The following is a 72,089-nucleotide window of genomic DNA, read 5'->3' on the forward strand; positions in this document are numbered from 1 at the left end:
TTTAACGACGCTATAAGTATCGATAGGATGACTGACGAAGTGTAAAGTAGGCCGCACACCGGCATGCGTCCAGACATGTAACAGTCACAACACGATGTCTGTGACATGACATCTCATTCGTTTCAACTGTGCTCCTTTCTTTGGGTCATGTCGCAGACATTGTGTCTTGACTGTTACATCTCTTGACGCATGCCGGTGTGCGGCCTACCTAAGAGATTTGGTAGGAAGCGATCATGGTATAATTGAGAACCTATCCAGGTATTTTCCTGAAGGGACTGAGGAAAATTATGAGAACCCTCAGTCTGGATAACCGATGTCCCAGTCGAAATTTAAAACTTGTAGAATGTTAGTCTACAGAGTTGCCGCTAGATAAGTCTGCAAATAAGCATGTGACTGACAGTTGTGGTTCGATTCCCGTCAGAAAAAAAACATATTTCTCTCTTCGTTGCCACGTCCAGATCGGGTCTGGGGCCCATCCAGTGGGTAGGTGTGGTTACTAGAGGCCAGGCTGATAAACAACCCCCTTACCTACACCTAGTGCCAAAGCTAAGAACATGCGAAGTTATGCCTCCATTCGCCCATACGTCTTCACATTATTGCGCTGAATTAAGCACAGGGACATCTTTACCCTACCTTACAAAAGTTTGGTCCAGAATAGTTAGCTCCCGGACTAATATCCGAACCTGAGACCCTCGACGAAGTGGGGTCCTACCCAATTCACAGCCAAGTTCAGGTAGAGGGACATGTTTTTGTGCCTGGACAGAGCGCAGGAAATTTCGGACAGAGCAAATGAAATACAGCTGTAATGGGATTATATTGGAAACCAATGGTGCTTGAATCCGCCAGCAGGGTTAATATGGCGCTGATGTTTAAGACTAGCACGTTCAACTTAAGGCATCTCGGCGGCAGACGCAAGAAAATGTTATTAGGGAGTCTGGATTGAGTTCGAAATAGCTGGAGGGCAAGAGTGACCTATGTGCAGTTCAAACGACTCACTGTTCTGAAGTGAGTTCCTCTATATGTTCATAAATTGATTCCTCTATAGTTCTTCCCACCTGTGACACATTCTAATTTAGCTGGTTCTAACAATCTGCACTGCTTTCTGTTCAGTATTTAATATTTTTATCAAGAAACGCAATTATTTTGGTTGATGAAGATAATACACGTTATGTTGTTAATATCCAGAAAGAAAGAGACCACTGGGAAGACCAAGGCGTAGGTGGATGGACAATATTAAAATGGATCTTAGAGAGATAGGGTGGGATTGTGTGGATTGGATTGATCTGGCTCAGGATAGAGACCAGTGGAAGGCTCTTGTGAACACGGTAATGAACCTTCGGGTTCCATAAAATGCTGGGATTTTCTTGAGTAGCTGCAGAATTGGCGGCTCCTCTAGAAGGGTTCAGCTCCATGAGTAAGTATGTGGTTAACATGACTTCAGACAGTCCTGTACAATTCATACAGTTCTAATACTCGTATATAAGCTTGTATACGTCAAGGTCTTAAATCTGACCTGTGGGTTGAGCGTGAGGGGAGTATGGAAAAAGTAGCGTTTCAGTGGCTGCAGCTGCAATGTGACGAGGATTAGGGGTCGAAACTTGTGCCGTAAACATATGACCTTCATGTAAATAGCTCATCTGTATACAAACAAAAAACAAACTCCGTGGCGAACTATACTGACCGAGCGACCGCCGCTTGTCGCCTGTGGTCTAGTGGTCAGAGTTCCTGGCTACAGATCCAGGGTCCCGGGTTCGATTCCCGGCGCTACCAGATTTTCTGAGAAGCAGTGGGCCTGGAAGAGGGTCCACTTAGCCTCGTGAGGATAACTGAGTACCTACTTGAATGGAGAAGTAGCTGCTCCGGTCTAGAAAACCGACATTAATTGCCGTGGGGATTCGTTGCGCTGACCAAGCGACACCCTCTATCCGATAAAGTTGGCAATAGTTAATCCGTATACTTTTTATAAATTGTTGTGTTGACTGAATGAAATAGACATTTTTGTTAGAAGCTCTCCTCAAATAAAGTTTAAATGAGAAGTTTTGCTAACAATAAGTTGAACATTGACTGAGGTGGCTTGCTGGCGGTGGTTACTGGAGGGGTGGGAGATACTTGGGAAGAGGGTTACCCGGGTCAGGTGATCCAATAGGCGATGATGGTTGGGAAGCAGTGGACAGAAACTTCAGTATGGTTTGATGACGTTGGCATATCAGCGTATCACAGCTGTGTTGTTGTTGATCTATGGCAGTCACTTTCTGAGTGGCTTCTATTATTGTCTGAGTGTGTTTTGGTGTCTTGCATCACGACAATGCGCCTGCTCACATTGCACTGTCTGTGAGGGAGTTTTAGCTAGTAAACAGATAACTGTGCTGGAATACCCCCCCCCATTCACCGGATCTAGCCCCAATGACTTTTTTCTGCCCCCAAAGATAAATGAAATATTGAAAGGAAGACATTTTGATGACATCAGGAGTAATACGACGGCAGCTCTGAAGACCATTCCACAAAACCAGTTCCAAAATTGTTTTGTGTAGATTAGACGCTGGCGTCGGGGCATAGCTTCCCAATAGGAGTACTTTGAAGGCGACCACAGTGATATTCAGCAATGAGATATGTAGCACGTTCATCGTGATAAGTTCGCGAACTTTATTGTCAGACCACGTATATTACGGTTCATTTAACAATCACGTCAGCAGCTCTGACTCCCCAGTGTCGGGTAACAGGAAGAGTGAATGATGAATTGGAAAGGATGAGAAAGGAAGTGGGCGTGGCCTAAAAATACTACTTGGTATTTGTTTCGAAGTACTGACGTAAACTACGAGGATCCTTTGCCAAGGCAACCTGCCTCTGCACCCAGACTTCAACACGGGACTTCCGAAATACTAATCATTCAACCACGAAGTAGCAGCTGAAGTCCGGGGGAAAAGGGCCCCATATGCATTAGACAGGAGGCTGCATGGGCCCCAGAGCCTTTCCGTACGAAGTGACGAAGAGAAATATTCCCTGACAAGAATCTTAGCCAGTCACTTGCTTTTTTTTTTTACCACCATTGTTATCTTCAGCTTCGAGTTATCACCGACATAGGCCGTTGTTGTTCTGTGTTGTGGGAAAGCCAACTGACAGCAGAGCTTGCTAATGAGAGGCACATTATGAGAGGGACTACACGAACAATAAGCCAAACGTCGAGAAGCCAGCACGTAATGACAGAAGGATAAAACAACCTTGCAGACTAAACGCAGGTGTTTCGACATTACTTGCCACGTGACAATACCGAACATCGAAACTGCGGTCCTGGGAAATTTTAACAGCTCGTTCTCCCTTCCTTCGCTCTTTTTCTTCTCCTTCTTCCGTAGTTCAACTCTTTTGAGCCTAAAATCCATAATAATAATAATAATAATAATAATAATAATAATAAATTTGCCCCTTGCCCATACAAAACACAGTGTGTTGCCTTTACACACACTGGTTAATGCTGTTTAGGGAGATAGTTGTTATGTAGGATTTAAAGTTCTCACACCGGTGGTTATGAAGAGTTATATCTTCTGGGATATAAGATAATGATAAGTTCCATAACTTGTATTGTTCGCCAAATATGATTAGGATGATCAGATCCGGGGAGATCAAATCAGCGGGGCACATAGCACGCACTGGAGAAATCAGAAATGCATATAAAGTTATGATCGGAAAACCCTGAAAGGTAAAGTTCAATTTAAAGGTCTAGGTAACAGACGAGAGAAAAATGCTAAAATGAATGTTACGAAAATTCGGTAAAAGGAATGGACGGACTGGATTCATACGACTTTAGATAAAGGCTGTAGCCTATACGGTCAGGCGCCACTACCTCTGTATCAACGTTCGGTTCTCAGCAGGGTGAGTAATGAGTTCGATAGTGCAAAGATCTATCTCAGGAAATACTGCGTGTGGAACTACATTGGACGGAGCGTAAATCAACGAACTGGCACAGATCGGGACAGCAGGGAATCGAAGTAGCCCCAGACAGTCGGATAAATTGAAGAAAGGAATCAATTTATTATGTTCACTAAGCACTCGATAAATAAAAATATAACACTTATGTATCTAGATAGACTTGAAAAGATTCTGACGATGGTGTATACTGTACTTCTTTTGGCTTATTTTGGACTTCACCCATCGTCTGGTATGTAAAAGACAAAAGACCACGACGTTTCAGAGACTGGATCTGTCTCCGTCTTCAGGTGGGTCCAGTGATTGAGGTTATCTCTTTCTAGCGGGCCCAACTGAGTAGGTTTATCCCTCCCTATCCACCTGAAGACGGAGACAGATCCAGTCTCTGAAACGTCGTGGTCTTTTGTCTTTTACATACCAGACGATGGGCGAAGTCCAAAATAAGCCAAAAGAAGTACTTATGTATCTAGCTTAATCCAACGTTCGCTTAATTATTACTGCGACAGCGTATCACACGTGGCTTAACTTCATCAAAAGTTAAGTGCCACTAGCGGTCGAACTAGTAACATTCCTAGAAGTACCAACGACCGAGGGGTCGGAGTTCGAATTCCGGTAGGGTCAAGAATTTTCACTTCTCCAACTCAAGACCGGCTCTGGGGCCCACCGAGCCTCCTGTCGAATAGGTACCGGGGGCTCTTTCCCGGGGATAAAGCGGTAGGGGCATGAAGCTGACCACTGACCTCCAAAGTAGTGCAGAGGTCAAGAAAATGTGGATGTACACATTCATTTCCCCATACGCCTTCATGGCGTAGTGCTTAATTAGTTACGCACGGGGACAACTTTACCTTTTTACGACTAACAGTAGTCGAAGTAGCAGAAGTCGTTGATTTAGTCGAACTACTAGTCCCATTGTCAAGAACATAAATTTAAACAGCCTTAGTAGACAGCATTTGCCAAAATCTCACTTTAAGTACGAATTTCTGATCGGGTCTGCGCGTGCCCCAAAATGCTTGTAACTGAAATGTCAATTTCGATAATTTCATGTAAGTTCTCATTTATCGAATGATTCGCGCTGGTGCATCCCCAAGACGTGTCATATTATTCACGTACGATATTATCGCGCTTAAACACCGTCCATCCGCGCTCGAAAACTCGAGAAGTTCGTGCCAACAAATTATCCGAAAGCTGTTCCCACCTGCACTTGTCTCGGCTACACCTGTCGAGAGAACATTATGCCAAAACACCTGCTTCAACTGCTACTTCAGGAACCGGATCATGACATATCCTGGTATCTTATAACCATGCAATGTATCACTGCGCATCCGGGGTTCGAACCCGGGCTACACTGCTGTAAGATCCATGAAAGGCTTTCGTGAATACGGAAATGAACGTTGGACTTCCATAAAGGGCGGGGAATTTCTCGACTGTGCGACTATTAATTTCTCAAGTCAGACTCAGCCTCACGGAATTACCTTATAGTCATGCGTAATTATGTAATATAATTGCAAGAGACGTAATTCCGCTAGTAATGAGGTTGGTCCAGAAGTAAACACAGAGACAACTAAGTATACGTTGCTCTCTAGCCACCAGAACGCAGGGCAAAATCATGACATAAAGATAGGTAACAGATGTTTTGAAAATGTGGCACAGTTCAGATATTTGGGGCGACTATAACACATCAAAACGTGATTCAGGAGGAAATTTATAGGAGATTGAACTCGGGTAATTGTTTGCTACCATTCAGTCCAGAACCTTTTGTCTTCTCGTCTGCTGTCTAAAAACATAAAAAATTAGAACATACAAAACTATTATTTTGCCTGTGGTTCTATATGGGTGTGAAACTTGGTCTCTGACATTAAAGGAGGAACATAGACTGGGGGTATTTGAGAACAGGCTGTTGAGGAGAATATTTGGACCGAAGAGAGATGAAGTGACAGGAGGTTGAAGAAAACTGCATAACGAGGAGCTTCATAATTTGTACTCTTCTCCAAGTATAATTAGAAAGATCAAACCAAGGACGATGAGATGTGCAGGGCATGTAACACGAACTGGGAAGAAGAGGAATACATATAGGACATTGGTGGGAAAGCCAGAAGGAAAGAGACCACCAGGAAAACCAAGACGTAGGTGGGTGAATATTAAAATACATCTTAGAGAGGATGAGATGGATTGGATTGATCTGGCTCAGGATAGGGACAAGTGGAGGGCTCTTGTGAACATGGTAATGAACCTTCAGGTTCCATAAAATGCTGGGACGTTCTTGAATGGCTGCACAATAGGCGGCTTCTCAAGAAGGGCTCAGCTCCACGAGTGAGTAAGTGATGTAATTGTGTTTTACGTCTCAAATTTCCAGCCTTTTTCCCCTGTTCCAAGCCATACAGAAAAAACATTTGGAGAGACGAGGTCTGGGAACATCAATACTGAAATATGTATTAGGACAATGTGATACATGGATAAAGAACAGTGGCAGAAAATATGTATAAATAAAATTAAACATAAAGAATAATTGGAAATGACAGTAAAAAGGAACGAGAGTGAAGTACATATAAATTTAGACGAGTAGTAATCAGCAGGGGTACCAACAGATTATGTATAATTAAAAACTGCTAATGTGCAATAACTATAGGAAGAGTCATTTAAGCGGGACGCTGTAACGTAGGTCTAGAGAGTCACATTCTTGCACCCAAAGTGTAAACTGTAACGTACCTAACGTAGCATTAAAGTACTGTATTCAAGTAACCATAGAGTAATTTCCAGAATTATCTCTCCTTCGAGTCTCTGTTGTCTTAAGGTTCTGACTGAGCACGTTCAGGCAGCGAGCTAGACTTTTAGTCGATTGTATCTTGTTCAGTTCTGGGATGCAATACTAACAATCCTGACCGAAACCTTCGTGGTCTTCTCTAAGCGAAAAGGGCAGTATATTAAAACAGGCCACGACCTCCACCAGTCCCAAATACTTATTATTCTACAATTCATTATGTTTCCCAAGACATTTAAAACTTAACATCAACATGTTTATGTAGAATATATTGCAGTCAGTAATAAGACACACCTCTTCATTGAATATTATCATATATAATCGAAATTTGTTCATTAAAAATTAAAAAGCCATATTCATTTTTTTCTTTGGCATTACAGCCCCAGTGGGCCTAGGCCTACCTCCAGGAATTTCTCCGTTCACTTCGGTTTTTCTAGATCTTAATCATTCGGTAGGACTCCTTGGGCGGCTGATCAGCTCGTCGCAAGGCCTCTACCTGTACACAAACACAAACTAAACATCCATGCCCTGGATGGGATTCGAACCCACGATCCCGGTTTCCAAGCGAGCGAAGACAGTACATGCCTTAGACCGCTCGGCTACCGTGACCGGCATATTCTTCATTTAGGACGCGAAATTTTAAAATGATTTCCAACATCCCGTGTGATTTGATGAGGCAGATGTTTCAAAATGAAAGCTGATGGAATGTTTCGACTTATAACTAGTTAAGTTCTCGCCACAACTGAATCGGGTAGGTGGGGGGGGGAGGAAAGCGGTGAGCCGAAAGGGAGAATGGGATAATTTTTAGGCTAATAAAGAACAATGAATGTTTTGTGATGGGAGAAACATGTAGATGATAGTACGCAGAGATGCAATTAAAGGCTGATAAAATCCTCAACTGAGAGGGGGAGAGCGGTACATAAAAGGAACCATAAAGCGACATGCCTAATTAAATCTGTGGTAGGTTTGAAGGGAGACGGCTCTCAACTTTACGCTCGATTAATTAGAAGTACAGGTTCAACAAAGAGTTTGACATCGTTTCGACTGAGGTCATAAAAGTAAAGCTCTCCTTGTAACAGGCCGTGAAGGTCCATAGGGTTGACAGTCGTCGAAGGTCCCACATTATCTAGACAATCGGCTTATAGATGGCGGTAAGGTTGTCAGCCTTACGCGCCGGCCGCCCTTTACCCTCAGGAATACTCCTGGTACTCACTTCTGTTAGCAGCTGAGTCGACCCCAGGGCCATAGTGCGGCTGGATTAGGTCAATTGAAAAAAATCCAATGACCTCATCGGGACTTGAAAGCGTGACCTTCCGGCTTCTAGCATAGCCTCTCAACCAACTACGCTACCACGACTGAGATCAAAGTCTTGTTAAGAATCCGAAAAAAAATGGCCAAGTTTGCGCACATACTGTTCTTTAAATAGACTGCGAATTGAACATCTTCAAAATGATCCACTTGTACGAGTATCATATTTATTGCTACACAAATTACTTGTTATTTTCAGAGTTTCTGGACCATCGAGAGCATACTAGCAACGTAAAAGTCTGTGTGCTTAATTAAGCATCATATCATGAAGACGCGTGGGGCAATGGAAATATAGATCCAAGCATTCTTAATGTCAATACTAGATGGAACTGAATGGTCAGCTTCACGGCTCCCCTTGCTTTACCCAGGGGAAGGAGCCCAAGTACCCACTGGATAGGCTAGGTGGTTGACAGAGCCCGTTTGGATGCAGTCAATAATCAAAGACACTCGTTTTGTAATTGGGGAGGTACTGGGTTCAGTTCCGGGCCAGGAAACCGGTTATCATAACAGTAGATTTCGTGATTTTCCTCATTACCTCCAAATGGAATACTGCGATAGTAACTTAAAACAGGCCACAAGCCTTTCTCTCTCAAACACATAATTTGCTGTCATACTGAGATTCAACACTATGTAACCTATGCAGCTTCAGTTAAATAACCCAAGAATCAATTATTATTTAAAACTCCCCAAGCTGAATCACCATCAATTTCATAAGTGAACACACATACATATATATAAAAGGTAAAGCTATCCCTGTAGCAGGCTGTGGAGGCCCATAGGGTTGTGATATGTCCAGGATCCCACCATATTTTTCTAGACAGTCGGCTCACAGATGGCAGTAAGGTTGTCAGCCTTATGAGCCAGCCGCCCTTTACCCCTTCCCAGGAAAATTCCTGGTACTCATTTCTGTTAGATTCTGAGTCAATCCCAGGGTCACAGTGCGGCAGGAAGGATTAGGTCAACTGAAAAATCCAACAGTCTCATAGGGAATATACATATATGGGGGCATGTGGTAGTGTAGTTCGATGAGGCATTATGCCACAAACTGGAAGGTCAAGATATATTTCTTCTAAGGAAGGCTATAGCTCAAAAAGGACTGTTACTCCAATGATGATGATGATGATATATAGGCTATAATATTCATTCACTCATCAGTAATCTGTCAGAGGACAGGTCCACGGTCTCTTCCAAAACAGTTCCTCCACTTAATGCAATCTAGAACTTTCTCCTTCAAATGAAGATATCCTCTTCTGTCCCCAAGGTCATCCAGCATCTTCTTACATCTTCTGGTCACTTCTATCCGCCCCTCCATCTTTCCTTCAATAACTTATTTTAGAAGGCAGTTACTGCGTAAGATATGACCAATCCAATTAGCCTTCCATTTTCTTATTTCGTGTAGGATATTCCTCTGGTCACTGACTCTAAATAACACTTCTTCATTTCTCACATAATCGGTCCAACTGATCTTCTCCATCCTTCTGCAACACCACATTTCGAAGCTTTCCAGGTGTTTCTCATCTACTGCCCTANTCCAATTTCGATTAGTCTATTAATCATACCCTGTATCACAGTTTCTTCCTTAGCCATTAACACACAGTCATCTGCATATTTCACAGTTTGAATAATTTGCCCTCCTAATTTGAAGTCTCCAAGCCCATCCAGAGCTTCCTTGATAACGCATTCGCTGTACAAGCTATAATACACATCCCATAATTGGGCACTACATGCATACATGAAAACTGCTCATAACAGATTATGTGTTAAGAATATCACGCATAAAGAGTACCATCTCTTGGGATGCAACGCTGTGTAGCGCAGTAGAATTGCACTGTTTTCAGAGGCACATATTCATCGCCTCCATCTTCAAAGCTGAAAAGCGAGCCACACTAGTAGCCAGCAAGAAGCAGGTGGAAAGCCATCGCTTACCATACAGAGTGCAAGCTTAGAGGGCTGGGCTACCAATTCCATGGAACAATGCCATCTTCAGAAGCTGCTAATCGCTCAGCCCCCCCCCNCCTCATCTTGTCATTACATCCTTCTCCTACCAATTTAGCAGGGAATTTTAATTTATTTTTGTTGATTTTAAATGCTTAGTTTTGGGTTTAAAGTATTCCCTCTATAATATTAGTTTGACCCCCAATGATGGTCACTAATGGCTGAAACATGAGAGGTAGACAAGACTTCATTTATTTAATTATTAAAATAATTGCATCTCGCAGAATTCTACTTCTCCTTACACCACTATTCACCAACCATCCAATGACTTGATGCTACACACATTGTGATAACAGCATATTTGTAACTGTCAACACAACAATACAAGTAAGAGTGTAACAAGGTTATTTACAATAATGTTGAACACAACATGTTTTGCCCCTTACTGGGTCATCCCAGGTTTATCTCAGTCTATATTAGTTGCTGAATTTTTGTTTTACTCTTTGGCTTTAAGCTATACTGATGTAAAATTAAATTAAATTTCAAGTTACACGAAAAACTAATTTAATTTTAAACCAATACGGCTTAAAGCCAAAGTACACAAAGCAGAGGTTATTACTAAGCAATAATTACATAGCTTTTAGTCATATATGAAGAAAATATGGATCCATATTTGAACAAAAATACAAATATTTATTGTTCAAGTGACAAGGTTGGTACAGTTTACCTAGTATAATATATTTTTGAAAATTCCACCATCAACATCAATGCACTTTGCAACTCATACAAGGACATGGCATGTTTCTTGTCTTAGTTCATCTTGATGTTCCTTTATGTAAGCAATAACATCCACTATCAGATCGAGCTGTTTGTCTTGTGTCTCCACTTTTCTTCTATACAGTTTACTCTTCATCCAACCCCATAAACAAAATCTCATGGGGTTATGTCCAGAGATCTTGATGGCCAGTTATCAGTACTGCCAAGGCTACTCCACTGATTAGGGAAAGTGTCACTGAGATGTTGCATCAGAAGTCATGTATAATGAAATTATGCCGAAAGTATATACCAATCTGTGTAGCCAAAGAAACATCCTCAAGTTGTGCTGGTAATCAATTCTGCAGAAAATCTAGGTAATTATGTCTTGTCATATGATCATCTAAAATAATGGTACAAATCAACATGTCAATGATACTACCATATGACACAATGGTAGAGAATCAACACTGAAAATTTGTTTTCACAGTACCATGTGAATTGTTGTGAGACCATCAATGTGAGGTACATGTGCTGTCAATTCCATTACGGTTGAAAGAGCTTCATCAGTGAGTACTATTAATGGAAACAACTGGCAATTAGTATGTAACTAATGACAAAATTCTAGACACATGGTGCTGTCCCACAGATGCAGATTTTGCACACACTGTGGGGTCAGTGGGTAAAAGTCATCATCATACAACGTTAACCATACGTATGTTTGCGAAAATCCAAAATGTGTAGGAAGTCTTTGTATGCTAGTAGTAGGGCTTTGCCATTCCTTTTCAAGAATGTTTTCCTGTTCCTACACATGCTGTTGATGTGCTCGTTCAGATGAAACATGAGCACTGGGAAGCATAAAACTTTCATTTTATGTATTGAACACCTTGGAAAACACTCCAAGATCCACAATTCTGTGCAGAGAAAAACGACAACGGTATTCAACAGCAGCAGTGGCATTACCATCACAGAAGCCATAAACATACAGCATATCAGTATATTTGGCATTTGTGAAGATGTGTGCCATTTTTCACAACACACCTACAGTGCCACTATCAACAGTCACAACTGCCAACTGACGCTCCACACTGATTCATATGCTTCAGACAGTGGCGCAGTGCAGTGAGAGGGAAGGACAACATTGGGCACCACATCGGAACTACTGTACAGTGAAACGGCTCTATCTCACAAACCATTTGGAAAAGCACACTGTACATTACAGGTTTTTGCTTAGAATGACCAATACTATGAGCTCCCAGAATAATGGCCTTTCCCCTGGGACACGCTGTATAAATCTAAACCATTATAAACTGGAGTAAAGCTGGAGAGGGTCATATATACAAAAGAAGCATGAACTACACGATGGAAGAAGTAAGGACCAGCTCAAACAAGAAGACTCCACAGATACCCTTGCCTTTAATGCAGGACTAGCGTTCGAATCAGCCTTAAAAACGCCATAGATACTTCTTTTCACATGACCAACAATTTCCAAAAAAACATGATAAATTTATATGTGTAAATGAAATGGTACTGGATTTAATATGGACATGTAAGGTGAAGAGAAAGTTATCGCTGTGCTTATCTAATTAAGCACTATGGCATGAAGGCGTATGGGGGGAATGGACATATAGATCCATGTTTTCTTGATCTCCTCACTAGTTGGAGGTGAGTGGTCAACTTCACGCCCTGACCGCATTACCCCCCGGGGAAAGGCCCCAGAGAAAGTCTGGACACTATGGAGAAGAGAAAATTCTTCACCCTACAGGGACTCAAACTCTGACCCATCGGTCATCCAGCTCATAACCAGCCGCTATACTGACTGCACTATCCCAGTTCCATGAACATTACATTATGTTTCCTTCAGTAAGCATGCAGAGATATCTACATTTTCTTCATTTCACGATGTCATTGAGTGCCATCTTTGTTGAAATAAAATAAACAAAACAAAGTCAATCTACTTAATTAAGCTGGAAACATGAGAAACTTACTGCTGGCAGGATCTGTGAATTTCCTAACAATATAAAAATATATAATGAAAGAAGCAAATGAGATGAACTGAGGACCAACTTCAGTTATTTTTAATGTAACTGTATAAATGTAAAAATGCACACCAAACAGTTTGGCAATTAGCAAGAATCTCAAAATAAAACATCAATTAATTTATACTCATAAAGGGATTTAGTTCAAAGAAACAAACCTAGCAGAGAAGTGATCAAGAAGGATGAGGTGGGCAGGCCATGTAGCATGAATGGGGGAGAAGAGGAATGCATATAAGATATTGGTGGGAAAGCCAGAAGGAAAGAAACCACTGGGAAGACCAAGGCATAGGTGGGTGGACAATATTAAAATGGATCTTGGAGAGATAGGATGGGATGTTGTGGATTGGATTGATCTGACTCAGGATAGGGACCAGTGGAGGGCTCTTGTGAACACAGTAATGAACTTTCAGGTTCCAATAAAATGCTGGGAAATTCTTGAGTAGCTGCAGCATTGGCGGCTCCTCAAGAAGGGCTCAGCTCCATGAGTAAGTAAGTAAGTAAGTAAGTAAGTAAGAAAAGAAGTGAAGGTCATCATATTAGAGAGGTGAGTGTGACTGCAATAATATGCATCCCTGGAACATTCATGATAAAGATAGTAAAAAAGAAGAACTGAGTCATCCAAAACTTGAAATGTACATAATGTTTCTTTCTTGCCATAAGATATTTTACTGGTAAAATACTCTTCCAATTAATGTACTGTGCATTCAAGAATGTTCTTTTACCTTCAGACTTTTTAAATTGTTCATACATATTATAATCACTTCTTGGATTTAGTCTGCCGAAGTGAAAATCCCTCTCCAGCGAATGCCTTGAATTCTTCAACTGGTTCCTTGTTCTAAAAAGAAATTAAAAAAAAAATTCAACCATGTCACATAACATATAGCCTTCACAACAGTGTTCCAAACTTCAAACTTCCAAACTTTTCAGAATAACCAGCAGATCTGTTTGTGCCTAAGTTTCCTATACTTAACCCTTTAGAATGATATTAAAGATCAGAGTCTTTGTGCAGTATGGCAGATAGGTCTCTTGAATTCCACATAAGGAGAAATATGGCAGGGAGTAGTGGGATTAGTTGCAGTGCACTGTGAGGAGGGAGGCATTATATTGTAATTAAGGTCCTGTTCCCTGTTATAACACATACAAGCCATACAATCTTTATCTCAGTTAGCAGACTCCACCAAATCCACATGTCTAAAACTGTGGACAATATCAATATTTAAGAGAAACATGCTTTCTTCTTCAGGGTCAAAGTGACTTACAAAGGTATTACTCTCCATGACAGAGGCCAATACAAGCAATAACATGACATAATGGCAGCATTCTTAAATAAGCCATAAACTCCGTGGTTTTAGTCCGCAGGCAAACTATACCGACCGAGCGACTGCCACTTGTCGGCGAAGTTAGTGCCAACTTTAGCGGATGGAGGGTGTTGCGTGGTCAGCACAACGAATCCCCAAGACTGTTAATTTTGGTTTTCTAGACTGTAGCGGCTATTTCCTTGAAATAGCCCCTCAATTACCCTCACAAGGCTGAGTGGACCCCGTTCCGGGCCCATTATTTCCCAGAAAATCTGGTAGTGCTGGGAATCGAACCCAGACCTCTGGATCTGTAGCCAGGAACTCTGACCACTAGACCACAGAAGCAGATTTTAATTAAACCATAAAGTAACTAAACATACTGCAACAAGTTTTGGTATGGAAAACACTGAGATCAGACTGGTCAAAATGAGTATAACTAGAGACAAGTGGATTGACAAAAGGCATACATCCACATGGCAGATCCTCTTGAGAGAAAAAAATCAGTGCAAGAGACTTGTCTGCCATGGAACAGAAACTGGGAAGAACTCCACTTCCACAGCAGTACTAGCTCAGAACATCTTACATTATTTATCCAGATCACCTAAACACTATAATTAGTGCGGGGGTACATCATATCTTGCGTAAGCAACCTCAGAGAACAAAAGTCCTGTGTAAGTACATCTGAATTCCCCATTGGCATATGATGGCATATAGACCCATTGCTAGGCAACGACCATGAAACAAATGAGACAACAATCACTGCTAGACAACAGCTTCAAAAATATGCAATAGTACCGAAGCTGCTGCTAGGCAGTGACCCACAGACAACAATTGAACTACTGCTGGTAACAGTTAAGGTAGTCAGTACAGTGTAGTACAGTATAATTAATACAAGGCAGGGCAGTGGAGTGGAGTGGAGTGGAGCAAGCTGGTTGGTGAGTGAGAGGACTGCTGTGGTGAAGCTGGCAGCTGAGGCATGGGACAGTTTGGTAACCCAGATGAAGGGGAACGTCCGCTGTTGAAGGCGTTATCAGACAATGACTGATGAAGACACGGCAGACTGAGACTTATCATGTGCTGGAGTGAACTGCAGAGTGTGTGAATTAGCAATAGCGACATAGTTACTTGTAATTATGATCCATAAGTGTTCAATAAATCCAATTACCAATCCGAACCCCACCTATAATCACTTATACAAGTGACAACATGAATACCAGACATATGCTGAAAATAGATTTTTTTATTGCTAGTGGGGTGGGATTAAATCCATTTTACTGCGGCCACTTCTGGCCTATTGTATCAGCCCCAGATGAGAGGTGAGGGTGATTGTGGACCAACTGGTGGAATGAAGATCAGCAGGGGAAACCGAACTACTCAGAAAAAACCTGCCCCAGTGCCACTTTGTCCACCACAAATCCCACTTGACCAGACCCGGGATCGAACCCGGGCAGCCACGATGGGAAACCAGCAACTAACCACTTGAGCTATGGTATAGCCAAAATAGAATTCACTAACTTTCTAATGTTGATGTAACAGCCTATGTCACTAGCTGACAATGGCACATCCTCATTCCCACGGCAGATGGAGTACATAAATGACCCGGTGCGAAGCTCCAATACTTCTATACACCGCCATAATTACTGGCAATATTTAAGAGTCAGTACAGCTAGATGTCTACTAAAGTACAAATATTGGCAGTGATTTACTTACCTCTTTTGATGGTGGTCTAGAATTTCTTATGAATCTCAAAGTTCCTATTCTGTAATTGTAATCTGGAACTCCTCGCTGATAGGCCACTTTGACAGCAGTTTTACTGCTAGTGGATATGTCCTTCTTCTTCTTACCATCCAACCTGCAGTACATAACCATCCGTCAGGTTTATATATCATACCTGTCTAATGACTCACACAATGCCCACAAATAATTAATTTCATCAATCAAAACATCTATGTTAAAAGGCATTAGATGGAAACCAATCAGGCCGGTGTGGCAATACTTCCCTACACATGTATTCTTGAGGTGTTCAGTAAAAATCTCAACTGTAATACTGACTTTCCTAACTGTGAATATTTGCTTACTTCTGACCCTCAACACGGAGGTAATGTTCCTCCATGACATAAGTTGACTTTCAACAGACTACATGGCATTATAGGGAGCCTGAATAGCATATTCAGTATAGCGACTGACTATGGGCTGGACGACCGACAGGTTGGAGTTTGAGTCCCGGTAGGGTCAAGAATTTTCTCTTCTCCCCGTCATCCAGACCAGCTCTGGGGTCCACCCAACCTCCTATACAATAGGTACCAAGGGCTCTTTCCCTGGGGGTAAAGCAGCTGGGAAGTGAAGCTGACCACTCACTCCAGCTAGTGTCAAGATCAAGAAAATGTGGATCTATACATCCACTCCCCCATACGCCTCCATTGCATAGTGTCTAATTAGTTAAGCATAGGGACAACTTTACCTTACATGGCATTATAGCCCAGAAGACAAAACTCTTCACAGCAATGAACATACAGGTTCTTTAAATGGAAGGAATTTCTCAAATGGCTGAGTGACTATCAGCTTTACAAAGATCAGGTACCATGAAGTTAGTTTGCTAGATCTGGTAAAAGTATTCCTTGATTAACTTGAATAATGCAATATTTTATTTTCATCAACTATTTTTCCTCTTGTTTGATATTGTTATCTCAGTTACTGGTAATTCTGAATTTAAATCATGAAAGTTAACTCCACAAGCATAACTAACTAACTTCACAAAGCTGAGCCCTTCTTGAGAAGCTGCCAGTTCTGCAGCTACTCAAAAATTTCACGAAGTTTTAAGGAACCCGAAGATTAACTGTCTTCACAAGAGCCCTGCCTATCCTAAACCAGATCAATCCAGTCCTTACCACCACATCCTATCTCCCTAAAATTAATTTTAATATCATCCACTGACCTACATTTTGGTCTTCCTAGTAGTCTATTTCCTGCCGGCTTTCCCACCAATATCCTATAAACATTCCTCTTATCCTCCATTCATGCTACAAGCCCTGCCCATCTCATCCTCCTTGACTTGAATATTCTATTTATACTTGGCAAAGGGTACAAGTTATGAAGCTCCTCATTATGCAGTTTTCTCCCGACATCTTGTCACCTCATCTCTTCAGTCCAAATATTCGCCTCAACACCCTGTTCTCAAACACCCTCAGTCTGTGTTCCTCCCTTAATGTCAGAGACAAAGTTTCACACCCATACAAAACCACCAGCAAAATTATAGTTTTGTATATTCTAATTTTTACGTTTTTAGAGAGCAGACGAGAAGACAAAAGCTTCTCCTCTTAAATTGCCTCCTGAATGAAATTCTGATTTGTTACTGTCACTTCCAAATATATGAACTGAGCCACACTACAAAGCATCTGTTAACTATATTTATGCCATAATTTTGCCCTGCATTCGGGTGACAAGACAGCAGCATATACTTAGCTTTCTCTGCGTTTGTTTCTAGACAAACCTTCTTGCTAATATTAATTAAAGTTTCTGTATTTTTGTTTACGGTATCTGTATTATCATCCAATGGATTCANTTGAGCTATGGTATAGCCAAAATAGAATTCACTAACTTTCTAATGTTGATGTAACAGCCTATGTCACTAGCTGACAATGGCACATCCTCATTCCCACGGCAGATGGAGTACATAAATGACCCGGTGCGAAGCTCCAATACTTCTATACACCGCCATAATTACTGGCAATATTTAAGAGTCAGTACAGCTAGATGTCTACTAAAGTACAAATATTGGCAGTGATTTACTTACCTCTTTTGATGGTGGTCTAGAATTTCTTATGAATCTCAAAGTTCCTATTCTGTAATTGTAATCTGGAACTCCTCGCTGATAGGCCACTTTGACAGCAGTTTTACTGCTAGTGGATATGTCCTTCTTCTTCTTACCATCCAACCTGCAGTACATAACCATCCGTCAGGTTTATATATCATACCTGTCTAATGACTCACACAATGCCCACAAATAATTAATTTCATCAATCAAAACATCTATGTTAAAAGGCATTAGATGGAAACCAATCAGGCCGGTGTGGCAATAATTCCCTACACATGTATTCTTGAGGTGTTTAGTAAAAATCTCAACTGTAATACTGACTTTCCTAACTGTGAATATTTGCTTACTTCTGACCCTCAACACGGAGGTAATGTTCCTCCATGACATAAGTTGACTTTCAACAGACTACATGGCATTATAGGGAGCCTGAATAGCATATTCAGTATAGCGACTGACTATGGGCTGGACGACCGACAGGTTGGAGTTTGAGTCCCGGTAGGGTCAAGAATTTTCTCTTCTCCCCGTCATCCAGACCAGCTCTGGGGTCCACCCAACCTCCTATACAATAGGTACCAAGGGCTCTTTCCCTGGGGGTAAAGCAGCTGGGAAGTGAAGCTGACCACTCACTCCAGCTAGTGTCAAGATCAAGAAAATGTGGATCTATACATCCACTCCCCCATACGCCTCCATTGCATAGTGTCTAATTAGTTAAGCATAGGGACAACTTTACCTTACATGGCATTATAGCCCAGAAGACAAAACTCTTCACAGCAATGAACATTCAGGTTCTTTAAATTTCTCAAATGGCTGAGTGACTATCAGCTTTACAAAGATCATGTACCATGAAATTAGTTTGCTAGATCTGGTAAAAGTATTCCTTGATTAACTTGAATAATTCAATATTTTATTTTCATCAACTATTTTTCCTCTTGTTTGATACTGTTATCTCAGTTACTGGTAATTCTGAATTTAAATCATGAAAGTTAACTCCACAAGCATAACTAACTAACTTCACAAAGCTGAGCCCTTCTTGAGAAGCTGCCAGTTCTGCAGCTACTCAAAAATTTCACGAAGTTTTAAGGAACCCGAAGATTAACTGTCTTCACAAGAGCCCTGCCTATCCTAAACCAGATCAATCCAGTCCATACCACCACATCCTATCTCCCTAAAATCCATTTTAATATCATCCATTGACCTACATTTTGGTCTTCGTAGTGGTCTATTTCCTGCCGGCTTTCCCACCAATATCCTATAAACACTCCTCTTATCCTCCATTCATGCTACAAGCCCTGCCCATCTCATCCTCCTTGACTTGAATATTCTATTTATACTTGGCAAAGGGTACAAGTTATGAAGCTCCTCATTATGCAGTTTTCTCCCGACATCTTGTCACCTCATCTCTTCAGTCCAAATATTCGCCTCAACACCCTGTTCTCAAACACCCTCAGTCTGTGTTCCTCCCTTAATGTCAGAGACAAAGTTTCACACCCATACAAAACCACCAGCAAAATTATAGTTTTGTATATTCTAATTTTTACGTTTTTAGAGAGCAGACGAGAAGACAAAAGCTTCTCCTCTTAAATTGCCTCCTGAATGAAATTCTGATTTGTTACTGTCACTTCCAAATATATGAACTGAGCCACACTACAAAGCATCTGTTAACTATATTTATGCCATAATTTTGCCCTGCATTCGGGTGACAAGACAGCAGCATATACTTAGCTTTCTCTGCGTTTGTTTCTAGACAAACCTTCTTGCTAATATTAATTAAAGTTTCTGTATTTTTGTTTACGGTATCTGTATTATCATCCAATGGATTCATATCTTCAGCATACACCAACAGCTGATGTGTCCCATTTAATTTCAGTCCCACCTGGTTTTCCTGGACCTTCCTAATGGCATATTCTAAAACAGAGTGGAAAAGGTGTGGTGATAAAGCATCTCCTTGTTTTAGACCATTCTGGATAGGAATCTTGTCAAACAAATATTTACCCATACACACTTTACTATACGTTTCATTAAAACACATTTTAATCAGCCTAACTAGTTTCATAGATACCAGAAACTCTATGAGAATAGTGTACAATTCTTCCCTCCTAACTGAATCATAGACTTTCTTGAATAGCTGATGTGTGATCTTATTGTATTCCCATTTTTTTCTCCAGTATCTGACAAATGCAAAAATTCTGATCAGTAGTTCATCTGTTATGATGAAACCCACACCGATGACCCCTAATAATTTCGTCTACATAAGGACAACCTTGTGAGAAGGATACTGAATAAAATTTTGTGCAAAGTTTAAAAGAGTGACATCCCACAATAATTATTAAAGTCTGATTTATTACCCTTCTTCTGAACTGGTACAATAATAGACTCCTTCAACCAAATTAATGAGTTTATAGATATCAGATCATAACATTTCACCTCCTGCTTGAATCAGGTCTGCCAGAATTTGATGACTAGGTGGCAAATTGCAATAGCAATTTCGACTTCAGAAGAGTTGGGATCAGATACTAATGGCTCAGCTGCATTTCTTTCTGCCTAACACCACTGACAATTCAATTACTGACAAAAGTAGTTCTTCCATCTATTCAAAATGTGGGAATTTGCAAGAAGATCACAATTTTCATCCTTCACTAAGTTACTTCTATGTTGGTTACCCCTCTTAAATTCATTTTTTCCTCTATGCAGGTCTCTAATGTTCTTATTCTTACTGTTCATTGCAAGCTCATCAATTTTGTCTTTCAGATATTACCTCTTTTTGTTCCTGAAATGCCTGCCGGTTTCACATGTTGTCCTGTTCAGATTATCCCAATTTATTACACTTGGATCCCCACGACTGCAATTTGTCTTGTTTCCTTTGATGTAATTATTTTGAGCATCCTATGTCGAAACATGGCTTATGCTTCTTCAATTCATAATAACCTAGGCTCTCTTTGGCTAAGTTTTATATTCTCTCAATTCAATTCAATTTATTTAAACATTCCGTTGATCCTTAGTGGTACAATAATGACCAGTTGATGTGGAATTAGTCCCTAGCTATATTCATAATCACCTCAGCATCTAACTTCTCCAAAGCATCTAACCTATTTTAAATTTCATCACAATACTGCTCTTTACCCTCTACCTTGTTTAGTTTCTTGAGAGCAAATCTCTCCATATGAAATCTGTGCTTATTTACTGCCAGTCTTTCCTTAACTTTTGCCACCACCACAGAGTAGTCATTATCACAGCCTGAGCCCCTGAATGATTACATTTTAAGTACACTTGAATCCTGTCCCTTGTTTATCAAAAAATGGTCAATTTGACTGTGAGCCTTTTCATCAGGAAATGTCCAAATAAATTTATGTATGTTATGATGTGGGAACGTTGTAGTTTTGATAATCATATTTTTGGATGTGGCAAAGTTTACAATTCAAACTCAATTATCATCACTAATTTCGAGTAAACTCTCATTCCTAACTCTTGGTTTGAAAATGTCTTCCCTACCTACTTTGGCACTAAAATCTCCTAACAAAATTTTCATATGATACTTCAGGAATTTATCAAATACATATTCTGGTTCCTCGTAGAAGCCGTCCTTCACATTATCAATTTTATCCTCTCTTCGAGCATTAATATTCAGAACAGAAATATCATACCAGCAACCTCCTAGTATTATGTATGACACACTATCATTAACAAACTCTACCTTCTTAACTGACAATATGATTTTCTTATGTACAAAGAAAAATTAACAAATTCATGAGTCCCATTCCCCTTTCCATAGAAAAATCTACATTCGCTTGCGGGTTCAGTGCCACCTCCATCCCATCTGACCTCCTGTACTCCCACTACATGTAACTTATATTTTGAGATTTCTTCTGCCACTGCCCTGAGTGAACCTGCCCTGTACTTACTTCTAACATTCCATATACCAAATCTCATGACCATTTTCCTCGGCTTAGGTCGTTTATCCAAACAGCCCGCCCAACTCCAAGACCCTATGTGACATTCCGTAATATGCTTATTTTTTATGGTCAGGAGTTGATAGCCCCACGTCCAACACCCAAGTTGGAGGACCACCCTTTTCCAGCTACCCATGACTGCTTATTCAACATATTCACAGCTACCCTCCATATCTGGAGGCTGTCTCCTCCATTCGCAACCTGAGGACGCGCTGTGCTGTGCTGACAAGGGACCCATTTGAAATGGCTCTACAGGTATATCTCAGTTTAAGTGATGAAAACTTCGCTTCCTAACTTCTACGCATAAGAATTTCTTAAATTTTGATTTAACGTTTGCAAGATTATTTCTTTACTTATGGTTTACTTAATACCTTCAGTCACTCAGATTAAATAACATCAAATGATAGAATTAGTGAATAAAGAACTGGAAAGATGTTAAAGATGTGGTCATGGCCTAATTTAAGGCACGATCATGGAATCTGAACTGCAACAAAAACCACACACCTGTTTCCTTCTCCACGGAAAGCAACAAAGCCTGTAGGCTCCGGCATCAATTCAGCTGGATCTACTACCATTTCCTCATCCGATTTCTTAATCCGCTCTGGTTCTTTGTAACCAACTGGAGGGGCAAACTCAACCTACAGCAATACACAATACACTCCTATCTATCTGCACAATGAGGAAACTGAAATTACAAAGTATGAATGTGTGATGGGTTCCAGTGACATAATGGCCATAAAAATGTTCATTAAAGTATGTCTATAGGTTCAAAAGTTACTACAGACAAACACACATATGATGAATGCTACAGTATTTGTCCCACTGAAAAGACAAACTTCAGCATTTTATTACGTCCAAACTATACCTACTACATTACAATTGCCATTGCAATAAACATTCTTTGTAAGTATGTACAATGCAATTGCCATTGCAATAAACATTCTTTGTAAGTATGTACAATGCATAAGTATTAAATTGTAAATAATATGCATTACAAAACCAATGCAAATTGTAACTGAAACATTTTTAAATCATCTCATTACTGCAAATTACTACATGTTCACTACTTACGTTCATATCACATTCTATGATACTGACAGCAGACCCCGGCTTTGTTTCCAGAACACAGAGCTCATATATCCTTTGATTATACTTGATAGCAATCACATCACCAGTTGTAAGACATGCAAAGCTACGCAATCCATTTTCTAAAACAGCTTTTGGATTTGTAATATCCAAAAAATCTATTGATTGTGGCTGGAAACGTGAGAATGTTGCAACAGGCAGTGATACACTCTCAATCTGCAGAAAATCTCCTTCTTCAAGAAGCAAATTGTGCATCATCTGTAAATTTTCCAAATTATAAACATGATTATTTGATCAAGAATCTACAATATCTTGAAACTACTATTCAGAACGTTAAGATACGTATCCAACAAAATTATTGCTTTATACTAAATAATATAAATATTATACCCAGTAAGGAAGGTACACTTTGCCTTCATCAGCTACAAATTCTAACACTCCACAATGTGTGATGCGATTTGTTCTCTTATTGGTCAACTTGAACAACATTGGATATACTATGTTCAGACGTGTCAACTGATCCAATGCTGACGGGGGCATTATGACTGCAACAAAGAGAGTATTCAAATGCACTTACTTTACTGCAAAAGCTGTTAATTGTAATACCAAAAGAAAAGTACGATGTTAATTGCTTACAGGCGCCTAAAAGGCAGGGGTTTGCTTAGTGAAAAATTAACGTACATATTATATCTCATGAAGCATCTCGACACCGACACGGCACTCACGAAATACAAACATGATTAAAATATGCATATGCTGCGAGATATTCAACTTACTTTTTCCGCCTCTTTCAACATCATGTCGCTCATTTCCAGGAAACATTGACACTGAATAGCATTTATATTGTGTGTTGAATGGACGTGGTATATCAGGAAACATATTAAATCCAAACTGGAATTTTAAAAAGTAGGGTTATGTCACTTAATCATGATTTGACATATAACAAACACATACAGAAATATTTCCATTCAAACACAATCGTACTTACCATTTTGCAGTCGATTTTCTTATAACCAAAAACAGAGGACACAGTAAGAATGATAGCTATGTTGTGGATATTAAAAATACTATCGTACGATTGTAATTCTGTTACATTACTCCTGGCTTCTACCTACCAGCCATACAGAACAGCCCCGTGAAACTCCCATGCTATTGGTTGGCAACATGGCCGCCATTACACCACGGTGGAATGCTGCTTCCATCTATGTTCATCATACAGGAACTAAATATAAAAATGGCCTCCTGGGCCGAGAGCACAATCGGTAAGAAGGTATGCTACTTTACATCTCTTGTACTGCATAGTCTCTTTCCTTCTGGCTTTCCCACCAATATCCCATATGCATTCCTCGCCTCCCCCATTCGTGCTACATGCCCTGCCAACCTCATCCTCCTCGACTAGTGATATTGAACACAGAATATCACTAGTCGAGGAGGAGGATGAGGTTGGCAGGGCATGTAGCACGAATGGGGGAGGCGAGGAATGCATATAGGATATTGGTGGGAAAGTCANGTTTATTAAACATTTTTATACCCGCGTAGTAAACTCCTTTTTGAAAACTAGTTAAGTTAGCTTGAGGTAGATAAAGATCTTGTCTATGTCTGGTATTTATAGCATGAGAGTCAATATTTGATGAAAAAAGATGTTTATTCTGCAATACAAATATTAACAATGAAAATATGTATTGCGATGCAAATGGTGCAATGGTATCCCAGTGAAATAGGATGGTATGGTATGGTTTGGACTGATCTGGCTCAGGATAGGGACCAGTGGAGGACTCTTGTGAACACAGTAATGACGCTTCGGGTTCTACAAAAGGCTGGAAAATTCTTGAGTGGCTGCACAATTGACAGGTTCTCGCTCAGCTCCATAAGGAAGTTCGATATCACTTCACCCATATCCTTTGGGTTGGATTTGAGTGAATTTCTATTAAACTTGGTCCCCCATCCCCTTTCCAAAAAAAAACCGAGGTAGGAGCCTCTGCACCTCTGGAGTACAAGGGATTAGGTTGCAAATTATTTATCTGGAGAAAGTTTGTCACCAGTGCCTGGAAAATCATAACCTTTCTTTCACATGAAACACCTCTCTAACCAAAGGCACTGAACATTGTGAACTGTGACAAACATGGAATAGTTATATTTAGGAAAGCTGAAGGTGGGGAAACTTGAAAGAAAATTCTGTTTCCACAGAGATACATAAGTCTCTCGGCAAAAATGTGCTAACAGGCTTGATTATACTAACGAAAATTTTAATTTGAACTTATACGCACTGTTTTATGGACCGTGATCGCAGAGAAATCTCCACTGCCTCTTATAGCCGCTCACCTGTACGTTTACGGCCATGAAATTCATTATTGCCTACAGGTACGGAATTCTACACTGATGGCATACATCAGGACCAAGTTCATTGTGCTGACTCTCTGCAAACAGCTGTTCAGTGACTGAAGAAATTACCATTTCATGGCACCCGCGACCTCATTGTATTGTTCACACAGAACTAATTGTCTCTTGTTCCGAACTACACAATTCCTGGGCTAGCTTCCCAGGTCTCGTCATGTGGTATTTGTGGTGGACACAAAGTGGCGCTAGGACAGATTTTCTCCAAGTACTTCGATTTCCCCTGCCAATCCTTGTTCCACCGATTGCTCTACAATCACCATCATCTAGGATTGGTACAACAAGCCACAAAAAGGCTTTGCACGAATGAGGATTTAATTATCCTCAGTTCTTCGCCTAGTACAGTCCGTGCCATGCACCTTGCTCAAAAACTAATCGAAAATTTATAAGCACACAAAAAATCAGCACCCAATAAGGCCGGACTGACCAGCTGAGTGCAGATAAGAAAATTATTTTCCAACTCTTTATCATAATCCAAAAGGGAATTAGTGCTTGACTACTTACTCTCAAAGTCATGTTCCCAAAAGCACTCATAAGTACCACCGACTGCACAGGTAATTCTTGCACGGGCTCCCCGTGAAGTTTGAGCTTCCGATAAATTTCTTCTGATAATACCGATACCTAGGAACCTGTATCGATAATAAAGTAGCGACTAAAGTTTCCAAATGCGCACCCTTTCAAATATTCCAGGTGTCTCACGGATCACGTCATCTGCAACAAGTATTCCGGCCATCAGCTCGAATTCATTATCCACAGGTTTGTCATAGATCAGACTTTTCACATGGCCCCAGACGAAATAGTCCAGAGGTGTCAAGTCTGGGGATCGGGGTGGCCAAGGCACTGGGCCTCCTCTACCTATCCAACGACCATGAAAAGCAGCATCGAGGTAGTCTCGTGATACGATGCTGAAGTGTGTCGGCGCTCCGTCATGCTGTATTCACATTTGCCTCCGCACAATCAGTGGCACGTCTTCTAGCAAAGTTGGAAAGATACGTTCCAGGAACACCTTGTAAAAGGGACCCTTGAGTTGCGGTGGTAGGAGGAAAGGCCCAATTAAGTGATCGATGCCCGCCCAGACATTGACAGAAAATTGTGCCTGGTGGTAACCAACTACAGTAACGTTGGGGTTTTCGTCAGCCCAGACGTGGCTGTTTCGACAGTTGAACCAGCCATCCCTTGTAAACTGCACTTCGTCTGTGAAGAACACGTGATTCAGGAAGTTGTGCTGATGTAAACACTGGTTCAGTGTCTACTGACAAAATTGAATTCGTGGTACAAAGTCAGCTGGACCTACGTCATGTACTCATGTCGGATGATACGGATAAAGTTGCTGGTGGTGCACGTTACTCCAAACACTTGATTTTGATGTCCCCACAATCTTGGCAATGGCACGAGTGCTGGTGGATGGCTGTTCCTCTATGCAATGCAGTCCGACATTGAGGCGCCAAGTTTAAACGAAATGATTTTAAATGCTGCCCTAGTGCTGCTATCTTACATTTGCGGACATGGGTTCCTATTTCAAAGTTATTCTATTGGGAACCCTCAGTACGCTCCTGAAGTATGGCACCAAACTTCTGGGACATCCTGTAGAGAAAAATGACAAAAGAAGATGTATACTATTTGAAATGTGCTTCATGAAACATTGGCATTGAACCCCTTTCAATCAAGGAATAAATTAAAAAATAATGGCAGGATTATAAATTTCTCAAATAGTATACTTTATACATTGATAGAATTGAACTGGAAAAAAAAAAACACTGATCGGTTCAACCTCTAAATTTCCAAGTATAATACTGGAAATGGGAGCTTAGGAAAATTTGTAAAATGATGTTAAAGTTTTTCTTTTTTAATATTTGCAACAGAGTAACATAATAATGGGATGAAGAATAATGAAGACTATTTACAAGTAAATAGCACATGATTACAAGCAGTTATTATGATTCATGACTTAACTACAAAATTGTGCTGTTATTCAGCCACATACAGCTGTTTGAGCTCTAAAACTCTCTTTCATGATATCACTACATTTTACAGAATGACTTCTTTTCCATATGCTACCTTCCAAAATTGCTCTAAGGCATATGATTTCTCTATCAGATCTCAAACTTTCAAGCTATAACAATTTCTTCTTCTCTTGAAAATAAAGGTGTAATTTATTTTTACACATGGAAGCAGGTTGACAAGCACATTTATTGAGTTTGAATGAAAACCTTTTCATTTTGATTTTAAACATACAAATTATTTGGAGAACAAATGCTTTTCAATCTAAGTCATTTCTTTTATTATAAACTTCAGGTAGGATATGTTTGAAAATATTTCAACCAGTTGTAATGCTTGTGTAGGACCAAGGTTATGTCAATTTGTATAATAATTTCAAATTTTGACGGAATTCATATCTGTGGTATGTAGTATTTAGATTACTTCTTGTAATTGACCATCTACACTTCCCAGAGTCATTTCTTTGTAAATTCCCTATTACATATATATATTGGCTTCTTAGGTATTAGAAGACATCTGCCAAGCTGAACTGCATCTGCTATGAATTTATAAAGAAGTTGAAGTGATAATTACAAGAATTACAAGAAATAATCTTGAAACTGAAATTTGTTTATTGTTAAGCACCCCACTCTTCTGCTCGAAACTTACTGTCTGGTTAAGTGGGATCTGTGGTGGACAAAGTGGCGCTGGGCGGGTTTTCTCCGAGTACTTCGGTTTTCCCTGCCAATCTTCATTCCACCAAATTCTCCATCATCATAATCACCTGGGGCAGGCTACAATAGACCAATCAGTGGCCGCCGTGCCAAGTGGACCCAATTGGACTCCACCCCCACTAAGCTAATTAAAAATTAAAAAATTACTGTCTGGTTAAAAAAAAAACAGTGTTATTATAAGGAAAGCAAAGAGACAAATTAGTACTATGAAGGTCTTAAACAACATTTAAGACTGGTAAAATAAATTCTTGGAATTGCCAGGTGTAACAAAACACATAGACATAAGGGATATTTCCTAAACAAACTAAATCATGGAAGCAAAATGATAGGTGTTAATCTCACTCTGATGGAGATGAGGCTCAGGTATGAAGAAACGGCATAGTTTGTGCTTATGAAACTACATCATAATTGTATTAAAAAACCAATATGTAATTCTTAAAAAAATGATAAGCATAATTACTATAAAAATTCAATTTTACAAATCATGACTATCATATCTGAATATAAATACTCTTCAGACGATCAGCCTGTAATCCTGAAACATGAGTAAAACTATTCTAATATATTACATTCCAAATAGTTAACCCCACAGGTCCAATATTCTTGTATCCACAACAATCGCACATTTTTAATCATATAAGAGAAGCAAAAGATGAGAGCAATAAAGGTTTAACTTAAGAAAATAAATAAAATGTAATATTTTTATAGAACAAAAGGAGCTTATGATACACAGAACACAGTTCTACTCACAGTTGCTCTTTCTATGTATCATAAACTAATTATAACATTACAAAAATCAACTGCATAGAAACTGGCATGAACTATGAATTGCAATTGATATCACAAGATGCTGAAGTGAATATATTTTATGGACTTCTGATTCTTGTGGCTTGAGATTAATATTACCATCATTAAATAAATTAAGAACTAAATATAAAATGACTTACATTTATGTGCAGCTTTAATACACTCTGCAAAATATTACAATCTTTCTTTTTTCTTTTTTGTTTCTTTTTTTTTTACCCAAGGATTCTTTATATGAACTAGTTGAAATTACTTTTAACTTGTATGATTCTATCTGTAGAACAACAACAAATGTTCATTACATAACCATAGTTTTCAAAATATCGATTATAAACAATTAACATAAGTTAAAATATGAGACTATGAGCATTTTCTTTCACTACTTGAGTTAATAACTGAGATCAAATAGTAAAAGAGTGATGGTACCATATGCTGCTGATACTCTAGCTAGTTTCACAAATCTTCATCTTCTTTTCCATTGTTATACTTCATTATTAATTTGTGTTACTATTGAATGGCCTATACTGTCCACATAAAACCAACAGAAATGTTTGAAACTAGTTTTACATGTTCACAATGCGTACAACTTTAGCTTGTAGTTTGGATGATTTAGAATAGCAACCCCTCTACAATACTTTGTCTCTGAATTTTAACAGGGTAAATATTAGCTTTGTACCTAAAAAGTCATATTTCTTAAACATCTGTATATTTTAATAATTTTATAATTCCTTACTATTTCTTTGCTGCACATTCCCAGCTACTCATTAAAAAAAATCATGATTTACTGCTATGTCAATAAAAATGTAAATATTGGCAAGATACTCAAAATATGAACAATGTTCTGCAATTATACTATCCTCCTCCTTTTTCAACTCTGTATCGACCATTCCTTTCAACACATACCTTCACCATAGTATGCCATCATTTTACAACTTCTGCACAAAGCCAGTACTCATGCAGTGTTTATAATTGCCACAGTCGCTCTGAAAGCTTAAATTCATGTATCCAAAAATATGAAGCACACAAGTAAAGCAACAAATTGATAAGATAAATAACAATAATAGTGTCATAAAGCAGAGAAGTACTGGTAACTTACAAATACACAGTCATTGTTTATGCAGTAAAATTATATATCAGAACTCGAGCTCTCATCAGATGATGAACATTTATTTATATTCATATTCTCCTCCTGAATTCCAAAATTTAAATGAAAAGCAGAGTTCTTTGAACACAAACAAAGCACAAAAATTAGTATTCCCTTCAAAACAAAAATGAATAGGGTACTTTTTTTCTTTTGGTTGAGTTTATAATGAAGTCATTATCAATATGTGACCAGAAAAATTGCCCACAAAATGAAGTAAGTCTATTTAGAATATGTAATTACTAGTGTAATGTCCCTTGAAAATTCAATTTAAAGTCTCTTCATTTGTCTCATGAAGTTTTATACTTTCATTTCCTTTCTTCTACTCTCATGTACTCCATTCCAGTCTGCCCATATTATTGTTGTCCCTTACCCATTCCTCCCACCCTCTCCTTTGTGTAAAATAAAAGAAAATACAGTGACCTCATCAGGACTTAAACCCGTGACCTTCTGGCTTATAGCATAGTGCCTCAAGCAACTACGCTACTGTGTACCCCTCTTTGTGTCGAATAGTTTAGATAAATATTAAAACCTGCCTTCCCAGCCTTTGCCTTAAATTCATTTTAGTTGATAAGGAACAATATAATAAAAACTTTGTTATATAGCTCACTTTCACACTTCATTTAAATGGAAACAGCATGAGAATGATGTAACAACAAATCAACACACACAGCCCTGCTCATGCTAATTATGTAATTACATGTTCTCAAACTGTGAATCTTTGTCCATTCCTTCAAAGAGGGAATTGGATTATCATATATTTATTTTAGATCTAAAAGTTTGTGATAATGGGACATTAGTACAAATATTACGTTTTTGGACATTATCCATCTTCTTGTGTTTGTCTAAAATCCATCCTGTTTATTTTTCAAAAGACAACGTTTTTGAGACTGGATTCTGTCTCTGTCTTTGGGTAAAACCTACTCAGTTGAGCCCAATCAATAGAGCTAGTCCCTGTCTCCTAAGATAGGGAACGATGTGTTTTGGAAAACAAACAGGATGGTTTTTAGATAAAGGCAAGAAGATGGGTAATGTCTAAAACCATAATTCTTGCATTTATTTTAATGTTTTACAACATGTCTCAGTCTTTAGTGTGTTAACTTCATATTTAAATGGGTATCATACTTGTCAGAAGAGACACTATACATACATTTAGGCAAACATGTTCATTTCTCCATAAATATACCCACAAATGTCATGGATACATCTGTGTATGAAATATAGTAAAAAGAAATTAGTTTCAACAACATGGCTGCCCTGGTCTTATATGCATATTTAATTAAGACGAAAGAGTGAAAATAAAATAATAACAGATATAAAAGCTATTATCAATATGGTATCTAAATAAAAAATAATCTTCAAATTAACTTACATTTAATCATAAAACACTATACACAGTCCTATGCCCTGTGAACAGCATTTCAAACCAAACGTTATCCAAGAGATTTCCATGTGATAAGACTCAGTTACATTAACAAAACAAACAACTGCAGAATTAAAGTTAGCAGTTATGAGAATAAAATTACACACATGCACACACACACACAGCATTTAACACCTTGGTTAAAATAAACTGTATGATATGACTGCAGTAAAAGTTACAAAACATGTCAGCATTTCTGACTTGAAAACTTCAACCCAGCCAACTTTTCATTTCATCATGGTCCAAAGAGGAACCATATTAGGCATATAAATCACCCTGTCTTCCTTAACAAGTACAGTAAATAATACTGTACAGCAGTACAACATAATCTACAAGTGACATGTAAAAGTACAGCATCCTTGGTCATGAATGTGTAATATCCTGAATAATTAACTCTTCCCTGGTCTAAGCAATTAAAAACAATTTTTTCTCTGTCATTACTGGAATATCAAGTTTCAAATTATAGGATGATTGATGGATTGGAATAAAGTAGCCATGGCCTTACATGATACTATCCCAGCATTCAACTGGAGGGACTCAGGAAAGTTATGAAGATCTCAGTCAGGATACCCACTGACCAAGCTAAGATTTAAACCAAAAACTTCCTGAATACAGCTCTAAGAGTGTTAATGCTAGGCCAATCTGATCAGTTCTAAATTGTTTTAAATTCAAGATTCTCATAGTGATGAGTTAACTAAGATTATGATGTCCTGAAATGCAATGCTGTGTAGTTTAATACACACATACCAGCACTACAGGGGAACCTGCTGGATCTACCTTGAAGAGGGAGACAACAGGTTCCTAAAAACATAGTTAACATAATCACCACACTACTTAATGTAACAACACAGAACACCTTATTTACTTATTCATGGAGCTGAGCCCTTCTGGAGGAGCCGCCAATTCTGCAGCTACTCAAGAATTTCCCACCATTTTATGCAACCCGAATGTTGTACAGAACTATATGGTTTATTTTGGACTATATCCATCATCTGGTATATATATAAGACAAAAAAACCACAACGTTTTGGAGACTGGCTCTGTCTGTCCTCAAGTGGATGGGGCAAGATAGACCTACTCAGTTTGACCCGTTAGAAAGAGCTAGTCTCAATCACTGGACTGGTTTTTTGTCTTATTATATACCAGATGATGGATAGAGTCCAAAATAAAACTTATAGTTCTGTACAGCATACACCATTGTCAGAAACCTTTAAAGTCAACCCAAATGTTTATTACCATGTTCATAAGAGCCCTCCACTGGTCCCTATCCTGAGCCAGATCAATCCAATCCATACCATACCATCCTATCTCTCTAAGATCTATTTTAATATTGTTCACCCACCTACGCCTTGCTCTTCGCAGTGGTCTCTTTCCTTCTGCCTTTCCCACCAATATCTTATACGCATTCCTCATCTCCCCCATTCGTGCTACATGCCCTGCCCACCTCATCCTCCTTGACTTGATCATTCTAATGATATGTGGAGAAGAGTACAAGTTATGAAGCTCCTCATTATGCAGTTTTCTCCAACCTCCTGTCACTTCATCTCTCTTCCGTCCAAATATTCTCCTCAATAGCCTGTTCTCAAACACCCTCAGTCTATGTTCCTCCCTTAATGTCAGAGACCAAGTTTCATACTCATACAGAACCACAGGCAAAATTATAGTTCTGTGTACTCTAATTTTTATGTTTTCGGACAGCAGGCGAGAAGACAAAAGGTTCTGGACTGAATGGTAGCAAGCATTACCCGAGTTCAATCTCCTCTTAATTTCCTTCTGAATCAGGTTTCAATCTGTTATCGTTGTTCCCAAATATCTGAACTGTGCCATATTTTCAAAACATACTATGACTAACTCGATGATGTAAAGCATCACTCAAAGAATTTTATTCTTGTTTTATACTATAACTTTTGTTTTATATAGTCTAATTTATTGTATTTTTATGCCAAGTATTTTAATATAATTAATATTATTGTATCCAATTTTACTAGTACTGCAGGTCAGTAGTGTATATATATTAGCCATGTATTTGCCTGATGATGGCTTTTAATAGCCAAAACATGTAGCAGAGCCAAACTTGGGACTGACCTTAATATAGTTGTGTTGTGATGGTTTTAATAAAGAAATTGTATATTATAACACAACAGGATGCATGAAACGAAAATTATAAAGGTATATGTTGATACTCTAATATACCGTAAAAATTCAGCACATTTAAGTGAAAATAGAAATAGATTCTTCGTTTGTTAAAACTTAAGACATATGCTTTATCACTTACTGACAGCAATATTTTGAGAATACAAGTGTACTTAATAGCCAATATGGTAATTTTCAGTCTAAACATTTACTTTCTTTGCAGCTGTAGAAATGTTTAACTGAGGCACACATAAACACATACAGTTATAACAATTTCCTTGAATTTTCTACATTTCATATTTTCCATTTAGAATCAATTACTTATAAACCCCCAACAGATGCATGCCAAGTTCCAGTATGTGATAAAATTTTTATTTCAGTTTTCTGTTTTCTACATTACCAAGAAGATGAGAGGATTGGAGGCTTTTAATTTTCCAGCAGTGTTCTTGGGCCATGAAGTATGTCCAGCAAAAATCCTTATAATTCATGATAAAAGAATTCACAGCATCAAAAATGCAGAACATTACAATTATTTATGTTATATGTTTTTTTTTCGAATGGGCACAGAACGATGAATAAATTAAGCACAAAAAATAACATGAAATAAAAGCTATGTGTTTTGCTCTACAACTTCATTCTTGCATCTTTGATTAAACTATCAGTTGGATTTGAATGTAACATAGGTTTCAAGATGGATGACCCATATAAAAGTGGCAACAGAAAAGAAGAAGTTATGTTAACAGAAACTCTACACTTTTTACTATACTTCATCTTTCAGATGTTTTCCATCAAATATCAAATATCAAAGATCAATTTTTGACAAAAAAACGACAGAATATCAAGGTTGAGTGGTTTACACACCTGCTTCCTACTTTCGAGGTTCTAGGTTCAAATCTTGGCACAGAGACAAATTATCCTGACTGAGACATTGCCTGGTTTGCCTCTGTTCCTCCAGGGAAATCCTAGAATAACGTCTTATATTGGGGCAAAACCATTTCCTCTCACAACTCTCCAACTCATTATTCACAGATAATCATATCTTTTAACACCATACAATCTCAGCAACTGAAAACGCAGTTAAATAGAACATGAATAAATAAAAAAAGACAAAGCACTCAAGCTCGGACAATTTGGAAAAACTGCTTCATTATTTCCATTTATACAGATACTGAGTGTCACCTGAATTATTCACCTAATATTGAATATACACAGAGGGAGATGTGACTGAAGAACCATGATCTGCACGACAAAAGCACACATAATATGGTTTATAGTATTGTGTACATCTTCTGCAAAACAGATATATGACAACACAGCTGCACGGTTTATTTATTTTACTACAGTTTACCTTTGTAATTGTATCGCAAGATTCCTGTAGTTAGCTCTCAAATAGAAGGAATAAAAGAACAGAAATTCTGAGGTTTAACATATAGCACATAGATGCTTCTTCTGTGTTTGAAGAACTCCACTCTGGCTATTTTGAATGTATACTACTCATATTTGCAGCTTCTTACTCTAAACTATTTATTTTCAATGAAAACCCCTGAAACTTCAGCTTATGTTACTCTTTTCTTGCTTTATTTCAAAATCATTGAAAGTTCCATTCTCAATTTTCTGAAACTCAGAAGAAACAAAAAAATTAAACATCAACAACAACAACAACAACAACAACAACAACAACATGGTATTAAATTTTATTAAACATAGCATACTTTGCCAGATATCATGTAATTCATACAACTATCTTCCAAAGTTCTGTGATAAGGAAACTTGGATATGTGATTTAAGAAAGGATCTACAAAAATAATCTTGTCAGGTAAAACATCATTGTCTATTTGACTGACATACAAAAATGAAATATTCTTGCTCAAAATCTTTGAAGGCCCTGTATGGGCACTAACTGGGACAAAAGGTACTTTAGTCTTTAAGTTCTTCATGCACTTATTATTTTTCATCACATTCTGCAACATGTTTTCATAAGAACTATACAAATAACGTTTTCGAGAAAATACAACACTAGATTCAAAGATAAACCTACAGTCTCGGAATTCAGACATCATGCCATAGCTGTTATCCTTTTGAGCTTTGGCATCGAAACTTTTTCGTTTTTGTTATAAGAATGGAATGCTTCAAGGATTTATTGTTTTCTTAACAACACTGGAAAAGATAAGAAGGTGTAAATTACACAGTAGTGTAAATTAGTTTTCTAGAAATAAATAAGGTTATTAAAACTGTGTGTCTAGAAGTCTGTAAGACATGTACACTGTAAGTTCATGTTAGTATGGTGTTCCCAAATGTAGATGCAATTTTGTTTTGAAAAACAAAAGAAAATTTATGTCTGTACACTATAGCAAATTAAAATTTTTATGAGATAAAATCATATATTTTTGTTTGGACTTTTATTCTTAGACCAAGGATTGTGTGCTTTTGCAATATGCACATAATAGTAGCATTATCTTACTCACATTTGCCAGTTTCACACTGCATCACTTATGTACAATATTATCTACATGATATTATATACATTCATATAAAAGTGATACCAGATGCTTTCAGCCTTTCATCCTCTTTCTAGAATGAAGGAACACAATTAAATACAATCATAACAGTAGCAAAGAGAGAGGAAATGTAACATTTTTCAGCAACATATTCATTCTCATTATGACATAATTTGTCTTCACTACACAATTCCTGAAGTACGCATACATTCCAGTCCTGCTGGAATTAGTATATTAATCACACAAATAAAGACTTATTTATTTGCACCATTAGAGCAGGATTATACTTACAGCTATTTATTTGGACTGCGTTCATTATTCTAATTTTTAAACCATGCACCAACATTTCAAAAATGGTTTCTATTTTTGTCCTCATATGGAAAGAATGTGAGAAAATGCCTGCCCAAAAAAAACATCGTGAATTTATTTAAACATTACGACATGAACAGAGTCCATCTACCCTTAAACATAGTGTCCACCAGTGACATATATGATTAGGCTTCTTTGCAAACTTTCTGACAATTTGAGTTTTTTCTTCAAATTGTTCGTACAATTGCTGCTGAAGTCTGTGTTTGCTTTGGAATACAGATAGAATATCTGATTGCACAGGTCTTCATGCTAATTAATGTTTGTTGATTGTAACAGCAATGAAATTGTACACAATAGCTCCTATTTTTAAGATAATGAATTATATACAATTTATACATTGAAAACAAAAAAGAAACCAGTTACTAAAAAATTATACCTAACAGGTCTTTGATTACAGTAAGCAAAATTCCCATTTTAAGATCTATTTGAGGAGCAGTTAATTTGAGCACTAAACAGCTCAAAATCTTACACACAGGGAAATTATCACTGAGAATAATTTACATAATATCATTGAAACTGAATATTAAATTAAGGAAAACCTTAAATTGAAGACCATTAAATGAAGGTTCAATGGTAATATTTAAAGCATTCAAACACTATGGTATGATCAGGCTTGATTTGTAGAATATACTAAAATTTCTCAGTTCACTGTTTGAGAATTGTTTGCATTTAAGTTTATGTTAGCATTATATTAACCAAGGGTCATCAGCAAGCTATGAGATTATTTATTGATTTCTGAATATAATAAAGTCAAAAGTCATGACTTTTCTCAAATTTTTATCAGAAATATTTCTCATGTGATAAGGTCCTATAACATAGTGTATTGCTTTTGTCTGGAAGAAAGTCATCTTAACCTAGAATACTTATTGCACTTCTGCAGTCAATTTTATTTTTATAGAATGAAGCACATTGAACTTAAAATAAGGAGTAAAATATTGGACCTGATATATGTGACCCATCATTAGAATCAGAGATTTTCTTCTAAACACAAACTACATATGGCCCTAGATATGTACAGAGTATGTGAAAATTTGTTTTATCTACAAAACTTCAGAGCAAAGTGCCATAGCTATAACAACTATTCTGTTCACATATGAAGTTCCTCAGGCAATGAGATGACAACTCACCTAGCAGAATTTCCTGTCACATCCTCAGTAGAAGAGTTTCATGTGTATCAAACAGTTAGTGACTAACTTCAAAGTCTATTACCAATATTTATGTGAGTTACTTTATCTTAACTGAGCCATAATATCAATATGTTTTCTTCACTTTTACTGAAATACATGTAAAAACCCAAATATTAACTACTGCATATGCAAAAAATATACATTAATGTCAAAGAGAAGAGCAAATACAGAGAAGTGGTACAGAACAACAATTAGAGATAACCGCAGAAATGCTGTGCATGTGCTGATCACAGTGGCTGCTCAATCTAATATGTGTCATATCTTCAAACACTGTGATTGTGGGATTTAACATCATGCAGGGCATGCATATTTTCTTTTCTTCTGTATCTGTGTTGTTCTGTGCAGACTAAGACCTAGTGATTTGGCTGATTCCCCACACAAGAAATCCTACAAAAAGTCTAAAATATTCATAATTTTGTAAATTAATTCTAAATTGGAACAGATCAGAAAATCTAATGCACAAAGCTGAAAAAAAAAAACTGTTTACTTCTTGAAGTGTCCCAATAACAAGTTGTCTGTAATGTGTAACCAGAAAAATTTCTCAGTGTAAACCAAGTAAATGATGATATATATAAATATTACTGAATAATAAATTATAAGTAAAATTAAATCATAAGCTTAGTAGCAGTCCCGTAGAAAAATACATTACCATTTATCAGGTGTTCAAATGATATTATGTTCTTCCAGTACAACTATTGTGACATATGATCAAATAGATGATATCATTAAAAAGAAATAAATGGAAAAGCACCATCTGTTGCTAGAATTCCTATGCAGTTATGAATGGTTTTTGTTTTTGTATTAAAAGTAACACATAAAGTGAAAGAAAAAATAAAAGAAACACAAAATAATAAAAATGTAATTTATTGATAGAATTCCTACTGAACTATTAAAACAAAGTAGCAATATAGAACAACAAATCTGTAATTCTACTTTGTACCAGACCTGTGCTCTGGTAAGTGCTCCCCCTCTTTTAAAATTTATTATTTTATTTAATGTAAAGTTTGTACAGGACAGTTTAAATCCTAGTAACTAGAAGAGGCCAAGAAATTAATCTGTGAAGATGATGGAGATGTTAATGTTTGGATTTATGAAAGTGCTTCCTTCATTGTGATATAAGGTTTGTAAAGGGGAAATCAAATCTGTAATCCGGTCAATGTCTTCTGATGAGCCTGAGTGACTGTAGCACCAATGAAGATGCATGGGATATTTCAACTCCCTAACAAATAATCTGTAACCTTAATTTTGCCTCATCAATATTTTATTTATGACTCAGTTTCATAACCAATCAATTCCAGCATAAAGCATATCATTACATTCATATGCACACATGCACGCATGTGCATACACATACATATGCACACTCAACACACACACAGATATATATATCAAAATTTCCAAATCTATTTCTGGTTGCTTTAAGAATTAAAGGAAAACATACAATAACACCTGTGTATTGGGGATTGCAAGACATTGATATTTTTTAAAAAACTTGTGAAAATGAATGGACAAAAACAAGTGTATGTCAAGATATTGAGTAGCTACTGACAATGAGATAATGGCTATTCCAAAAACATGATAAACATGGCAGTATATTCCAAGTAATTTATTTTAGTTTCCTTGAAATCCATAAAGCCATTCATTTTTACTCTTTCTAGCCTATATTCCTAATTTTGAAAAAAATAAGTAAGCTTATGAGATGTCTGTCTATCTACCTATTTGTGTGTACTGTCTGTGTCTGTCCATCTTTCTGTGTACCCATCTGTCTGTGCATCCACACCCTAAACTTTTTAGGCTTATGAGATCACCTTGCTCTCTGTCTGTGTATCCCTCTTAATTTTTATTAGGAAGCTTATGAGATGCATTGGGGAACGCGGTAGTGCAATTGGTTGAGGCACTATGCTACATGCTGAAAGGTTGTGGGTTCAAGTCCCAATGAGGTGGATCTTTTTCAATTTGCCTAATCTTTCCAGCCGCATTATGGCCCTGGGGTTGACTAAGCCTCTAAGAGAAATGAGTACCAGGAAACTTCTTGGAGGGTAAAGGGCAACCAGAACATAACGCTGACATTCTTAGTTCCATCTGTGAGCCAACTGTCTAGAGAAAATGTGGGAGCCTTGACATCTCACAACCCCATGGACCTTCATGGCCTGTTACAGGTATAACTTTACTTTTTACTTTTATGAGATGACTTTGTTGTTCATCAGTCTGCATGTCTGCGTATTCCTCCCATAAATTTGTTCATGTTCTATGTGGTCTGCTTCATGTCTAAGGAAAGTAGGAGATTAGTTCTTCCCAGAACTTCTGATATACAAATGATTAAATGATTATAGATGCCCTAATACATGCCAGAAAAATAATACATAGCTAAATTGTTACAAAAAGATGAGATTTTCATCTATAATTTAACCTTCTGGGCTGTGTGTGACAGAATTTTCAACAGTCCTGTCACTCCACAATGTGTCTTGGTACTGTTCTATTGTTGCTGCCAATGAATGAGGGGTCTTAGATTATTCCTTAGCTGCTCAACAGGGCCAGATACACGGTTGTGGGAACCCAGGATCAATCAAAATGTGGAGGTCCCTCTCAGTAACAACAAATTTAGGTTATGAAACTTTTTCTTCTTATTATTATTTCTTATAATAACCAAAAATACATACAAACTTTTGGTGGTTTTAGAGAAATAAATGTCTCAACAAAATACATAGACTCTATTTCTGTTTCACAGTGGCCCCAGTGCAACTGTCCTGGTTGCTCTGCCTTAAATCTAAGCCCGATGTTTAATAAATGTATTTCAGTTCTTCTTATAGTGCTGTCATTAAAGCATCATGAAAGTAAATAATTCTGTAGGCAAAGCTTTACAAACAACCAACAACTGGCAGTGGATTATATCTGAATCCATTATGGTAATAATTAAGATTTATAGGCATAGTTTTATTAGATATTCATTAAATATTCAGTTAATTTAGGAAAGATACTTCCGCTATCTAAAGGGATTTCTTTTTTTCTTTTTACCATTTATTTCTTTGGTATATAAAAATAATGAGACCTATTATATACTCAGAAAAGAATATTATAATGTGATATATAACAATAACAAATGTATTCCATCCATTATGATGCAAGATTTCCTTGTACATGACACAAATTCTCATATTCAGAATGTGACAAGTTCTTCCCTCTAAAAATGACCATTCTTCTCCAGGCACAGCATATCCCAGGATGGAAGGGAACAACATGAGAGAGGCTGATAGCAACTCAGGGAATGCTCTTGGCTACAGTGAGCAGCCAAATAACTAGTCTCAGTTTCAGACACAAGACTGGAGCTTCCTGCTCCTTAATGCACAGTATCTATGTCTTGTATTCAACTTTTCCAATCTAAGGCAAATTTTATATGTGGCAAATTGCACACCTACCAGTGTAAGGGTCCAAAGATGTCCAAGGAAACAGAATGTGTTGAAGGAATTTTCATGTACACAGCTAATTTTTTTGGCTGAAGATAATATTCATTAATAGTTTTATGCAGATTCTTTTGTGTATCAGACCTTCATGCTGGTCAGGACACTAGTCCATATTGCCTCATTTTCAAAAATGGAAAAAACCTTGCTTTGACATTTTAGCATATAGCCAAGCTCCAATTCTATTAGTTTATATAATGGTTTATAATTTCCATGTTTAAGTTCAATGAACAATCTAATTTTGAACCCATCTTCTTCATGAACATAAACAAAGGTTAGGCCTTAAGGCCTGCTCCTTCAAAGCTCAAGATGTTCTTGATCTTTCCACTTTTCCTAGGACTTCCAGCATCATGTCATCCTCAGGGGTGATATCAAAAAGCTAGTATGGGTAAGCAGTTTCTGTCTATTCTTTCCAGGTGGTCTAGCTAGTTCTTTAAATATAGTTTCATGCCTTCTATTAGGTTGTTCACTTTTAACCTGTTATGAATGTCAGGATTTCTCTGGTGTCTAACAATTTAGGGCCTAATAACGGTCTCAAGAATAGTGAGTTTTGAGTCCTAAAGACCTTAAAAGATTAACCATTTCCATCCTTTTTTTCAACCTCACTCCTACAGGCTACAAATTAATTTTCACAAAAACTTAAAGAAAAGTCCTTATGTATGGGAAAATATAAAAGTCTTGCCATCTGTTGTTCTTATATCTAACTACTAGATAAGACATCAGACAATACGAAGACCAAACACATAAACTCAGCAAGTGACAACAATATGGCAGTAAATTAGTAAATTGGTGGTAGAAGACTTTCAACACTGGACCTGTTTGAAAGAATGATGATGACATAAGACTGTCAGTATAGGATAAGAAAGAGTTAAACTGAATGACATGAAGAACTGCAACATAAATTTTACAGAAATGAAGGTTCATTCCTGGAAACTTCCCTACTTTTACATGTTCATAAAATCCCTTATATTTCTGTGAAATATTTTGTTCCATAGATAGTCAGGCATGTGAATCATAGGGGAGATATTTAAGGCTTTCCATTTTTAAGTATGAGGTCAATACAAAATACACCAGCACTAGCCATATAAGCAAAGTAAGGAAAATTATCAAGCATACATTAACGCTCCAGGGGCTGCCTCATTTATATGCACATTTAATCTTTTTATCTTATAACTCACTCCATGAGAAACAAGCCAAACAGAGTCTGAACAAAATTAGGACAAACTAGACAACCCCAACTATTACATTCCACTGTTCGCAAAACAGGCCTAAAAATATAGAGAGAAACAAAATTTGTTCCTTTCTAAATCTTTCACCATGTAATATCACGTGTCTTAATTTCACTAAATAAACATGAAGAAGATATTTGTCAAACAGATTTGCTCTTATTTCAATCCACTGGCAAATAAATTAACTTTATAATTTATAACCGCACTGTTCACAACGAGGTAGACGGAATCAATCCACTGCCTTCTTCTTTCCAACAATCGGCTTTCTTGTTGAACACAATTTCTGATATCCATTACTGTCTCCACTTCTTCAACCACCTTGAAACCTATCTGCATTCTAAAACATTACACTCTTGTCCCTTAGTCACCATTCACCTCGTCATAGTGAGCGAATTTTAGGAACACCTGTTCTAGAGTTGTCTGACTGAAACTGTATTCCTCAACGTTCAGTTCAGTTTTTGCTGAAAAATAAATTAGTAATTTAAATAAATCAGTATCTATTCATGTGAAAACTTCATAATTTTTAAGAGTAACTAATTTCTTATCCCTAGTATTTGTGGAATGTCTGATGACCAAATCACATTCATGAATTTAGCCCCATAGCATCAACATACTCAACATACCAATGCACTGAAGCTATTCCAACATCTCAGTATACATTGCAGGTGATTACTGTGTATGCCAAAATGTACAAGCAGCTTCAATACATGATACAGCTAAAGCCAAGGCTACATTTTTTTTTTCAAAACATGTTTACCTATCTACCAAACTGCACAGCATTACATTCCAGAAGAGGGTAATTATTTCTCATTACCAAAATCTCTCCTTGTGATCTGTTTCCTTTTAAATAACAAATTACTAATATCTATTCAATTGTTTACCTGTCTCAAGCTGTAAGAAGCATTTAGCCAATGATGTGACAGCATGCTGGGGAACACTAAACATTAGCCTATCTGCAAAACTCTCTTCTAGAGTTGCATCTGGGAATAGTCCAGCAACAAACTCTTTCAGATCACTGTGACTATCAGATGATGGTGTCGTCGGTGTTCGATCTCCTCCCCTAAGCTTCATCTCTAAAGTGTAACCTGCTCCATACAAGTTCTTCAGATGTTGTGTGGACCCAACACACCTGCACATTAACACATGTTTAACAGTTACAAGAAGAAATAGTTTGGTTTTCTGACCAACACTAATGATCTCCAATAATTTCTTCTATGTGTGGACTTAACATTGACAGCAAGATATTGAATAAAATTTTCAATATTATATTTCAGCATCCTGTTACACTCCTGTTAATACACGTATTAAAGATAAGCAGCGACACACACAGAGAGCGCCTACACTGAACAACACATGAACGGCGATAAAAACAAGAAGTGGCCGCTGCAGCACCGTAGATATAGGGCATGTACCCTGAAAAACTTTAATTGAAAAATTTGAAAAAGAATATACATTTTAACTTGAATTGGGGTTTAAAAAGTGCTAATTTAAAGATCAAATTGACGCGTGTAGATTGACAAAGATTTTATACCATTGGAAAGACTGGTGTTTTAAAATTTTTAACAAGCAGTGTAACAGTTGGGTGAGTGATACACACCTGATGATGGCCATTTAGGGCCGAAACATGTAGTGTGGAGGAGGAAAAAGAAGTAAAAACTACAATAAAATTGTTGCACTTAAGACGGTATTTGTCCATATATATTGAATAAAATTTTGTATGAAGTTGATAACAGTTATACGCCTTGATAAATACTGCAGCCAGTTTTATCACCTATATTATAAATTGGTACAATAATAAGACTCCTTGCACTGCTGAGAGAATTCTTCCATATTCCAAATATGATTAATGACTTTATTGATTTCAGAATTTAATATTTCACATCTTACATGAAACAGTTTTGCTGGAATTCGATCAGTATGTAGCAATTTATAACTTTTCAATTCAACAGCAGCAATTTAAACTTCAAAAGGACTAGACTCAGTTGCTAATGGCTCAGCTGTGTGTATTTCCATCTGCTTAACATCACTAACCCTATGTACACGTAATAGCTGAGAGAAATAATTCTTCCACCTATTCAAAATGCTGTGGGAAGCTGCATGAAAAAAGAATTTCCCCATGAATGAGCTTCAGTCATCATTATTTTCTTTAGCACAGAAAATAGTTTGTAGGTTTCATACGTAATTTACTGCATACTCCAAACCTTTCTTTGTGAATGAATTTCAAAATTATATTTTATAGTCAACAATGAGGTATATTTATTCCTTGTGATAACATGACTTTTATTTTATTTGTCTCTATCATTATATATGGTCATTCTTTCTTTACCATAAACATGTGTTTGAATATATTAATTGTTATACCGTATCTTACCAATTAAAGTGGTAAGTGCTCAGGCTGGTGGTTATAGTTCTCTGTAAAATATGCAATAAAATATTCAGTATAAACCCAAAGACACACATGGGAAAATTACCTTTCATTTCTAATAAAAAAGAGTAATATATGACTACAAGACATTAAGTAATAATGAACAGAATATCTAAGTGTTATTCCCTCTTTAAAGTTTTAGCTAATATATACTGACATGACAAGGACAAAAATTATGTCCTGGGAAAAGGGATACTTCTGCTAGTATTTAATCTGCTTCCATCCTCATTAAAGGATCTAGTAAACAAGAAGAAACAGTTTAAATTAGCTTTAAAGAGATATCTTTTGGAGAAATCCTATTACTCACTACGGGAGTTATTTGATGGGTGAATGGGGTGATTTTCACCCCTTTGCATATTGAAGTCCTGTATAGAAGGCATACTAGGAAGTGGGATGTCTTATTACATTTTGTTGTATGCATTGTGGGCTGATTGGTGGGGCTGGTACATGTAGGACGGTTTACAGTACTATTGTTATGCATCATGATTCTGGGAATGTATTGTATAGACCAGTGGTTGGTATAACCAATTTGTTGGATGTGAAGTGTGGTCATAGGTTGTTTCTTTGGTATACTGTAGCTTTTAAGTGATGGTTGTGACACTTTCCTCAGGGTAATTAGTTTTTTTTTTTTTTTTTATACTTCATGTTAAAGTCATTGTTGAATACATATGTTACTGGTACTTTTAATTTATGGTTTTATCTTATTGTATTTAAATGAAATTTTAATAATGTGTGTACTGTATCATATATCGTTCTTATCGGGTATTTTGACTCTGTTCCAATGATTGGGAACTTAGACTAGTATTTACTTTGTGACACGTTCTATATCCAACAGTTTGTACTTTCAACTCATGTATGGATCAACTGAACTTGAAATAAATATGAATATGAATATGAATATGAGTATATTGCTTATTCTGGAAAACACCACATAAAATCTGAGTACGTCTTATAGTCTGAGGGTACAGCATAAGAGAATGGAAACACATAAAAATCTTCCCAAAAGTCACTGTGCAATTGCAATGACTGCTGTACTGAAGCTGTTATTGTTAGCATTATTTTGTGTTTTTAATGTAACAGGTTCACGGAAGAATATTTGTACACTACAAGGTTCAAATTGCAGTAAAGAAAATGGAAACAGAGCAACTGAAAGATATTTTGGTTATTTGCAAACTGAAAAAGAAAAAGATGTAAGCATTAAATGTGCATCTTATAGTCTGAAAATATATAGAAGATGACATACTGGGAATTTTCCCTGCTCCTGTCTGCAGGTGATTGGATCTCATCAAAGTGATTAGACATTAAACTCCTCTTTGTACACATCTCAGCATCAGTGGCTGTGGCTAGAGCTCAACCTGAACATATACCAAGAGACTAACACAGTGTCCCTCCAATAGCAGCCTGCAGACTACTGCCAGTATACAGCTTAATTTACGTTAGTATGCAGCTGAACTGGTTCCTTAGCAGAAGAAATATGGCCACACTTCAGACACCAAACACATTTCATTCTCCACATACAGGGTAATTCGTAAGTCCCTCTGGAACTTCCGAACTGGACAGCGCAACAACCAAGATAGACACTGCAGAAAGGTACATATCAGTAAGTTGAGAATCTCCCCAAGTTTTTTTGGGTAATAGGCACCATGGCATACTGCTAGGGAGCAGTTGTGATGAAACATGGCAAGGAGAGTGGATAAGAAAGAGTCCTGTGTCTTGGAATTTGCCAAAACAGACAATTACGAGGGTTCAATCATGGATTCAGACCAAGTACCACACAAAACCACCTACAGACAAAATAATTCTTGAGTGGTACAAGAAATTCCAGCAGAATTGTGGGGCCCACTGTTTCCTGTATCAACTTCCTGGATATGCTGCAACTATGGCTAATGTCACAAATACAGGAAGACAGGAAGGACTTTATTTGGCAACAAGCTGGAGTCGTGTCACACTTCCATTTTAACTCTACAAAGAAAAATGGCCTTGGCTGATGGCCCCAGCTGGCCTGTTCATTTTGCAGTCCACAAGCAGCCACTCTGCTGGAATCTCTTGTATCACTCACGAAGTGTTTGCCCATAGGTGGTTCTGTATGATACTTGGTTCAAAATCTCCATTGAACCATCACAATTGACTCAGTTTTGGCAAATTCCAAGACACAGAGCTCTTTCTTATCACCTGTCCTCGCCATGTTTCATCACAACTTCCCCCTAGTGGTAAAACCTGCAAGTACGCCATGGCGTCTATTACCCAAACAAATTTGGAATAATTCTCTGCCTGTTGATATGCTCCTTTCTGCGGTGTTTCCTTTGGTTGGTGCACTGCCAAGTTCGGAAATTCCAGAAGGACTTATGAATTATCCTGTATAAGTTTTATAGCAGATTAAAAATAGCCCTTAAAACTGGTAAAATTTACATGCATTTCCTTTTGGAACTAAATAAGCTGTGTTGAATACACTTAATTTCTGGCCAATTATAAGTGTATGTTCCAAATCAATGCTAATTTTGGTTGTTGAGCAGAAAAATAAAATTCTTATGCTTACCTGAGTTCACCCTTCACCATGATACCAACCCTAGAACACAGGGCATCAGCCTCCTCCATGGAATGTGTTGTGAGAATGGCACCACGGGAACCCTGTTCACACCAAGCATTCCAGTTGCAACAGATGTAAAGGCCTGCTAGAGTTGTATTTATGTTACTAGGATATAAAATTTAACTAACACCATGGAGCCAAGTTCTTCTTGAAAAGCTGTTAGCAGCTCAGCCACTCAGCCACTCAAACTGAACACTTTGTGGAACCTGAAGGATTTATCGCCATGTTCACAAGAGCTGCTCTCTGATCTCCATCCTGAGCCAGATGACTCGAGTCCATACAACCCCATACTATTTCTCTAAAATAAATTTTAATAGTATCCTCTCATCTAAAGCGGCCTCCTTAGTCTAGGGGTAACGTTCCCACCTCATGACTCAAGGTACGTGGGTTCAAACCCGGTGGAGGTCATGGAATTTTTAAGGGCGGAAAAATTCAGGGAACAAGTCCTCTGGAAGGGACTTCAAGCTGTGGGTCCCGTGTCGTAGATTTACGGCACGTAAAAGATCCTCATGTCTCTAGGAGACCTCTGAGCAAAATTAGGCAAAAAGTTTCCCGCCCAAGTAGTTTCCAATGCCTCCGGTAGATGGGGAAGTTATCAGGTACCACTGCCAGAAGAGGGCTGACCTCGCTGGCAGAAAAGGGCTGATAGCAAGCACCAGTACAGTAGGGTATGGTGACAGTAGAAATTAAAGGGGGACGTACAATAAACTACTAGTCACGGTGCATGGGGAAACCCATCCCCTCTAATACTGAATGACTGAATCCTCTCATCTATGTCTAGGTCCTTCTAGTGGTTTTTTCTTTTTGGTTTTCATACAAATATCCTGTATACCTTCCTCTTCGTTCCCATGTGTGCTACATACCCTGCCCATCTCATCCTCCTTGACTTGGTCATTCTAATTATATCTGGTTAGGGGTACAAGTTATGAAGCTCCCCATTGTGCAATTCTCTCCAGCCACTTATTGTTTCATCCCACTTAGGCCTAAACACTCTCCTCAGCGCAACAGGGAGGATAATAGTTTTTTGCACTAGGTAATTCAAGTGAACGGAGTTCTTCTATAAATGCCAGCAAGCAAGTAAGTAAGAAAGTACCAATCAGCAAGCCAACATGTCTCTGAAGGCAGTACATTCCTCCAAAGCATTAGTAGGCTTTTACCACAGACACAGCAACAAGAAGACTGTACTCTTTACAGACACTCTCTTGAGAATCTCATGTTCTGTGTCACATTTACCTGGAAGCTTGCAAGGATAGTGTCCCACAGGAACCTCTTTGATCGAGGATCCATGCCTGTGCTAGGTTCATCCATCAGGACTACAGAAGGACTGCCAACCATGGCCATGGCAAAACTTAGTTTGCGTCTAGTTCCTCCAGAACAATGTTGGCTCTGTTTCCCTGCATGCTCTTGTATTTGCAGCCCTGCTAAATACAAGTCTACAACCCTGCAATACAAACACATTTCATCAACTTAATTATTTCCCTTTCTTTTCAAATATATCCCTGGTAACTTAAAGCCAGTTGAAATTTAAACATGAAATTGTTAAAACAAACTTTTACAAGAAATATTTCATGTCACAAAAATGAAAAGTTCTGTCATGTGTATGTGTGCGACCATAGATGGAGTTTGGATTGGAGAATGGATTTATTGACCACTTATACATACAACTCATAACTACAAGCAATTACAAAGCCACCTCTAATGTCCAAAATTCACAAATCACCACAGCACCCACCAAGCCTTCCAGCCTGCTGTTTCTNCCTACCTGTATTTAATCAATAATGACCCCTACATAATGACAGAGCAGGAAGCCTCACAAACATGTATAAGAAGGTACAAGCACACAAAGAAAAATATACAAATACATAAAAGCACACAGAAACACATAAACACATACAAGTACACAGTCAGTTGAAATTTCAATGGGAAATTGTTAATAACAAACATCATCAAAAATATCAGTAACTTGAAGAAACTTTTTGGGGTGACAGTTGCATTTGTACTGCTGCACCAGACCTGTCAGAATAAGAATGTACTGCTGTTACTGCCTAGAACCCCCATCTCTAGCTACTGCTACTACAGCTAACACCCCCAACAACCCACTCTTAGATACATTATTTCAGGATATTGTAACGTGTTTGGAGTAGATACTTCCATGCTAACGCAATAATAGTGGGCCGTTGCATAGGAATTGCAGAATCAACGAAGCAGCGTTTCCCCGGAGATGAACAACAGAAGGCCATTGAGTAACAACAGATGAGACGAAACTCGTTACCAGCGTATAAAGAGCGTTCCTGAAGCAACAGATTGCCGAACACATGAGACTGAACCGTGGTGAGAGGTGTCCTCTACTGAGTCCGCAGAACACCTACATAAGCCGTGAGCTACAGACAGCAAGAACACAGTCGGAACCTCATCGCCATACGATACAGACAGAAGACAGTTGAGATCCAGCCACGGCCAAGGATAGTTGAGACGTTGCGTGGAAGTATTAGGCCAGAAGTCAACTGACACTACAAATGATAATAATTGTACAGTGTGTAAGAGTGAATGTTCAATAAAGATTCGCTAAATCTGAGACCCCCGTAAAGTTATTTGTGGCATGACATTCCAAACATGTGACAATATCATTGAATTGTATTTGACTTGTTCCATATCCTATGGTGTCTCCCTGTATCTGGATTTACAGAACATAAATAAATTGAACAACTGAGCAATCTATCGATGACAGAAATTTGTTTTTGACAAAACAAATAATGCAATACCAACATAATGCAGAGGAACCTCTATCACTGCTGCTTGCTGGTTAATTCTGCAAGTACTACTACAGCATACCTTTAGAGATATAATCAGAGCATTTGAGCAAGCCTTAGGCTTTTATATACATAGATGTTTGAAGCTGTGCTTAAAGCCTGCAGATGGTATGCACTTCTATAATTCCCTGAACTACAAAGTTAAGCAAGCACAGTTAACTTACCTGTCAATATCGCTGGGTGGAACACCACGAATGGCTGCATAACATTCGAGATGTTCCCTTACTGTGATATTCTTCCACTGTGCATCATGCTGTGGGCAATACCCCATCAGCTGGAAGGCCTCAGCAGTGTTGGAAGTAATGTTATGTCCAGCAATCTGAACCTAATTAACCAATCATATTTTATTACACCAAGAATCAGGATAAAATTGAATTTATACGTTATTTCATAACACTCAGGACACATTCTTTTCTATCTAAAATATCCCCTACAATCATACTGCTTCTTTCACAGGAAAGGTTTGTGATGTAAAGAAAATAAGTATTTGAGAGTTTTATTTCTCACAGTGGTGAGTATGAATATTGTTATTTTCCTGAGTATGATGGCATGTGAGGCTGTTTACAAACATTTTGGAGGAACCTGCTGCCTCAATCTTCAGGGTAGAAGAGACTGAAAAGTGTCCTACCATGAAGAACGAGATAGCAGGTTCCACTGGAATGTTGGCACCTTTGACCAGACTGTGCAGCATCATGGTCCAGAAGACAGTAATCTTCATAATGAGCATTTATTTTTCAAATAATTGTGCATCTTTTACACCAGTATACAGAGTGATTTATAGGGTTCAATCTATAGGTGAGAAACTGTAGTTTACATTGGCAAATATGACAATAATTTTACCCAGGCAATATGATATACTGAAGGTATAATATATTGAGTGAGAGACTAAATGGGCATGTACCTTTCTATTCATTGGCACTGCCTGCCAATTTTTTTCTATGGAGACTCAGTTTTGGGGGGGGGGGAGTCAGAAAATTTGCTTACAAGTTTTTATTGTATATAAATGATTTACCAGCTTTAATAAGTGACATATCAAAACCTACTTTATTCGCTGATGATATTAACTTAATATTAACTGCTCCTGATTATAGGCAGCTTAAAGAAAATTTTAATATTATCTTTGGGAAGATAATGCATTGGTTTCAAGCTAATTCTTTGACCTTGAATGTTAATAAAACACGTATGTATTTTAAAACAAAAATGAATCAAACTGATAACTCGCCAATAAGGTATATAAATACTCAAATAAATAGTACCCATTGCACTGACTTTCTAGGAGTGACACTGGATTTGATGTTATCTTGGCAAGGACACATAAACAAAACGAGTAAGAAATTAAACTCTGCTTGTTTTGTTATTAGATCTATTAAATCACTTGTAACAATTGATGATTTAAAAATTGTATACTATGCGTATGTTCATTCTATTATGACATATGGAATTGCCTTCTGGGGAAATGCTGCAAATAGTAAAAATATTTTTATAATTCAAAAAAGAATTATAAGAATTATTATGAACGCAAATCCTAAAGAATCCTGTCGGGGATTTTTTAAACGTTTAAATATACTGCCTTTTTATCCCCAATATATATTCTCTTTATTGCTATTGGTAGTGAAAAATATGCACCTATTTGTGATTATACTGAAATGTATATTATAAATACATGACAGAGTTACAACTTACACTTACCATCTGTAAAGCTGACCAAGTACAAAAAGGGTGTGTATTATATGGGTACTGTAATATTTAATCATTTACCATGGAACATAAGAAAATTATCAACTGATGTTAAGAACATGATTTGTTTATTCCGTCTTGCAGTGCATACACTTATCTATCTTCTTCGCAGTCGCGAGAACAAGACGCAACAGAAACACAATATACACGATAGGGAAGAAGAGTTCCAACAGACTAGGATGAACAGGACTGGCGTAATAAGATACGACGTAGCGATCGGGAACCCTGAACAGTTTTAATATTTTTACGATTGACATTTGTCAATATATATGATGGACATATATTTTAGTTATTTTAAAGTGAAGACAAGGCATACAATGTACTAGTTTGACGTGAATTGAGTAGCACCTGAAGATGGCATTCTTATGCCGAAACATGTAGTGAAAGTGAGAGAAGAAGATAGATAAGTGTATGCACTGCAAGACGGAATAAACAAATCATGAACTTAAATCAGTGCAACAGGACGCTAAAATATAACGATGTTAAGAAATTTAGATTAGTCACTAAAAATTTCCTTTTAAGGCAATCCATCTATTCAATAAATGAATACCTGGAATGGTCTATAAATCTATAGTTAAGGTTTATTTTGAATGAAATTCATATTGGTGTAATTGTGATAACATGTACTTATGGGCGTATTTTGTATCTGTACATCATTGTTGTGACTCGAAAATTGTTCATTTGTTGTATGTAAGTTGACAAAGTTGTGAGTTAGAGCTGCTTTTATCACATCATACCATATTTTATCTATTTGTTATATTTTACTTTTCATTTTATATCTTATTTTAGTATATATATAAATGGACTGCTTCTATATCTGTGGTGACTGTCTTGCCTGTACGGATTGCTTGAGGTAACAATAAATCAAATCAAATCAAAACAGTTCAAATGCTATTCTTACCAACTGACCTATAGTATTAAGGACAAGAGAATATATTGTGATGCATATGACCATTGCTAGCAACGGTTTGGTAAACACATTCATGAAGTTACACTCTCAACAGTACAAGGACAGATAGCAGATCGCTAGACATGTTTCAACAGCAACAAACAAGCACATAATAGTGAAGGAAATGTTGGAGGTGGCGATCTCTATTCAGTTCTTCCCAAAGTTACAAAGGGAGGACATGTGAGAATGCTCAGTTAATCAGGAGTGGAGGCAGGGTCAAATACTTCCACCATAACCCTGTGAGTCATAGGAGGCTACAAAAAGGGAAGTCTCGAATCTGAGACAGCAAAATATGGCCACAAGTCCCACGGGACTCAGACCCAAGATTGACTGTGCAGGTAGGGGCCAGCAACAATGGTAAACAACAGACCCATCCTAGAGTCAGAGAAAGCGCCCCACATCAACAAACTCGCAACTGTCTGACAGTAATAAAAATCTGGTTGTAAGCCCCAGGTGGTGCTTTATTCCAAGACAGACTGTCCAATTGACCATCAATTGTAATATAAGGCTCAGACTTAGACTCATATGCTCATTTAGTTCAGTAGTTGAGATTGGAAGTTGTAAGAAAATTGAAACATGAGAATGGAGTGAGTTCTCAGCAGTAGAGTGATTGTGAGCTAGTGTAATTTAATGTAATTAAGAGTGATTGTAAAAGAAGGTATCAGTAAATCCAGTCATCCAACCCAGAACCCATTATTACTAGTCACAGAATCCTGGACACTTGACACTATTTTTAAAAATTCTTTTGATTTGTATTGTAACGTGTTTTAGTTACTGAAGACGCCGTTCGGATTGTTAATTGGTTTATTCAACAACCTACAAGTAACGGCTACAATTAATTATCACACAGTTGCGGGGTTTCACACTTTATAACCCTAATCGCATTAATCTGTTTACACTTTTGCAGGGTTTCACGATTTATAACCCTATTCGCAAATCAATTCACTCTGGCTTCAGTAGTCTACACGTTTACAGTAGGGGAGCTATGTATCACTGTATCACACACTCCCAATTACACAATTACACACACGTCCGGTTCTTCTTTCCGCGACGGCTGCTATACTCCAACTGTAGTCTGCTGACTGGAGAACTGTTGCTAACACACTCACTCATAGGCTTGCTCGGAACTAACTCGGAACTGAACTCAGCGATGGCCACATTACAACTCTCCTCACAGGCAGCGCAGCTCTCTTATATAGTGGCTGTGTGTGCCTGTTACGTAGCAACGCTGTTACCTCACGCCATCTTACGTCACCGCGCGTTGCGCGTTACGTTACCGTATGGAGGGGGGATGACGGAGCGCTGACTCACCCACCGCGTCACTGCTGGTGGGGGGGGGTCTCCGTTGCGCAACATGTCACAATATTATTAATATTTGGTATATTTCATTGTTTTCCTTGATTTAAATTAGTTTAAAAAATCCAGGGGAGAGGGCAGAAATCCCAAAACAAAGAAAGAATGACAAGTCTATAAAGATATTTTAAACTGATAAGAAGATATAGCATTTAAATTTTGGTCTTTAGAGACAGAAACAAAAGCAAAATCTGGCAAATGGATATGAAATTTTTTAAAAATACAGAGGGTAAAAACAAGAAAGGATAGAATTGGAAATTCTGGAAATTTGTTAATAATCATGATTCTGAGGTCATGTATTCTAATGAAAAAGATGGCCCAGAATTATGAATTTAAAAACAAACAGTGTAAAGAAATTTATAGGCGGTATGGGCATTTGGTTGAGCGATTTAAATTTCCACCTACATAAAAAAATTAAGTGAGTTAGAGGGATACATAATCCTCATAGAGACTGCATGAACATTGTCTGTCCTACAGATTTAACATTTACTTTCTGTATGTTCCTCTACCATAACAAAATAAACATGTGCTCCAACTGGCCCTGCATTCTGTTCTTTCAATATTAATACTCTTAATACTGAATTGAAATGTGGGCAATAGCCCCATAATATGGGCGAATTTAAAATCTCCTATTCCTGGGTGATAACAGTTAACACATTCAGGTCTGCTGATAGAAAAGGAAACAAGCAACTTCATAGTACCATTACACAAAGTGCATTCATCAGTAAAGAAAAAGACTGAAAAGCAAACTGTGTCAGAAAATTATATAACAAATAAATATGTTAAAAAACACTTACTCTGCCTTTTGTAGCTGCTTCCTCTGCTATCATGATCTTCATCGTTGTTGTCTTGCCAGCACCATTATGCCCCAGCAATCCAAATACTTCTCCTGCATCCACAGCTAACGAAAGGTTATGCACAGCCACTTTGTTATGGACATCATGATCACTGTCTCCCTTCATACAGCAGCAACTGCCATCAGTGCTCCCACTGCAAACCCTCGTCACCTTTTGGTACTCCTTGCGCAGGTTCTGGAAAGAAGTGGGTTCTTCAGAATATACAAACCAACTGTCCATTATCTCTCTGAAAAAAAGCAGACTATTAGTATTGTCAGATTTCTGGACTTGTCCTTACTGAACAAGCACATTTCTGAAACTAGACCCATTTCTGTCCTTGGAGAAAAATAAAAGTTGGGAAGCACCTACACAGTTGAGCCCCTTAGAAAGAGTTAATCTAAGTCACTGCACCTGGTTCACTTTTGGAAATGGTGTCTTCTGTTTAGAATAATAGAAGACAGACAAAAGTCCAGAAACTCAATAACATTAATTGTAATTAATATACCATTGTCACAATCCCTTAGAATTAAAACACACTGAATTATGGAACAGCAACTGAACTGACTAGATACATCAGTGGATCTGACAACTCTTATACCCCTGTGTAGTAATAATAAGCTTCACGTGTGGGACAGGAATCTATCTTATACCTCCAACTCACCTATATTTTCGAGATAGTCTTGTCAATTTTGTTACTGAAATGTAGCTGCAGGGTAAGGTAGCTTGCATTTTAAAGTAGGGTTCTGTTCTAAGTGGGTTAGGTTTTAGGCTATTTAACAATGCTATATCAAATGCAGATCATCATCATCATTGTTGTTGCTGTCACATTACAATGTCGTCAGTAGCTAGTACTGAATGGTAGGATAACAGATGAACAATCAGTTAGAAAAGATTTTGAAGGAAGTAGTCATGGCCTAATCCTGGCACCTACCTGAGGAACTCTGGGGAAACCATGAAGAATTTCCATCAAGATAGCTGATACCAAGCTAAGACCCAAACTGGGCACACATCCCCTCCCCCAAATATGAGTCTAGAAAATCACTGCTATGCCACCCAATTTGGGTAAAAGTAGTAGTGAACAATGGAAGTGAAGCACGGACAGAAATACAGAGGAAATGGTAGAAATGAGAAAATTATTGAAAAAAAAAAATGCTGAGAAACATATAAAAAGGATCAATAATATATTTAACATGATTACTAAATATGCAGGAAGATGGGAAGCCCATATAAGCATATTGGATGAAGACAGTGACTGAGAATAGCATAGAATCATAAACCTTTGGAACAAAGAGTAAGAGAGGATCCAAAGAGATAGAATAAAGGGGTTTTTGAGGTGGCACAAAGAAGAGACTGGGTTTCTGAATCATCATGATTCCAAGGTTAGTACCATAGATTACCTGCACTATAACAACAGGTGGATCTGCACTCCGGTTTGATAATATGTCAGAAACTTTCTGTCGTTCCATCCTAACATCATCATCCTCATGCTCTCCAACATCATTGTTCTCCACTTCCTCCACAGTCATATTGTTGCTGTTTGGCTGAAAACAATTACTCTTCAGAAAAATATTATATAAAGATCAAAATGTTGTTCTTAATTATCTATACATTTCATTTGGAATACTGGAATATGGCAAGTAATATATATCACTGATGAATGAACAAATGAATAAATGTATAAGGGGTGGGCCTTCTCGGCCCTTGCACCCCAACCTACATGATCTATTGTGCTTATATATCCCTGATACTCTCATATGGTTTGAAAGTCCAATTCATAAATAAAAAGTTTTTTTAAATCACTGTGTCTTTCTAGAATGGCAAAAGACAGAAACATATTAACACCTATCAGATGAAAACTTAGTATGCTACTGAATATATTATCTATGTTACTCTAGCAATTTAGAGAAGCGAGTGTCAAATGTAAATGCAAAATATTGGAGTAAACAACAAAAATATAATATATAACTTTAGCTTGTGGGAAAAATCTATGTAGAACAGTGAAGATTTTCAATTGTTTCAGCAAATACTGCAGTTGCTATCTTCACAGCGTACCAGACTGGAGAACCAGCAATTAGCAGGAGTGGAATCCTGAGGCTAATTCCATGAATGAATATTATCAACATAATTGGTTATAAGTGTGTAAATTTGTAATGTATTTAATTCAGTTAATACTTACTTACTTACTCATGGAGCTGAGCCCTTCTGGAGGAGCCACCAATTCTGCAGCTATTCAAGAATTTCCTAGCATTTTATGAAACTCGAAGGTTCATTACCATGTTAACAAGAGCCCTCCACTGGTCCCTATCCTGAGCCAGATCTATCCAATCCATACCATCCCATACTATCTCTCTAAGATCCATTCTAATATTGTCCACCCACCTACGCCTTGGTCTTCCCTGTGGTCTCTTTCCTTCTGGCTTTCCCACCAATATTCTATATGCATTAGTCTCCCCATTCGTGCTACATGACCTGACCACCTCAATTCAGTTAATACAGGTAATTTAAATGAAATTGTATTAATTCAAGTTTTATAGTAAGTTATTTTGAATTATCTTATTAAATATTTTACTTTATAATATAGTTATGTTAATTGGTTAATGTAATTGATTTTTATTATGTGACTCATGCAATTTTGTATATGCATGTGTATATTGATATACACATATCTATTTTCAAAGGGACTATTTCCACATCCTAGGTTTCTTACCTGTATGGACATATGGAAAATAAAGGAAATGAATGAATGAATGAATAAACATTAATATGTGACAGAACAGAGGTCACAGACAACATCCAGGCTCACTTTCCTTTACCATCTTGGAAGCCAGTGAAACAACAAGATGCCCCCATTATTTATACAAGAAAACAGACACAGACAAAGCAAAGCGTGGTTTCACCCCTTTCCTTCCAAACCTACTATTCAACCAGCTGCATTAAACAGCTGCTGAATATCACCTGTGTAGATTGGCACAGTGAGTGCTAAAAGCACTTCAAAAAACTTTTTCTTATCAATGTGGCTACTAAAATTTTCATCATCTCATTCATATAATTTCGGTCACAACAGGTGTTTCACCACCTCTTCAGTTTCCCTTGTCAATCTTCATTCTACCAATTGCTCCACAATCACCCTCACCTATCATCTGTGGCTGGTACAACAAGCCAGAAGTGGCTGCAGTACAAGGGACTTAGTCCCATCCCACTAGCAATAAAAAAAATACCATTGGACAAAGTACAATAGATCACTGTAGGTCGCGGTGCAAGGACCGAGAAGGCCCACCCCTTATACATTCATTCATTCTTACCATTAGACAGTACTAACAGTATATTTTCTCTTCAATTCAGCACATACACTTTAACGTTTAATGTGCATTATTTATATCTTACACAGGAGATTTTACAAAAACACAAAAACAAACATTTTTGTTACTAATAATGAGTGAATGCGTGAATAACAAGAATGGAAATGAGAATAAACTCTTATTTACTTTTTATGCTTGTAAGTTAATTTTCATCCAAAACCTAACAATTACAACCTCCTTTGTCACGTCTGAGTATACACATTATTTATTCATGCAAACAAACACAGATCTTACATATGCACAAAACTTACCATGTACGGTAGCTAAAAATTAATAATTTTCACATAATCTAGAAGATAATTACCAGGAAATGTTTGAAGACATCACTAGCCCGTCCACCAGATTTCTTGATGTCAAGTACAAGAAGAACATACATTAAGATGGGGATTTGAAGAAGGCTGCTAACCAGCATGACAATAATTTCATCAGTGAGGTAGTCAGCAAATGTGAGATTTGTACAGGCAAGGTTGACACGACACATCAGGTAAACTCTGTCCACGAAGTACACCACGGCATAGGGTAGATACATTGTGTTGAGCAGGGAGAATACAACATGCAGTGCCAAAGCTGCTCGTCCTCCTGGCATCAATAAGGAGATCATTAGTAAGTTACTATGTTTTGTTCAAGCAAAGAATGAACACAGATGACGTGGGTCCAAGTCAGCTGCCTGTTACCCAACCCTAAGTAAACTGCACGCCTCCCGACTCTTTAACACCAATAACAATATAGAGAATTCAGAAAGAGTGTTGCAATAATAGCCAGAATACAAATCACAACTGGTGGATGTGCGAGATAAACAGAGAGGAGGCAGCAGATAGGCAAGTGGGTGGGGTAGTTTATTCTTTCCCTGACTCAAGTTCAGCTTACATTTTTAGGGAACAGATAAATCTGTGAAGGTATCAGAATAATTGGCTTTCTAGTATATTTTACGTTATGCATACTTTCAACTGTTGTGTGTGTGTGTATATATATATATATATATATATACAGTAAAACTTTGTTATAGCAACATCGATTTCTGCGACACCTTGTCTATTGCGTCAAATATTCAATGGTACGAACTAATTCCTCATAAAGCAACTGTTTTTATACCTTGCTTAGTACGACATGCACAAATGCATCAACCTCGTATGTAACGTCATTTTCATTCCTGAATTTCTCTGATATGGACATTGAACGTAATTTAGAAAGTCTGTATTGGGCAAGTAACAGGAAACAGATGAAGATAACTGATTACTGTACTCGTATCTAGGTACAGTAAGGCACAACAATTGATGTAATCTACTGTAATTTGGTGAGTAGGCCTACCTTTAATATACAGTATTAGTGCGGTGTGTACTGTCAGTGAAAGGCGCTGTAATATGTCTTTGATATTACACATTTGGGCAATTCCACGTTAATGTTACGTTAGTCTGTACTTAACTACGTATTTCACTAAAAAAAATGGAACATTTTAACTCGGTTTTTGGTAGATTTTTACGTGACTAACATAAGGCTACTGTGGAAGTGCCCATTTCGGTTACAACGACATTCGTTTGTAACGACACTATTTTTAGGTCCCTTTGATGACGTTATAACCAAGTTCTACTGTATATATACATCAGTATAAAATAAATATCTGAATTTGATTTTATTATGTATACTGTAATATGCTGCAAGAATTCTGCCACCTTTATTTCTCCATATAATCACTCTCCAGTTACCCTGGGGAAAAAGACCAAATGCAGCACCTACGTAAAGTAACACATAAAATTATACTCACATAGTCTTTAGAGTTATGACACTGTGTACTCTAGTAGGTACGTACCTTAGTCTTTTGAGTTCAATTTGTACTTCTAATTCTATACTGAAAATGAAGACAACATAACTGACAACAATTCAAATATTCCCTAAAAAAATTTTTGCAGGTGGGCTCTTTTTATTCCTTACATGAGTATTATGAATGGAAATCAAGGAATGATTGTGCTTCCTATAGATAAAGATTGCGCCTATTATTTGTCACATCTAGAATATAATATTATCTGTCTGTTTTTGTTTATAATTGTTGTGAATGGCACCTGATTTTTGACGTTGTTTGTTTCGGTGTCGTGTCTGTGATTTGGTTTGATGTGTTACTTGTTTGTGTTCTACAACTGTTAATGTACTACAATTATATGTGGCCTTTTTAAATGTCTTGGATATTTAATTTTTAACAATTTATCATTTTAAATGTACTTTTTATTGACATGTTCTATATCTCAAGGCAGCACTGCCAATTGTAGATCTCTGGAACGAAATAAATATGTATGTATGTATGTACAACCACCTACCAGACTATACAGTGTTATAACCCAGACAACTAGTATTTAAATCTTCACTGCCATGAAAACCTCAAATCTCATGTATATTAGATCTGAGATTCTCACAGCAGTGACTTTGAAGATCAATATATTTTGGGATATAACACCAAAGCACATGATGTTACAGCCCAGAGGACAGAATTCTTCATGTAGGTTAAATTATACTTCCAAGCCTGAGGCCCTTTTTGACAGTTTGTAATGGTGTTTAATAATTTAAAATGTTTGTAGATCATAAATATCACTAATGAAATCCTACTGATTCCATTTTAAACATTTTACACTTACCTATTCTTAACATATCAAGGAACATAACTAACAAAAAAGGAATGAGACCAAGGAATGTTACAATGTTGGGCAGTATGGATTGTGCTGAGTCCATCTTGTCAAAAATGTAGGAAACACAGGTTGCAAATAAGATGGAAGCAGGACAGTAGAGTATGATGAGCATGCCCATGGTGCAAAATGCAGGCGGCTCTTGCAGCGATGGCAGATCAAATAGAAAAATGAGTGTTAGTAGTGCTATACAGATGAACAGCATCAGTCCAGCAAGCACCACAAAGTAAGTGAAGAAGTACATGAGGAGAGATAGCCCATTCACCCGCAGTTGGTTTTTAGATTTTATCTGTGAAAGAGGAATAATTTAGTTAAGTCATGTAGAACATGACACAGCAATCTATGAAGGGACGCACTCATATAAAATTTAACAGAATATCATATAGAAGATCAGAATTCTGCAGCATGCACCAATTTCAGCAAACTTCTACTGAATATGTTATTTAAGTGTGATTTTTTGTTCTCAGTTTCCCCGTCATCATTCTTTTACCCAAATAAATTGTGAATCTAATTGTTACCATACAATTCTAAGAGTTAAGCAAATCTTGTAGCCAGAATAGCTTGAAGATTACTACCTTCCGTGTTATGATATCATGACACCAAGACACAAAAACACTGGTTTGGTACATAAATTACAGTGTTTCAATGGAAGCTGTTGCTTCTGTCCTCAGGTTAGAGTAGCAAGCCAGTTGAAACAAGAGGTTCTGGGAAGAACTAACTGCCTACTTTCTTTTCACTACATATGACAAGGACCACATAGAAAACACCACGAACTATTCCTCTATTTCTATATGTGTATTCATTGCTGCTGGATCGTGTTCAGTGAGCTGTTGCCTATTATTGATAGGGGGGAGACACAGACATAGAGACAGTAAAGTGATCTTACAAGCCTCCTTTCATTTATTCAAAATAAGGAAAGTAGGCTAAAATAAGTCCTACCCCTGAAGGGAAGGGAGGACTAGGACTATCACTTGGGATTGATGCCAGGGCCTTGAGTAAAACAATAAAAACTGGTGGCACCAACAGGAGGATTCCATTTGTAAGGTGAACGTTAAGGGGAACAGAACAAAAAAGAAACATGAGGAGTGGAATGTGGGTAAGAGAGAAATAAAATAAAATTATATTAAGAACAAGAAATAAACTAACTACAAAACTATGTGTTTTCATATTCCAGATGGAAATATTCTTATAATCCTTAACATGAGGACCTCATATCCCACAGGACTGCTTAATTTATGAAGCCAGTTGATACAGATTGGGTGCCTGGGTATAATACCCAACAGACCAGGACTTTTCTCTCTGTCATAACATCCAACTGGTTTTGAGTTCACAAAGCATTTTATCTAATGGATACTTCAGGTTCCTTCTGGGAGAAAAGTGACCAGAATATAAGACTGACCATTCACCTCATCTACTACTAAGGTTAAATATAGACCACGCCATAGCTAAAGCGGTTAGTCGCTGGCTTCCCACCACGGCAGCCCGGGTTCGATCCCGGATCTGGTCAAGTGGGATTTGTGGTGGACAAAGTGTCACTGGGGCAGGTTTTCTCCAAGTATTTCGGTTTCCCCTGCCAATCTTCATTCCACCAATTGCTCCACAATCACCCTCACCTATCATCTGAGGCTGGCACAATAGGCCAGAAGTGGCCACAGTACAAGGGACTTAGTCCCACCCCACTAGCAATAAAAAAAAAGGTTAAATATACAGAGTTCAGCTTCATGCTCTGGTGTTTGGACACAAAGATGCTTTCACCTTTGTTACGTTAAAAATAAGTAGACTGTTTTCAAATGAATGTATTCATAACATAATGCACGAAATATCTAGCATTCGTCTGACTTGGGACCATTGTAGAGTTATTCATTCAATCCAGAATTATATACTCTTCTCTTTTAACACATTGCAGATGGGGCAAGCTAAAAGTCATGATTTAAATCCCGTACGTTGTGCATGAGACACATGCACAATTTCTGGAATTCTTTAATCAGTTTCATGCTGATAACAGGTCTAACCATGGACACAGTGAAAGGAACAAAAACTACCTCATGGACCTGAATCACCTCTCCTATGTTCTTTTACACTTTCTAGTATTTAATTAGAATCCCAAGCAATGAGGTTTCCAAGGTGTTTCAATGGGTTTATAAATATGTAACATGACTTGAATATAACTATCACCTCCTAACAGTATTTATTGAAGAGTTCCTTTTAAGAAATATTCTCCATTCCATTGTCAATTCATCTTTCCTATGTCCAGAATATTCTTCCCAAAACCTTAATACCATAACAGATCCCCTTTCATATCTATACTAAACAATGGTTAATATCATAATAGTAATCTTCTTTCTATATACAGAACTACTTAATTGCCTGTTAAAAATTCAATACAAAGTCTCATATTTTTTCCCACTATTACATCCCTCACACCTATCCCCCATATTTCTTTCCAATCCCTTTTATTTTTCTGTCATATCATCGTTCCTCTTCCAATTCCTATCTATCCATATAGTTTGGATAAATATCATAGAAAGACAAATCTTAACTAAACTTTCTAAACTACAACTGTAAGTGTCTGGCACTTCGCCTTGCTACAGTTCTTTTAATGAAGCTCTTTCTATTTTATACATAGAAAAACTTTAACCAGACTTTCTAAATTGCAAATGGAAATTCATCCTCAATTGATCAGAATATATTTTAACGGACTCTGAGGAAGCAGTCCTTATGAAGGGTTTGAATTTTTCAGTAACACGTCCACACTCGAACTTGGATATGGCATTACGGTGGAATCTGTTGTTTCAAAGCTTCCACAGACTAAGGGCATGGAATTCAGGTGGAAAGTTAGATCCATGCTAGTAAAAAGTTTGTCCAGTGATTTAGGCTAGCTCTTTCTAAGGGACTCAACAGAATAGGTGTTTTCCCTCACCTGAGGATGGAAACAGATCCAGTTTCCGAAACGTTGTGTTTTTCCTAGTTATCTTAAAAACCAGGACAATGGATAAAATCCGAAAACCCAATATCTCTGTGTGTTATACACCATCGTCAGAATCCTATAGTAACTACTTGCAAATGGAAATCTTTATAAAAACTGGATACAGGCACAAGTACCGATAATTTAAAACAAATATAGTATTTACTCTTAGAACAAAATTTGTAACTGATGCCAAAAGCAAAATAAATACAATCTGCATTACAATGAAATAGTTTAAGTAAACACCAGCCAATATGAATGACAATAGCAACATCTGTCACTAAACTGCTTGGCTAAGTAGTAGCAATCTAGCCACATATTTTGGAGGTACTTGGTTCTAATCTCGGCCAGGACATCGTTATTCAGATTGGGGTTTTTCTGTTGCTTTCCTCAGTCCTTCAGGCAAATGTCAGAATAGCGCTTCATTAGGCCACAACCATTTCTTTACAAATTCTTTCTATATCACCAACCGACTATCATCCAACCATTTAACATTATACACTCTATCTACTGAAAGCATCATAAAATAACCCATAAACAATTAATAATGTCAAACAGGGAAAATAGTACATCCTCTGATGATACATAGATAACAAAAAAACAACTGGATTTTATGTATAAGGTAAATACATAAATATTCACCTCTCGATCATACACCATATCAACAGCAAGGCTGACAGGCACAAGGACAAAAGTCATGCCGATAAAAATAGCTGATGAGAATGTGCCCATATTGAATTCCTCTGGCTGTGAAGTCTGCTGGAAGGGGTGTGTCTTCACAACAATAGGCTCGTTCTTCACTCTTTTAGACATCAACATCCTGAAAGAGATTATTAAAAAGGAAAATGGTAACAGTAAAAAAGGTGGCCGGTCCTTAATTAATTATGCTCCACAGTAGGAATGACATACAGGAAACAGGAGGCATAATTCCGGTATTTTTTAACCTTTAGCACTAGATGGAGGTGTGTGGCTAGCTGCACTTCTTGACCGTTTTATCCGCAGGTAAGATCGCTTGGAACCCACCGGGCAGGACATTTAGGCACAGTGAAATGTCGAAGAACTCCTCATAGTTTTGAGTTAACCCTTTTCAGGTAGCTTCACCTTTTGCAATCAGATTCCAAGATAATGAAATTTTGCACTTAAGAGGCATACTGTATTGAATTATGTTTTGAATACATATCATATATTTGCAACTAAAAGGTGAAAGGACATGCCATAGCTCAGGCAGTTAGTCACCAGGCCTCCACCATGGCGGCCCAGATGTAGGCAACATGTTCTTCCGAACCACACAGCATAACAACCTAGAAGACCAAAGTCTCAATAGACTGAGAGTGAGAACAAGGTGTTGAGGACAATATCTGGACCTTAGGTGGAGGAAGCAATGGGAGGTTAGAGAGAGCATCGTAACAAGAAGGTTAATAATTTCTACTCTTCCACTAATGTTATTACAGTGATCATACTAAAGAAGATAAGCTAATTAGGTTATGTGGGATGCAGAGGAGAGAAGTGAAAATTATGAAAAATTTTAACTCTTTTAAAAGGGACTTAAAATCCTTTCTGTTGAAACCTTCTATTTGTTCCATTGATGAATTTATGTCCCTTTAATTTTTAAGTGAGTGTGTTATGATTTTATGTTATGACAAATATCTTGTCCTCACTTAATCTATAAACAAATTTTGGATGCAGGGTTTCCTTTGGTTATTGAATTGTTGCAAGTGGAATGATGTATTGTATGATTGATGTGTATGAAATCTACAGGTAATTAATTTTTATAGTATAGTTGACTCATCTACAACATATATGTTATATTAATATGTAGTTACTGACCTGTTCTATATCAAGAGGTTGTATTACCAAATATGGATTCTTGGAACAAACAAATTGATTGATAATGTAGCAGAAGAGACTGCTAGATAAAGACAGAAATGGAAAGGCCATGCAAATACAATGGCTGAAGACAGGATGTTAAGCATAACGTGATTTACAAACCTGCAAGGTGATGGGCAAGGAAACAGTAGAAATTTTATTCTGATACAGGTTCAAACAGATCTCAGCAAAAATAGTATAGTAATATGTAGTTCTCTAACCTGTAGAAGGCATTACTTAGAAGATTAATTACTATGGGTAGCGAATGTTGTGCTGTGTCGTTGTATATGGTAGTAATGTTAATTTCAGGCATTTCCCACACATTCACATTCAGTGCAGCCATATGTGGAGCCAAGTCAAGGAGAAGTGAGAAGTTTCCATTGTATAGATCCACAAATGATGATCCATTCTCTTCTAGAGACTGCACAAATTCATCAAGAGATGTTGATGTCGCATTGTGGAATGCAATCCTTGTATGATTCTTGTATGTGTCTGAAAAGGGTCAAAATACCAGTTTTATCGAAAGTTAATTACTTAAACCTTTAAAAGGAACACAGATACAGAACAAATGCCTGGGAATGTCTCATACATATACATAGTAATACATTTCAGACAGTTGATAATTTCCTGCATAATAGTGGTGCAATATGCTTATTTTTATCTTGTCATTCTTTTCTGTTAAATAACAAACATTACATATGATATAAAACTGTAAACTTCTATTCAGATATCAGGTTACTGAATAATACTATAACAACTATCAAGCTTTTTTTTTTTTAATTATACTGCTAGAAATATGACTGATAGAAAAAAAAAGCACAAACACACACAAAAGAGAAGGCTTAATATGCAGACATGAGATGCAATAAAGTCATGATCAGATCAAGAAGAATGAAGAAAGTAGGTGCGAAGGAGAGCAAATTCAGGAAAAAACAATTGTGAAAAAATAAGGTCTATAGAACAAACATACAGCATAGGAAAGTTAAACATTTCAAACGAAGAAGAACCTCATAGAAATAAAAGCAACAAATTATACAAACAAAAGATATAAACTGAGAATTGAAGGAAAAAAGGGAAGATAAAATACAAAATAAAATTGAACATCACAAAAGACATCAAATATTAATAAAATGAACAGCTGAATTTGGGACATAACAAAAATACAAATAAACTGAAATAAAAAGAAAGACAAACAGTCAGAGAGATAACAGAAAAAAATGGAGTTTGAAAAAATAACATAACTAATTAATATTAAATTATGGTACTTAAAATACACACGAAAAATATTTGGTCACCTGCATTAAGAATTAGTGATTTCATCTTGGGGTCTGTTGACTGGATGCTGTGGATATACAGCCCACCTGCAGCAAACCCCAGTGGAAGGATGATCATGAAGTATAGCCTCTGAATGTCCCGAAACATTCGCAACATTCGTAACCTGAGTAGTGCTACTAATGTTTGCCACTTATTTGGATTTGTTTCTATTGTGCTGAACCCTAGTCCAGTTACTGGATGTTCATTTGTTTGGTTCATGATGCCATCAATTTGTGTGTCCCCAGCTCCTACACCTGAAAGTAACAGCTTAAAATTGAATAATTTGCATCAAGACTGAAACAAATTTAATTTGATCCTAATTACTTATAAGCACATTCCTTATAATTCAAGAATAAAAGTAATATATGTATGTAATATAATAAAAAATAATATAGATTTGGGCACACTTTGATCAAATTAGTGGGATCTTCTCAGGCAATCATCCATATAAAGATGGAATGAATGGAAATCCATTCCATCTTGACACATCCAACTGACCAACAAGAATTCTTTGCAACTGCTCACCATGAAAACTTCAAATTTTATTTAAAAGGATCATTCTAAAATACTGTAACTGATATGACTTTTACATTTAATCTATTAACAGTAGGCCCTTGTTATCTGACACCTCAGTGTGCCACGTATTCAGTTATACTGCTCCTTTGACCATGCACCCCAACACAATCATGTATATTTTATATCATGCAGATTCCTGTGAATCATTTTAGTTGCACTATGAGAATGTATTGCAACACTGCTTGCAGTAGCGTACAAGTAGAGGGGGTAAAATTCATAGTTAGCTGTAAATAATCTCTGTGTTTCTGATTTCTCTAACCTTTGGATTATCTCAAACAGAAAAATTTATTGAGTAAATCTTTTACCTGCCCAACCACGGCCAAAAATGTACCTTCAACTTAATGCTTGCAATTCAGTCACTGCATAAATACTGTATATGTAATAAAATGGAGATTCCACAATTAGATAAATTTCAATTTCAGTTATAATTCGAGTACCTTTCAACGCAGATGCTGAAACTGTCCTCTGACACCTGATTTATATTGAGGGTCTACTGTATATATTTATCAGTTATTTCATGACATTGCTAGTAGTTCAGACTACAGTGAAACTCCTATTTAAAGTTAATTTGTGGACCAGTGGTTTTGAACATTAAACTAGAGAAAATTTTAAATGGAGATAATTTAACACTCAGTTTATTGACTTCACATCATTGTAACTGAAAATTAAACAAGAGAAAAATTTATATCAAAAACATGAAATGGGGGTTCCACTGTATACAGCACTGAATGGTAGAATTATTAATGTATAATGAATTGGAAAGGATGAGGAAGGTAGCAGTCATGACATAACTCAATGTATTATCATTGCAGTTGCCTGGAGGCACTGAAGAAAACTATGAAAGTCATTAGTCAGGAATGTCAGTGTCCCAGACAAGATTTGAATCGGGCACCTGCCAAATGCTAGTCAGAAATGTTACCATCCAAGCCAACTTCCTCTGTACACTTCATCAAGACAAAGATTCTGTAATACTGTGTTTATAGCACTGATACCTCAAGAGAGCCTACTGAACCAGCTCCTAATTATAATAAGTGATGAACATGGAAAATTAATAGAATAGTTATGGGCTGGAGAAAACTAATAAACTATGAGGAAAAATTTTAACAATTACGATTTTGTACTCTACAGACTTCACATCAACTATTTTTTGTTTAATTTGAGCTTCTGTGATAAGAAGCTAATGACTAACCATTCAGGTAAGGAACAGCTAAACTATTACAGTTTGATTTGGGTAACTGTATTGATACAGCACAGATCAGTGCTTAAGGGTATTTCAGAACAATGTGAGAAAGAAAGGAACCCCAGTGAAGGTTAGGTAAGTCTTATAGATAAGTCACATTCACAGAATAACAGACAATGATATTCAAATGCAGTAGAGTATCAAAGAGAAACTTGCTACTGCGTGACACAGATTCTCTAGAATACCTGCCAACCTTTAGAATTTCAAAGAAAATATCCATCAGGATATCTATTTTCTTCTAACTAAAATTTAATTTGTTTAAGTATCTTTATAATTGAACAACATATAACCGAGTAGGATGGTGTAGCAGTAATGATGTGGAATTGAATTTGGTAGGGGTTCGGTTTGAATTTTGGCCAGGACCTGGCTATTTTGACAGAGATTTTTCATGGTTTTTCTCAGTCTCTGTGGCAAATGCAGAATAATGCCTTGATTAGGCCATGACTTCTCTCTCTCTTCCTAAGTCTTTCCAGTTCATTATTCATCAATCATCCTACCATTCAATGCTATAGAACAGAGTCCAAATAAACCAACAAACAGACAACACATGATACCAAAAAGGCACATACCATGACGCATACGAACATTAAATGTCCTGAGATATTTATGTAGGATATATACAACTGGAAAGCGTGAGAACACAGCCTTGATTTGAAAACAGAACCTATAAAATGTAAAGACATCCCTGTTCCATATCAATCACCATGTCTGTGCAGTTCACCTAACTCAGACTATGTAGCATATCATGGTTTGATAATAGTGAATAATACACTGGAAACCATGTGGTTGTGGCCTAATTTAAAGTACAATCCAGACATTTGTCAAGTGAGACTGATAAAAATCACAAAAAAGAACCTGAATCAAGATAATCATCCTAGATGAGATTCAAATTTGAAACCTCTCAAATTCAAACCAGAAGTACTGTTGTCTGAGTCAACATGCTCAGTGGATGTACACATGAGAAATTAAGCTTTAGATCCATTAGCCATTTTATGCATCACAGGTACTGTATATCCAAGCAGCCTCCGTAGTCTAGAGGTAACGTTCCCACCTCATGACTCGTAGTACGTGGGTTCAAATACCCAGCGGAGGTCGTCGAATTTTTAAGGGCGGAAAAATTCAGGGAACAAATCCTCCGTGTCGTAGCTTTACGGCACGTAAAAGAATCTCATATCTCCAAAGGAGGTCACTGAGCCAAAATTGTGGACGTTTCCCGCCCAACAGCAGTCACTAATACCGCCGGTAGATGGGGGAAGCATTATAGATACTTCTCAGCCAGTAGAGCCGGTCTCACTGGCTGGGCGGGACTGATAGTAAGCACCAATACCGGTAGGATACAGAGACTGGTAGAAATCATAGAGGGAAGCACAATGGACCACTACAGGTTTAAGTGCATGGGGAAACCCATGCTCTCCAATAACTAACTAACTACTGTATATCCACAGTGTTAGAGGAAACCCGTTCAATGAGAATGTATCAGATGAAGAAGACACGATAAGTTCGTTGTCATCAAAAGGTCCAAAAGACAATAAAAGACAGAAATATATGTAAATGTCTCTATCCATTGTAATTTCAGATTCATAATATTCATGTCCTTCTCCTCAGCACTCTATTCTCGTTCATCCTCGGTATAAAGTTCTTCCATTAAGGAAAAAGACCAAGTTTTATACTCATCCTGAGCTAAAATTCTATCATGTCCACAGTAATTTATTATATTCCTTAGTTTATTTTCTACTCCCTTCCATCCAGCTAACTGATATTTCCTTTCACTCATCAACTGTCACACCAGTGACCATCATGTTCACAGCAAGATAGAGCAATGTAACGTTAATTAATCAAATAAATTAAATTGTAAAGGTTGGTAGATATGTACTAATGAAGGGGAAGGGGGTTGTGCCATTTTATTTTTAAAAGAATCCTCCCATAGAATCAATTAGTTTTTTTTTCACTGATGCCTAGAAATACCACATAAAGAGACATCAAATAGTGAATAAAATTTGCTGTGGGCCTGAAACCTGCCTCTACCTCTCCCTGGCACATCTCCCGTAGGCCCCGTGGCAGTTGTGATGACAGCACCCTCATTCTGGAGGCTCTGGTATGAAGTACTCTTACTCTGAAGCGACAGAGAGCGGCTCAGCGCACGATTGCGCACCATCTTCTTTGACAGGTTGTCCATTGTCCCATCTGTCTCCTCATCTCGCTCCAGACGTTCCAGGTGGAGAAAAACCTGTAATATTCACCAGATTGGAAATAAATTACAAGAGCGATACTTTACTATTCAGTTACAAATCCCATTCATTGTAGAAGAAATACATAGATTGTCAGCAATCTACCAGCAAAGCCTTCTCGGACACAAGAACAGACTAGTTGTAGAAGTTAGCAACCCACCCAATGTAAGAAGAAGACTGAGTAGACAGCGACCTTCTGACCTACCACGAAGATTAAAACCATCACCATTCCTCTACAGGGCCTGTCAGAGTATTATCAGTGGATGACTTCTCCACTCAACACACCTACTTAGAACAAATTTACTTATTACTCCATATTATCGAGAATATATTGTAAAGATGCTATTAATTAAATAAATAAAAAAAAATTATTCCCCTAAATCAAGTTCACACAAGATATACATAGCTCCACATCCCAGAAGATGGCATTCTTCAGTCACCTCCATGAGAATCTCAAATCTTACATAAATTATCATAATCCTCTTCAAACTAACATCTTTCTGATGCAACTAACTTGGCCCTGTGACTTTTCCATGCCTCATATACTTGTATAGTAGCACTGGATGTCAGCTTCTGTCAGGGTGTTGATGGCATCAGTTACAGCATTCTGAATGCTTTCAAGCGTTTGAAAAAGATATAACTTGAGTATTTATTTTAATTTAGGGAACAAGTAAAAAATCACAGGGTGACAGATATGGAGAATAAGGAGTCTGCAGCAGCATGGGAATGCACTTTATGCCAGCAATTCACGACCTGACAGTGTTGTGTGTGCGGGCGCATTGCCATGATGAAGCCTGAAGAATCCAATACTCTGCAATTTCCATTCAAGCTCGCATCACCCTCTTTCACATATGGTCCAGGCCATCTAGATGATATTCTTAATTCCCTGTGACACCAGGTGGTACAAATTCTTTATGAACTAGCCCAAGAATATTGAAAAATATTATGACCATTGTCTTCATTGAT

The 72,089-nt window shown here is 37.5% G+C and overlaps 2 protein-coding genes and 1 long non-coding RNA gene across 9 annotated transcripts in view; 1 reads left to right on the forward strand and 2 right to left on the reverse strand.

The window, feature by feature from the left end:
* Positions 1–10,605: 10,605 nt before the first annotated feature.
* On the reverse strand, positions 10,606–24,001 carry LOC111873021 (ubiquitin recognition factor in ER-associated degradation protein 1). Of its 2 annotated transcripts, XM_023867381.2 has the most exons (8): positions 23,848–24,001; positions 23,636–23,750; positions 23,250–23,404; positions 22,845–23,117; positions 22,278–22,411; positions 17,806–17,947; positions 13,437–13,549; positions 10,606–10,992 (listed from the first exon to the last, which is right to left on the reverse strand). In XM_023867381.2, exons 1-7 carry the CDS (start codon positions 23,848–23,850, stop codon positions 13,472–13,474), a joined length of 900 nt encoding a protein of 299 aa, XP_023723149.1. In that variant the 5' UTR covers positions 23,851–24,001; the 3' UTR covers positions 10,606–10,992; positions 13,437–13,471. The 2 variants fall into 2 exon arrangements, with proteins under 2 accessions (XP_023723149.1, XP_023723148.1); XM_023867380.2 differs by lacking the exon at positions 10,606–10,992 and having other exon boundaries at positions 13,220–13,549.
* A 374-nt stretch (positions 24,002–24,375) lies between these two features.
* Positions 24,376–33,706, forward strand: LOC111873020. The gene is made up of 3 exons (XR_002844334.1): positions 24,376–24,555; positions 26,140–26,142; positions 33,695–33,706. It is a non-coding gene; the product is annotated as an uncharacterized LOC111873020 (long non-coding RNA).
* A 7,372-nt stretch (positions 33,707–41,078) lies between these two features.
* The window catches only part of LOC111873019 (ATP-binding cassette sub-family A member 3), a 96,077-nt gene continuing 65,066 nt past the window's right edge, over positions 41,079–72,089 (reverse strand). For 4 of the 6 annotated variants that reach the window (XM_033754923.1, XM_033754922.1, XM_023867377.2 and 1 more), the window contains 13 exons: positions 70,915–71,122; positions 67,061–67,333; positions 65,987–66,257; positions 64,542–64,719; positions 60,887–61,223; positions 58,567–58,841; positions 56,301–56,444; positions 54,865–55,098; positions 50,193–50,353; positions 48,452–48,659; positions 47,168–47,259; positions 43,088–43,335; positions 41,079–42,667 (listed from right to left, as the gene is read on the reverse strand). In XM_033754923.1, coding sequence (XP_033610814.1) covers positions 42,567–42,667; positions 43,088–43,335; positions 47,168–47,259; positions 48,452–48,659; positions 50,193–50,353; positions 54,865–55,098; positions 56,301–56,444; positions 58,567–58,841; positions 60,887–61,223; positions 64,542–64,719; positions 65,987–66,257; positions 67,061–67,333; positions 70,915–71,122 — 2,730 coding nt within the window. In that variant the 3' untranslated portion in view covers positions 41,079–42,566. The remainder of the gene's footprint in view (positions 42,668–43,087; positions 43,336–47,167; positions 47,260–48,451; positions 48,660–50,192; positions 50,354–54,864; positions 55,099–56,300; positions 56,445–58,566; positions 58,842–60,886; positions 61,224–64,541; positions 64,720–65,986; positions 66,258–67,060; positions 67,334–70,914; positions 71,123–72,089) is intronic. The other 2 variants (XM_023867378.2, XM_023867379.2) reach the window with 2 other exon arrangements.

Source organism: Cryptotermes secundus, unplaced genomic scaffold (assembly GCF_002891405.2).
Source record: "Cryptotermes secundus unplaced genomic scaffold, Csec_1.0 scaffold2719, whole genome shotgun sequence".
NCBI lineage: Eukaryota > Metazoa > Arthropoda > Insecta > Blattodea > Kalotermitidae > Cryptotermes > Cryptotermes secundus.

Bases quoted from the DNA above. Each gene is read 5' to 3' on its own strand.
- LOC111873021 (XM_023867381.2), bottom strand. The intron at 17,948-22,277 runs GTGTGTGGTTTT...TATGTACTGCAG, and splicing joins TTCCGTGGAGAAGGAAACAG to GTTGGATGGTAAGAAGAAGA. The intron at 13,550-17,805 runs GTAAGTAAATCA...ATTTCTTTTTAG, and splicing joins CTAGACCACCATCAAAAGAG to AACAAGGAACCAGTTGAAGA.